The 72,089-nt window shown below is 39.5% G+C and overlaps 1 protein-coding gene, 1 long non-coding RNA gene and 1 pseudogene across 25 annotated transcripts in view; 2 read left to right on the top strand and 1 right to left on the bottom strand.

The window, feature by feature from the left end:
• ZCCHC13 (zinc finger CCHC-type containing 13) overlaps positions 1-17,462 on the bottom strand; it is a 171,285-nt gene extending 153,823 nt beyond the window's left edge. For 17 of the 22 annotated variants that reach the window (XR_011650762.1, XR_011650761.1, XR_011650766.1 and 14 more), the window contains exon 1: positions 17,332-17,462. The gene's annotated coding sequence lies outside the window, so the exon portion shown is untranslated. Of the gene's footprint in view, positions 1-12,910; positions 13,081-17,331 lie in introns of all 22 variants that reach the window. The other 5 variants (XR_011650765.1, XR_011650775.1, XR_011650780.1 and 2 more) reach the window with 4 other exon arrangements.
• LOC128779998 (ubiquitin-conjugating enzyme E2 C-like) lies at positions 758-4,992 on the top strand (annotated as a pseudogene).
• Positions 17,463-36,971: 19,509 nt separating the features above from the next.
• Positions 36,972-68,662, top strand: LOC112300099 (uncharacterized). 3 transcript variants are annotated; one of them, XR_002974354.3, is made up of 7 exons: positions 36,972-48,109; positions 49,594-49,683; positions 54,748-54,881; positions 57,077-57,285; positions 60,716-60,844; positions 62,031-63,777; positions 68,335-68,662. It is a non-coding gene; the product is annotated as an uncharacterized lncRNA (long non-coding RNA). The 3 variants fall into 3 exon arrangements; XR_002974353.4 differs by having other exon boundaries at positions 39,768-48,109; positions 62,031-68,662; XR_006654759.2 differs by lacking the exon at positions 36,972-48,109 and adding an exon at positions 48,951-48,969 and having other exon boundaries at positions 62,031-68,662.
• Positions 68,663-72,089: the final 3,427 nt, after the last annotated feature.

The following is a 72,089-nucleotide window of genomic DNA, read 5'->3' as shown; positions in this document are numbered from 1 at the left end:
AATGAATTCTTTTTTTTTTGGTTATGTGAAATAAACAAATAAACCTAATGTATAACAAAGGATAACATAAATTGAACTGGGTAGATAAGAACTGGCTTAAGCAACTTTAGAAAGTATTTTTCACTACATATGGCAAGACAAAAGATAAACAGGACTGTACACTAGAACTGCACTCTAGTTAGGAAATCTGCTTCTCAGAGGGTATGCTTTAGTAAGTCTGACCTTTGTTTCAAACAAAAACAAAAATTCTAACAATCTAACACTAAGCAAAGTAGCCCTGGCCAGGTAGCTTAGTTGCTTAGAGTGTCATCCCGATACGCCGAGGTTGCAGGTTCGATCCCCAGTCAGGGCACATAGAAGAATCAACCAATGAATGCACAAATAAGTGGAGTAACAATTCTACATTTCTCTCTTTCTCTCCCTTCTTCTCTCTATAAAATCAATACATGGAAAAGTTTTTAAAAATAATAAAATAAAATTGAACAAAGTATATATGTTGAGGATGAGAGCCAAGTTTCTCACTTTCAAAAAAAAAAAAAAAAAAAGAAATTACAGTTAAGAATAATGGGAAGACTAGAGGAGAATGAACCCTGTGCTTTTAAATGGAATCGGACATGTCAATATTAATTCATGATTTTACATGAAACATACACACAACCACACAAACACATATCTATAGGAAGACACACACAGAAATAGGGATATCCATGTATGTCAGTATAAACATACACTTACTTCTTAACTCTGTTGACTGAGAGGGCCTAGAAACGATGATACCCCAGTAACAATGAACACACAAAATATTGTTTTGTAAAAGCCATTCTCCAATGACAGAAAACACGATTCCTTAGAGAAATGATTGATTCCACAGTAGTAGCAGAGAAAAAACAAGATGTGCCCAGAACATATTGTGATGCTAGAATGTATAGCAATGCTCAGAAAAATGAGAGTGCATATCAAACGAACACAGGAATTGGCCTGAAGGAAAGCCCAATAGCCAAACCTGAAAGCCATAGCAACAAAACAATGACAGCATTAGTTTATAACCAAAAGAATGAAATGAATATCGACGAGCCCACACTGACATAAATATTTGGTTAAATAAAATGGGGAGAAGGAACAACTCTTCCTTGCAGAATTCCAATTAATAAACACATTAAGGAATAACTGAAATTCTAACCATGACACAAACATTAAAATAATTTTTGTAGCAGATAAGAATCACAGATGGGTAAAATTAGTGAATTAAGGTATGATAAGAAACATGACGTTTGTATAATCTCAACATATACCCCACAAGATACATATAATATATAATTGCAAGGGAAAAGCAGTAACTTTGCAGAGGAAAACACTGGTATACTTCAACCAACTAACAACTCAAGGTTAACACCTCATGTATTAAGACATACTGACATCATGTACATATGGTGCACAGAAAAGGGTACATTATTACTTCCGTAGCATTATTGCCAAGATTGCATAACATGAATTAAGTCATAAAAAAGGCCAAGGTCACAGTTCTTGAAATTATGGGATAAAGACTTTAAAACAACTGTTATAAAAATTCTTAGACACACAGTCATATTGTTGCAACAAATATTGAAACAGAAAATACTGTCAACAAATATGATACAAAGGACAAGTGGAGATTTTAAAGTTCAAAATACAATTACTAAAATATAAAAATAAAAATAAATGGACAGGCAGTTATAGTGGTGTTCTCCGAGTTCCTGTGTCCCTCCCAGCGCTGCCCGGATGGCCTCCCAGAACCGTGACCCAGCCGCCGCCAGCATCACCACCGCTCAGAAAGGAGCCTAGCCCAGCGGGGTGGGGGGAGGGGGGCATTAGCAAGAGCTGATGATGCTCATGATGCCTGGCAACAAAGGAATTTCTGCCTTCCCTGAATCAGACAACCTTTTCAAGTGGGTAGGAACCATCCATGGAGCAGCTGGCATAGTAAACGAAGACCTGAGGTATTAGCTCTCTCTGGAGAGTTCCCCAGGGGCTACCCATACAACGTGCCAATAGTGAAATTCCTCGTGCCCTGTTACCACCCCAATGCAGACACCCAGGGTAACTTCTGCCTAGATATCCTGAAGGGCAAGTGGTCTGCCCTGTATGGCATCAGGACCATCCTACTCTCCATCCAGAGTCTGCTAGGAGAACCCAACATCGACTGCCGCTTGAACACACATGCTGCCGAGCTCTGCAAAAGCCCAACCCCCTCTAAGAAGTACTTGCAAGAAACCTATGCAAAGCAGGTCTGCAGCCAAGAACCCTGATCCAGGAGGTCCAGCCTCTCTCCTTGTGCCGTCTTTTTTTTGTTTCCTTAGATGGTCTATCCTTGCCTTGATTTCTGTATATGACTGTGTATCTTCTGCTGTGGTGTGATTTTTGTTTTGTTTCTGTTTTTTAAATTAAGTCTCTGGTTGAACCCCTGTGATGAATGTATTAAATAAATGAATATATATATATTGGTGAAAAAATAAAAATAAAAATAAATGGACAGGAAACAGTGCAATGGAGATGGCAAAACAAAACAAAACAAAACAAAAACTTAAAAGAAATAAATAGAACCTATCCAACACTAAGAAAGAAAATACTGAACATAAATGTACAAAGGCTCAGAGAACTATGAGAAAATAACGGAAGGATAAAATGAAAGGGTGTGGGACTGAAAATATCTGAAAAAATTAATGCCCGAAAACTTCCTAGGTTTGGCAATAGACATAAACCTACAGATTCAAGAAATGGGAAACAAAAAAAAATCTTCAAAAAGGATAAACACACCCTAGCTGGTATGGCTCAGAGGACTGAACGCCGGCCGGCCTGAAGGCCAGAGTTGCCAGTTTGGTTCCCGGTCAGGGCACATGCCTGGGTTGTGGGCCAGGTCCCCAGTGGGGGGAACATGAGAGGCAACCACACAGTGATGTTTCTTCCTTCTCTTTCTCCCTCCCTTCACTTTTCTCTAAAAAAAATAAATAAAATCTTTAAAAATAATCATAATAAAAATTTTTTAAAACAGTAAACACAAAGAAACCCACAGCCAGATACATCATAATAAAATTACCAAAAACGAAAGACATAAAAATATCATACAAGCAGTAAGAGAAAAATAAAACATTACCATATAAAGGAACAATAATTATAATAACTGGTTCCCCCCCAAAAAAATGAAAGCCAGAAGAAAGTGGCACACGTGTTTACATGGCTGAAAGAAACTGTCAACCCAATATAATCTATCCAGAAAAATTAGCTGCAGGAATGGAAGCAAAAAGATATTCTCACAAGATGGAAAACTAAGTGTATGTAGCCCATAAGATCTTCTCTAAAAGAGGAAAAGAGCAAAACAAGTTTTTCATGTACATGGGATATATCAGAAGGAAACCCAAATCACCAGGGATGAAAAATAAAAATAACAAAATTTAATTGGATATTACAATACATGATTTATATCTCTTGAGTTCTGTAAAATTGTTTGAGGACTGAAAACAAAAGACAAACATTTTCTGAGAGTTTTCAATGTATGTAAATACAATATATGACAATTACAGGATAAAAGAGAGACAATTAAGGAACCTTTAAAAATGTTAATGTTTGTACATTCAGAATTATAGAGTAAAACACAGACAATGAAAACTTAAATATGTATTGTGTTACCTCCTAAAGCAAACACTAAAAAGGGTTATATGTAATGATAGAGTCAGAGATATAAGATGGTGGTGTCCTCCCAGGACCAAACTGGAATTACAACTAAATTACAGACAAATCATCCCGAATAACCAACGGAAGACTATCTGTAGAGAAGCCTTATAACCAAGGACTTACAGAAGAAACCACACCACCATATTGAGAGTGAAAGGAACTGTGGAGGCACAAGTGGGCTAGCTGGGCTCCCATGGGTGGCAGCTGAAGTTCCAGAGGGATATTTCAGCAGCCAGAGGTTTTGCCCTGGGAAGTTGGGGGTCTAAACCGCAAGCCAGGTCCCCAGCCTAGAGCACCAGAATTGAAAAAGGCACCCACATAGTATCTGGCTGTGAAAAGCAGCAGGGTTTCTTTCCAACAAGGAGAGACAGCTAGAGACACAAACACCCTTTTAGAAGGCCAATGCACAAAATTCTGTTTGTGACCACTTACCCTGGGCTCCAGCAGAGGGAGGGCAGAGCAGAATAGAGCCACATGAGGAGAATCTGGGGTTTGTGGCTCTGGGGAGAGACCTAAAGGGTCAGCCCCGTGGATGCCTGTGCTGAGTCATTCCCCGTGCTAAAGAAGCCATCTTTGTCTAGCAAAGCACTCCTCTCTCCACGCTGTATCAGCCTGGGGGGAAGCAACTGCCCTACCCGCAGGAATCCCTCTTGCCCCACCCTGTGGAGCTTAAGCCCTGCTGAGGAGTACAGCCAGAGGCAGATCTCTGAATGCTTTGAGACTTTACCCAGACACACCCCTGGGGCCCAGTGCTGGTAGAAGCCTGCTTTGGTGCCCAGCTTGATCCTGACCACCACAGCATCCAGGCCCAGCAGAGAGTGCCACAAGCTGTGAACTGCTGATAGTTCCAAACAAGCTGCTCAATGCAACTCAAAGGCAGCATCTGACACAGGCCTGAACCAGAGCCTTTTCAGATCTACCTAATACATAGAAACAAGGACAAAGAGGCAGCCAAAATTGGGAGATGAAGAAACAGGTTCCCAAGTGAAAAAACAAGAGAATTCTCCAGAAGAGCTAAATGAAATGGAGGTAAGCAATTTATCAGATAGAGTTCAAAGTAATGATTATAAGGATGCTCAACAGCATAAAAAAAACATAGAAACCATAAAAAAGGACCACTTAGGAATAAAGAATGCAATATTTGAAACAAAAAATATCTTGGAAGGAATAAACAGGAAGTTACATCACGCAGAGGATCATACTAGTGATTTGGAAGACAAGGTAGGAAAAAACACCCAAAAAGAGCAGCAAAAACAAAAAAGAATTTTAAAAAATGAGGATAGTTTAAGGGACCCTTGGGAAATTATGAACTGAAACAACACCTGCATCATAGGGATACCAGAAGGAGAAGAGAGGGCAAAGGATCAAGAACTATTTGAAAACATGAGCAAAATTTTTCAACCTGGTGCAGGAAAAAGACACACAAGTCCAGGAAACACAGAGTCCCAAACAAGATGGACCCAAAGAGGCCCACACGAGATTAAAATGGTAAAATTTAAAGACAAAGAGAATCTTAAAAGCCTCCAGAGAAAAGCAGTTTGTTACCAGAAGGGGGCTCTAATAAGACTGTCATCTCACTTTTAAATAGAAACATTTCAGGCCAGAAGGCAGTGACATGAAATATTCAAGGTTATGAAAAACAAGGACCTACAACAAAGGCTACTTTGCCCAGCAAGGCTATCATTTAAAATTAAAGGAGAGCCCTGGCTGGTGTGGATCAGTGGATTGAGTGCTAGCCTGTGAACCAAAGGGTTGCTCATTAGATTCGCAGTCAGGCCACAGGCCTGGGTTGCAGGCCAGGTCCCTGTAGGGGGCACACGAGAAGCAACCACACACTAATGTTTCTCTCTCTCTCTTTGTTCCTGCCTTCTCCTCTCTCTAAAAATAAATAAATAATTTTTTTAAATTATCTTATTGTTGTTCAATTGCAGTTGTCTCCATTTTCCCCCCATCAATATCATAAAACCTTTTTTTTTTAATTGGAGAAATAGAGGTTCCCAGACAATAAAAGCTTAAGGACTTTGTTACCACCAAACCAGTATTGTAACAAATGTTAAAGGGCTTGCTTTAAGGAGGGAAAAAAAGAAGGAACAATTTAAAAAATAAAATGGCAATAAATACTTACCTATCAATAATCACTTTAAATGTCAATGGCTTAAATGCTCCAATCAAAAAACATAGAGTTGCCCTGGCTAGTAGGTCAGTGGACTGAGCATCGGCCTATGAATAGAAAGGTCACTAGTTCCAATACCAGTCAGGGCACATGCCTGGGTTGTGGGCCAGGTCCCTAGCTGGGGGTGTGTATGAGGCAACAAGTCGATGTTTCTGTTCCTCTCTTTCTCCCTCCCTCCCCTCTCTCTAAGAATAAAGAAATAAAATCTTTTAAAAAAAGACATAGGGTAGCTGAATGGATAAGAAAACAAGACCCATATATGCTGTCTTCAAGAGACTCACCTCAGAATGAAAGATCTACACAGACTAAAAGAAAAGAGATGGAAAAAACAGATATTTCATGCAAATGTAAAGGGGGGAAAAAAGATATGGCAACAGTACTTATATCTGACAAAATAAGACTTTAAACCCAAGGCTATACTAAGACAAAGAAGGATACTACATAATGATAAAGAGATCAATACAACAAGAGGATATGACCACAGTAAACATCAATGAGTGGGGAACCGTTCCAAGCGTGGGAAATGTGGCTCAGCCCCCACTTGGAAAAGCCAGTGGGGAGCGAGGTTGGCGGGCAGGACCCACATCCATGGACAGGTTCTCCAGTGGGAAATCAGGCCTGCATTGTACCTAGCCTGCTATGAGACTTGCTCTTGCTAAAACTCCCTCACCCTGAATTGAGGCAGCAAATGTTTACTGAGTATCTACATCTTCCTAAAATCTGTACTAAACCACCCAAGTATGGAGTGTGAGTAGTTTCCCCCTTGAGCTGTAACATCCTTCTCTTTGAAGTAATTAGCAGTGTCCTGTCCTTTGTCCTTCTTAAAAGGTAATCACCTGTGGTGAACCTGTGCATGGTAAATGAGGATCACACTCGATGTAATGTGCCCAGAAAAGCAATAAAAGCTTGTCCAGGCCGGGATGAGGGGCCCTCTCTCTAACTTGGAGAGCAGCCAAGCAGCCCCTTTTTCTCCACAGGATTTCTGTAGTCCATGTGTATTTGTATATTGCAACCACAACACAGGATGCTGAGGGCCGGGATCTGCCTCATCTGGCGCCCAGGAACAGGGACCCAGGGCTACGAGCTGCAGTTCTGGTCAACACACCAACTTGGTTGGAGTGTGTGCATCAGCCCAGGTAAGGGCCGACAACACCAAGTGCTTTTTAGTTATGTTGTAGGGTATGTTGGATTTCAGAGGAAAAGGGTTTCCTTCCCAGGTCACCCTCTCTCGCGACTGCTTTGCAACTGTACCTTCTTTAGTAAACAGGAGCCTTGCTCTCTCTCCCAAGCATCTGCCACAATCTCGCGGGCACGGGTCGAGCAGTTAAAAGCCACAAGGGCGCTTGCCACTAGAAGACACCCGTGAGAGGATAAGCTCGACATGGACCAGGACAGAACACTAGGTTTCCCTGCCAGCCGCAAGCAAAAGTTCACGCAAGGAGAGGCACACTGTGAAAACACTCACAAGCCCATCCCCCATGGCACAACCCCCAACTAGGTCTAGGCTTGGGAGAAAGAGCAAAGACTTTCCCTTTAATCAGCTTTAAAAACAGCAACTAGTTACAGGCATATTTTAAAAGCATGTCAGCAAATTCTTTCTTTCAAGCCGCCTCTTGCGGCCCTTTCAACTTTGCCTTTTTGCTCCATCTGCCTGTATAAGGAAAAGCAGATAGGGAATGAGTGTTTTGGTTTCGACCAGACTCCAAAGATTGCTTTCCAGAAGAACTTAGTGTTATTCAAACAGGTTTTGTATGAGAACTTTTGACATTCGCCAAGCTCCGAAGACAGAAGGCACTTCCTCCCCTCAGCCTGAGAAATCGGGTGTTCCCACGTGAGTCGGAACCTTGCGAGGGTGTCTGGGATCAATTCCCAAGACGTGCAGGGGCCTTACAGGGACCTCCAACATCACCCAATCTAACTTCTGGCTCATCCGGGGAAGCCTGATATAAAGGCTGGTCACCTAGCGCTTCGAGCCCCATCCTCACGGTTCTAAACACTTGGGGAGGACCCAAGACCCATAAGCGGGGTCAGGGTACTGGGAAAGTCCGGTGCCCCTCTCCCTGACGGTCTTTCACCAACAGCACGTTTCAACCCACTACACTCTCCTCACTACAAGAAGTAGTATTTAAAAGAGCAGGTGGAGTAAAAAGCAAAACTAAAACTGGTTTTATAATCGCCACGTTTGTGGTGGGAAGAATTTCAGAAAAGGTTCTTTTAATTGTTAAGGAATTTCTTTAAAAGTTTCTAAAACTCCTCAACCATGGGGAACGGGCTCTCTAAGGAACAAGAGCAATGTTTTAAGCTAATTCAGCAGCATTTTAAGGCTACTGAATGTCTCCCTAGTAAGGGATCTTTAGACTTAGTTATTTAGGAACAAGTTGGGCAGAAGTTGAAATAACACCAGGTGGTGTGAGATAAGATTCTAAGGCTAGTGTCTCACTCCCTCCTTTAGAGGATTTAATTTGAAAATACCAGTTTGCTTGAATTTTGTTTTTGAATGGCTCAATCTCAAAATATTTTCCTAAACCTCTGGTAAACAGAATGAGATCTCTAATGTTGTTACATCATAAGGATTCTACTCAAAGAATTTAAATTGTTTAAAATAAATAAATAAATAAATAAGTGTATTTGCCAGTGGAGAAAAAACTGGTTCTGAAGGTTAGGAATGTGTTCCTCAATTTGTCAATCCAAAGCATGTTACAAGTGGAATGGGGGGTGTGACATATTAAAGAAATATTAAGAATCCTCCTTGTTTATGCCGGAGCCGTGACCTTTTACTGTAAAAATGAAATATAGGTGTACTGTCTCCCGGGGAGAACTAGCCTTTCTCTGCGGAAGACTGCACACCATTTTTTAACTCAGTACCTGTAAACACTGATCATTTCCTTGGGGAAGAACTGGCTATTCTCCCGGAGGGAATGGTTAGTTAATTAAGTCACAAAAGGCCCTTGGCACGTAACCACTCTTTTCTAAAACATATTTAAGCAAAGCACCGCCATCCTCATCTTTCCCACTTTCCTTGCAAACTCTGAACCCAGGCCCAATACTTAACAATTGTCAACCATTAGAGAGGTTTCAGTGCAAAGTCTTGCCGCAGGTCATGTTCAATAGCCCTACCATCCGCCAGCATTTTGTTCATCAGGCTGTTTAGCCAGTACGGACTCAGTTTCCTCAAAGTATAATTTATCATTACATGGATGACATCCTAATTGCTGCAGCCTCTCAAGAAGAGCTAAAGCAAGTTTACCTCTATCTTTGAGGACAGTGTCTCCTCAGTGGGACCAGTCGTAGCCCCGGAAAAGGTACAGCATTATCAGCCTTGGTGTATTTGGGATATGTCTTATTGCACCGTACAGTTAGGCCTCAAATAGTTCAGATCCAGATACCAGACCCTTTAACACTTAACAGTTTACAACAGCTCTTAGGCACCATCACCTGGATATGTCCCAGTTTAGGGATCACCACTGGGAAATTAACCAACTTGTTCAACATCCTTAAAGGGGATCCAGACCTAAATTCTCCTAGATCCCTAAGTAATCAGGCTAGACAGGAATTTGATTTAGTTAACCAGTACCTTTCTTCCAGGCAGCTCACTAGGGTAAACAGACAACTACCTGTCAGACTTTTTTGCTTCCCCACACTGGGGACGCCTACTGGCCTAGAAATGATTGAATGGTTATTTTTATCCCATCAACCCCAGCACACTATTATCACCTATATTACTGCGCTATCTCAGCTTATTATCAAAGGCCGTGATAGAGTAATTCAGCTTTTTGGCCATGACCCAGCTGTTACACATGTTCCACTTCTACAACTTTCTAGTCAATCTTTAGAATTTCAGTGTGCAGTCACTGATTTTGTGGGGGATCTTAATATTCATTTACCTTCTAATAAACTTCTTCAAAACCTCCCCACTCTTAACATCCACATGGGAGAAAAAATTCAGCGCCACTCCTATTCCCAAAGCTAAAACCATCTTTATTGATGGTTCAGGAAAAACAGGAAAGCTGCTATCACCTGGAAAGAAGGGAACGAGTGGAAACATTTTCTTTCTGGAGGGCACTCTTCCACCCAACAGGCAGAAATTTCAGGGGCTATTCTTGCCCTCCAGCATTTGCCCAAAGAGCCTCTTAACTTAGTTTGTGACTCTGGTTATACTGTATACACACTCCTTCATATAAATCAGGCTCTATTAAAAGGGTCCATTGGGCTTCAGTTACTAAGTCTATTTCTAACCCTGCAAAGTCTTTTAGATAAAAGGAAGCACCCCTTATTTGCTACCCATATCCGATCTCATTCAGGCTTGCCTGGAACTATGGCAGAGGGTAATTCTCGGGCTGATGCCCTTGTCAGCCTAGCAGATACTTTTCAATCTGCGGTGATGTCTCATCAATTTTTTTACCAAAATAGTCAGACCCTACATAAAGAATTTAATATTCCACGGTCCCAAACAAAACAGATTATCAGAGAATGTCCAGATTGTCAAGCGCTTGCAAAAGCACCCCCTACTCTTGGGATTAACCCTAGAGGGTTGCAACCTCGAATAATTTGGCAAACAGATGTTCAAACATTTGGTAATATAATCATCCTTAAGTTTTAAGACTTGTCATGCTTATTTTGGAATGTTATGTGGATTATGTATGTTATAAAAAGTTCAAGTAAGTCACAGATAGTCTTTAAGGAAGGAATTAAGAAAGTGAAGGAAAGGAAAGTATAGGATTGTGAAGGAGGAGAGTAAGAAGGAACAAAGGAAAAAGATAGATACCATATTCATGTGTAGCATAGGAAGTGGAAGTAGAAAGGAAATAAGAGTAATAATAAGCATCTGAGACTTTGAAACACTCCAAATTTTATACTTAGGAACTACTAGGTCCAGAGAACAATAGGGTAATTAACTCGCTGCTCAAACTCATTGCAGCTTGCAGAAACAGCAGGGGGCCTGTCTTTCCAAGCAGACACTTACTCAGGTGCTCTACATGCCACTCCCCTCACCAGGGAGTCAGCAAAGCATATTAGAGCTGGTTGGCTAGAGGCATTCAGCCACTTAGGCCGTCCACAAGAAATCAAGACTGATATTGGCCCAGTATACATTGCACAAGCCACCCAGGCTTTCTTAAAGAAATGTGGAATTCGGCATAAACAAGTATCCCCTATAACCCTACGGGCCAAGCAATTGTTGAAAGAGCTCACCACACCTTTAAGACATTATTAAACAAACAAAAAAGGGGGAGTCAGGAAATATGCCCCAGGATTTTAACCATGCTGGCAATAAATACATACAATTTTTTAAATTGTGATGATAATTTAAAGTCACCCATAGACAAACACCTTGGGCAAAACAGGCCTGCAGTCCCACACCCCTTGGTCTCATACAAAGACCCATTAGGGGAAGGAAATGGGAAGGCCCAGTTGCACTATTAACTTGGGGAAGAGGGTATGCTTGTTTTTTCTCTCCAGAAGGACCTTTGGAGCTGCATTGAAGAGGGTGAAGCCATATGAGAAAAGGCTTCCCTGGCAGCGACCCACCTCCACCCCACTGGACTCTTCTGATCCAGGATTCTGCAAGCTGTACCTCACCCACCCTGAAGTGCAATTCCATCCAGTACTGCTGGAGTGATAGTCAACATCACCTAGAGGGACTTTTTCTACCAATTTGAAAGGACAAATGGATAAATTGCAGCTAACATTGCATCAGCAGCTGCAGGACATTCAATGCTTGATTAAGCAAGAGGTTTTCCAAACCCTCCATGCCAATCTCGGCTGGCTAAACCCAAAAAACTTGTTTGATGAACTTAATCCAGAATGTGGGTCTTTGGAACCTCCGGTTGTTTACTGATTATAATAATGCTCTGTGTACTTCGCTGCATTTACAAATTATTTTCCCAAGGTCGTGTGAGAGACCAGCAAGTAGCAAGCTTTGTGGGATTTATAGCGGTCCTAACTAAAAACAAGGGGGGAGATGTGGGGAACCGTTCCAAGTGTGGGAAGTGTAGCTGAGCCCCCACTCGGAAAAGCCAGTGGGGAGCGAGGTTGGCGGGCAGGACCCACGTCCATGGACAGGTTCTCCAGTGGGAAATCAGGCCTGCATTGTACCTAGCCTGCTATGAGACTTGCTCTTGCTAAAAAACTCCCTCACCCTGAATTGAGGCAGCAAATGTTTACTGAGTATCTTTAACTTCCCAAAGTCTGTGCTAAACCACCTAAGTATGGAGTGTGAGCAGTTTCTCCCTTGAGCTGTAACATCCTTCTCTTTGAAGTAATTAGCAGCGTCCTGTCCTTTGTCCTCCTTAAAAGGTAATCACCTGTGGTGAACCTGTGCATGGTAAATGAGGATCACACTCGATGTAATGTGCCCAGAAAAGCAATAAAAGCCTGTCCAGGCAGGGGTCAGGGGCCCTCTCTCTAACTTGGAGAGCAGCCAAGCAGCCCCTTTTTCTCCACAGGATTTCTGTAGTCCGTGTGTATTTGCATATTGCAACCACAACAGATCCTGCGGGCCGGGATCTGCCTCATGAATGCACCCAATATGGGAGCACCTAAATATATGAAGCAAATAGTGATGGACATAAGGGGAGAGACTGACAGAAATACAGTCATAATAGGGTATTTTAACACCCCATTGACTTCAGTGGATATATCTTCCACACAGAAAATCAAGCAGATGGCAGCCTTAAATGACACACTAGATTAAATGGATTTAATTGATATCTTCAGAACATTTCCCTCCAAAGCAGCAGAATATACATTCTTTTCAAGTGTACATGGAACGTTTTCTAGGATAGACCACATGTTAGGACATAAAACAAGTCTCAATAAACTTAAGAAAATTGGAATCATATATCAAGCATCTTCTCCAACCACAATGGTATGAAACTAAATCAATTCCAAGAAAAAAAAAAACTGAAAAAAAGACCCAAATACATGGAGGCTAAATAACACTTTACTAAACAATAAATGGGTTCACAATGAGATCAAGGAAAAAAATGAAGATACCTAGAGACTAATGAACATCAAAACACAACAACTCACCCTGGCTGGTGTGGCTCAGTGGATTGAGCACCAGCCTGAGAACCAAAGGGTCGCTGGTTCGATTTCCAGTCTAGGGCACATGCCTGTGTTGCAGGCCAGGTCCCCAGTGTAGGGAGCATGAGAGGTGGCCACACATTGATGGTTCTCTCCCTCTTCTTCCCTTCCCCTCTCTAAAAATAAATAAATAAAATCTTTAAAAAAACAAAAAACAAAACACAATAACTCAATCTATGGGACACAGCAAAAGCAATCCTAAGAGGGAAATTCATAATACAGGCCTACCTAAGGAATCTAACATTACACCTAAAGGACCTAGAAAAAGATCAACAAACAAAGCCCAAAGTGAGTAGAAGGAAGAAAATAATAAAGATCATAAACCAAATAGGGTCTAAAAAAACATTACAAAAGATGAATTAAACTATTCCACAGTGGCTGCAGTCTGCATTTCAACCAGCAGTGCAGGAGAGTTCCCTTTTCTCCACAACCTCACCAGCACTTGCTGTTTGTTGAATTATTGATGATGGCCATTCTGACCAGTGTAAGGTGATATCTCATTGTGGGTTTCTTTTTTCATTGTGGTTCTAATTTGCATTTCTCTGATGATTAGTGAAGTTAAGCATCTTTTCATATGTCTATGGGCCATCTGTATATCCTCTTTGGATAAGTGTCTACTTAGGTCCTTTGCTCATATTTTGGTGTTTTGGGTTTTTTTTTTTAAAGATTTTAGTTGTTCATTTCTAAAGAGAGGGGATGGGAAGGTGAAAATGGGAGAGAGAACCATCAATGTATGGTTGCCTCTTGAGTGCCCCCAACCAGGGACCTGGCCTGCAACCCAGAAAAGCATATCCATTTTTTAATTTTTTGAGGTATCTCCATAGTGCTTTCCACAGTGATTACACAAGTCTGCAATCTCACCAACAGTGCTAAAATTGTTCCCTTTCTCCACATCCTCACCAGCACTTGCTGTTTGTTGATTTATTGATGATGGCCATTCTTTGCCCATTTTTAATTGGATTGTTTGTCTTCTGGTGTTCAGTTGTGTAAGTTCTTTATTAGTCACCATGCTGTACTTATATTCCCATGACTTATTTATTTTTTAACTGTTTGCACCTCTTGATCTCCACTTCACCTAATTCACCCACCCAAAATTATTCTTAATCACCTCAAGATGAAAATACCCCAATGTCCACTGATGGAAGAACAAATAAATAAAATCTGATATATCCATACTATGGAACATTATTCAGCCATAAGTAGAATGAAGTACTGATAAACACTACAACATAGATGATGAACCTTGAACCTTTGTATGCTAAGTGAAAGAAGCCAATCACAAAATACCACATACTATATGATTCCATTCATATGAAATGTTCAAAACTGGGAAATCTATAGAAACAAAAAGTAGATTAGTGGTTGCTTAGAGCTGGGCACATAGGGTTCAAGGGGGTATGGGGTTATGGCTAAAGAATAGGGATCTTAAGGTGATGAAATGTTCTAAAATTGACTATGGTGATGACTGCACATACACTAAAAAAAAATCACTGAGTTGTACACTTAAAATGGGTAAATCGTATAGTATGTGAATTATATTTCAATAAGTGTCAAAAGATAAACAAAAGAAGAAATTAAGACATTCCCAGATAAACAAAAGCTGAGGGAGTTTATTGCTAACAAGCCTACAAGAATTGTCAAGAGGCCCTGGCCCAGTACTTCAGTTGGTTAAGAATAGCATCCTGATAATGCCAAGGTTGTGGTTTCAATCCATGATTGGGGCACATACAAGAATCAACCAATGAATGCATAAATAAGTGCAACAACAAATCGATGGCCCCCTCCCAATATCTCTCCCACTTCCTCTCTCTCTAAAATCGATAAATAACAATTTTAAAAATAGAATTCTCAAAGGGAGTTCTTCAGGCTAAAATGGTAGAAAAATGGTGCTAGGACAACTGGCTAAGCATAGGTAAAAGAATAAAGTTACACCTCACATAGTATACAAAAATTAACTCAACGTAGATCAATGACATAAATATAAGAACTAAGATCACAGAACACTGAAGGGGAATACATGGGGATAAATCTTCATGACCTTGGATTTGGTGAGGTATTCTTAGATTTGTCATCAAAAGCACAAGCAAAAACAACAACAGAAATAGATAAACTGGCCTTCAAGTTGTAAAAAATTTGTATACCATGGGACATTATCAAAAAGTGTAAATAAAACTTGCAGAATGGGGAGGGGTGCAAATCACACATATAATAAGTCTACTATCCAAAATATATAAAAATTCATTCTTACAACTCAAAAACAGCAAAAGACAAACACCCAAATTTTAAAAATGAGCAAAGGTCATTTTTAAATAGACATTTTGAATGGACATTTCTGGAAAGAAAATACACAAATGGCCAATAACTACATGAAAAGATGTCCCAAATCATTAGTCATTAAGAAAATGCAAATCTAAACAATGACATACCACTTGAAACATACTAGGATAGTTGCAATTTGTTTAAAACACCAAAAATAGGAAATAACAAGAGTTGGCAAGGAAGTATGGTAATTCTAAGTTTAATTTATAGAGAAATCACCAAACTATTTTCCACATTATATCTCCCAGTGGCAATGTATGAGGGTTCCAATTTCTCTATTTCCCTGCCATGACCAATTTCCTGTTTTGGGCTTTCTTTTCTTTTCTTTTTTTATTAGATTCTACCCTCATTTTATAAGAAACTTCAATTGACCTGTTACTATAGTCTGGAAAACTGGCAGTTAAAAATAATCTTTCATAATTGACTTTTCTTTTTTAAATTTCTGTTCAAAACTTATATAGAAATAACACATACTAGCCCTGACTGGTGTGGCTCAGTGGGTTGGGCATTGTCCCACAAAGCAAAAGGTCCCTGGTTCATTCCAGGTCAGGGCACATGCCTAGGTTTTGGGTTGGATCCCCAGATGGGGAGCATAAGGCAGCTGATCAATGTTTCTCTCTCACAATCGATGTTTCTGTCTGTCTCTCTCCCCCTTCCCCTCTCTCTAAAAATAAATAAGTTAAAATCTTTAAAAATTAAATAATAAATTCTAAAAATAACACATGCTAGAAAAAGTGCGTATGTCACAGAAGTTTGAGAAATGCAGAGGAAAAATAATCTCTCTTTAAAATAATGATTACCTCGGGATGAAGGAAGAGAGAGAGCTACAATCAGGGTACACAGATAAGTTCAACTATAACAGTAATTTGTTATTTTTTATGTTTGGTTGGTGAGAACAGAGGTTCATTGTATTATTCTTTGTATGTGTATATATGTCTTTAGAATTTCATAACACATACAGGAAGGCCCCCCCTCAAAAGACAAAGTAAGTTAATCTTACATTTTTTCATCACCCGCCCACCACCACCAGCAGCCCACCACCACCAGCAAAAACACGGGATCACACTACATGGGGCATTCTGCAACTTAACTTTTCTCACATAGCATTCTCTACATCAAAAGAATGTAAAAAGGTAAATCTTTTTCCACAGTTGTAAAATATGTCATAACGTCCTACATTTTATCCAAACACTCTCCTAGTAATGAATAAATGGCATCTGTACTTTTTATTTCCTTAGACATTGCCAGGTAATTTTTTCAAAAGGCTGTGGCAAGTCATATTCTCTCCCCCAATATATGAGTGAGATATGGGCATTTTTTAACCAACATAAGCATTTAACAACAGATTAGATGTGATTTTTTTACTGTCTTCTCCACACAGTAAACATGCTACGTGGTACAAAAATAAATTTATTCTCACCAAGAAATCTGAACTCGGGAAATCTAGCTGTTCTCTTACTCAGTGTGTAATCAGCAATCCACAAGAAATATAGCAATTCCCCCCAAAGATCACCTGTGTACACACATACACACACACCTTTGAGATGTTCTGGTACAAATGTTAAGTATTATATGCCTAAATGCCTAAAAGACCTCATTTCGGGTATCTATGAAGAGCATAGAAAAAAAAATTTTTAATCTAGCACATAATGTCACAAACCGATTAGTTTACCAAAACTATGACGTTTGCACACGAAAAGCAGCATGAAAATATAAGGACGGGTAGACCTGACAGCTTAGGCTGTTCCTGAAAGCGCTTTGGGGAGACAATCTTTTATTTCGGAGTGACATGGTGTTAATTAAAACAAGGAAAAACAAGAGGAAAACCACCCAAAATCCCTCCGAGAGCTAGTTTATGCAACTACCTAGCCTCAAACGTGCTGGCAAGGTGATTAAAGAGAGAAATTACTCTCTGATATTTTGAACAGAGGCGAGCGAGATAAAAGAAATACAAGCCGGCTTTTCCCCCCCACTCGGGTAGGCGCGATCCGCAAGTGTGTAGCTTTGCTAACGACCACTTTTCTACCGATTTGAGGTTGAGCACTCACCCCAACACAAAAAACCGGATCAGTTTCGGGACTTTCCTTAGTAAATTCACCCTTTGGCCGATTTCCCACACCTGGTACTCAGGCCGTACTTAGGGCCCCAGCAAACGCCGCCATTTTAGGTCTTAGAAAAGGGATAGGGAACTCAGGAGATTACACTATGGTGGGTGTCACAGCCAAACGGGCCCTGCGCCTAACAGCCGTGCACTACCCAAATGGCTCCGCAGGCAACAAAACCCAGCAGCCCTGTGGCCCCACCCTCGGCTTTCCTAACTTCTTGGGCTTCCTCTCACAGCTTTACCTCTACTGAAATTCCCTCGTTTTTCCTTCTTATCTTCCCCTTAATCTTTTTCTTCTTCCAACCCCAATATTTTTTAACTTTGCCCTGATTTCTTTCTTCTTTCCACATTTCTAGATCTCTTTTTTAATTGTATTTTTTTCGTTACCATTTATTACCCTTATACCCTCTGCCACCTCCACCCGCCACCAATAACCACAATGTTGTCCATGTCAATGAGTTTTTTCTTTCTCATTCAATCCTACCCCAAACCTCCCCCCAGAGTTGTCAGTCTGCCCTCTATTTATGAGTCTGTCTCTATTTCACTAGTTAGTTCAGTGTGTGCATTAGATTCTATATATGAGTGAAATCATATGGTATTTTTCTTTCTCTGACTGGCTTATTTCACTGAGCATAATGTTCTCCAGATCCATACATGCTGTTGCAAAAGGTAAAATTTTCTTCTTTTTTAATGCAAGTAGCATTCCACTGTGTAAAGGTACAATGGCTATTTTATCCACTCATCTACTGACAGACACTTGGGCTGCCTGCACATCTTGGCTGTTATAAATAATGCCTCAATGAACATAGGGGTGCATATATTCTTTTGAATTAGTGTTTTGGGTTTCTTCTGATAAATTCCCAGAAGTGGAATCCATAAAAACCCTAGAAGAAAACATAGGAAGTAAAATCTCAGACATTTCTCATAGCAATATTTTTTCTGATTGATCTCCTTGGGCAAGGGAAACAAAAGAAAAAATAAACACATGGAACTACATCAAACTAAAAAGTTTTTTCACAGCCAAGAAAACCATCAAGAAAATGAAAAGACAACCCACTGAATGGGAGACCATATTCACCAATACATCTGATAAGGGGTTAATATTCAAAATGTACAGCCCTGGCTGGTGTGGCTCAGTGGATTGAGTGCCAGCCTGCGAACTAAATGGTTGCTGGTTCAATTCCCAGTCAGGGCACATGTCTGGTTTGTGGGTCAGGTGCCCAGTTAGGGGCACTTAAGAAGCAACCATACACTGATGTCTCTCTCCCTCTCTTTCTCCCTCCCTTCCCCTCTCTCTAAAAATAAATAAAGTCTTTTTAAAAAATGCTAGCTCTAGAGACCTCGGTGTGGAAAAGCTCGCTCCATTAATTCACGGCCAAAGTAAAAACTTTATATCCTTGCCTCTACCCACTCACATTTCCCCTAGTCTGCTTTCATTGATTCCAACCAAGAAAAATGTCTCCAGAAAATATGAGAGAGAGGTTTGTGACCAGGCTACAATATTCGCTCCTCAAGGTTGATCCTCTTGGCTTTGTAGACTACTGGTCAAGCCAGAACCTATTTTATTTTCTATGACAGCCCAGTTTTCCCATTTTATAAGTGATTGTTCCAAAAGTGAGAAAACTGTCTCCTGCAAGGATATAAAATCCAAATAGGCAAAATAAGAGTTGGGATTTAGCCATCATCCAGCCATATTTAGCAGGCACTTACAAAGGGCTCTCAGTTGGAGAATTTACAAAGATTACTTCAAAGGCCAATGACCTCTGGGACAAAAGTTTGTGTTACCTTTGCATTCATAATTTTAAAAAATCAATGAGTAATGGACCTATAAGTGACGGTCAAAATAATAGATACATGCAGAGTTAGACTACAATACATTCATTCAAAACATGAGTTAGGGAAAAGAAGAATTTCATGTGGCAAATAGCAAAGCAGATCTAACATAGAATTTATTCATTCAGTAAGAACTTACAGGTGGCTCTGGCCAGTGTGGCTCATTTGATTGAAGCTTCATCCTGTAACCAAAGGGTTGTGGGTTTAATTCCCCATTAGAGCACATACCTAGGTTATGGGTTCGACCCCTGTTCCAGGAGCATAGGATCCCATGTCCATGCAAGTACAGGAGGCAACCGGTCAGTCAATGCTTCTCTCTTGCTTTAATGTATCTTTCTCTCCCTTGCTCTCTCTCTAAAAAGCAATGAAAAAAACAAAATCCTCAGCAAGGATTTAAAAAAAAAAAAACCTTACAGGTGAAGAATAGAGCTACACAAGAGCATGGTACAGAATACAAATATTAACAAAACCCAGTATTGTTCCTCAAAGAGATAACATGCAAGTTAGGTAGTGGAAAAATAAGAAGAGTTATAAGAGTTATTGGGCATTGTACTAGATACAATATGGGAATAAAAGTGAGGTTTGGGTGTTGAAAGAGAATATGAGGATGAATCTACCACTATTCTTAGCCTCAGGGAATTTATAACTAGTGGGGAAAACAAAAACGTGAAGGTTGGGTAAAATATTATGTTAGGGGACTCAAGGACATAAAAAAATGTTTAATAATTATTTGTCAACACTTAAAAAGATTTATTATGTCATACATTGCAAGGCACTGTACTATGTAATATAGGGAATAAGAAAACCAACAACAAAATATATGAATGTACCACAAATCAAAGAGATCAATATATTAGAATGAAAAATATAAGGACATCTGGCCAAGATGGAGGTATAGGTAGATATAGTGTGCCTGCTGACACAAGCAAAAGAAGGAAAACAACAAATTTAAAAACAAAAAACAACCAGAACTGACAGAGAATTAAACTGTATGGAAGTCCGACAACTAAGGAGTTAAAGAAGAAACATTCATCCAGACCCATAGGAGGGGCAGAGACAGGCAGCCGGGTGTAGAGGACTCGAGGCAGGGCAGCGGCTTGAGGACAGGGCAGTTCCACATTCCAGTACAGATAAACTGGGAGGAACAACTGGGGAGCAGGACAGACAACACAATCCAGGGTTCCAGTGCAGGGAAATAAAGCCTCAAAGCCTCTGACTGAAAACACCTGTGGGGGTTGAGGTGGCAAGAGAAACTCCCAGCCTCACAGGAGAGTTCGCTGGACAGACCCACAGGATCCTAGAACATTCACAAACCCACGTACCCGGGAATCAGCACCAGAAGGACCCAATTTGATTGTGGGTAGCATTAGAAGTGACTGAAGACCAGCAGAGAGCAGAGCAAGGGGCACTGTTACCTCTCAGACCCCTCCCCCACGTACAGGGTCAAAATGCAGCGACGTGGGTTGCCCTGCCCTGGCGAACACCTAAGGCTCTGCCCCTTACTACAAAACAGATATGCTGAGACAAAAGAAAGTGGCCCAAATGAAAGAACAGATCAAACCTACAGAAAAAATACAACTAAGCAACGAAGAGATAGCCAACCCATCAGATGCACAGCTCAAAACACTGGTAATCAGGATGCTCACAGAATTGGTTGAATGTGGTTGCAAATTAGAGGAAAAAACGAAGGCTATGAAAAGTGAAATAAAGGAAAATGTGCAAGGAACCAACAGTGATGGGAAGGAAACCGGGACTCAAATCAACAATTTGGAGCTGAAGGAAGAAATAAGCATTCAACCAAAACAGAATGAAGAAGTAAGAATTCAAAAAAATGAGGAGAGGCTTAGGAACCTCCAGGACAACTTTAAACGTTCCAACATCCGAGTCGTAGGGGTGCCAGAAGGAGAATAGGAGGAGCAAGAAATTAAAAACTTATTTGAAAAAACAATGAAGGAGAATTTCCCCAATCTGGCAAAGGAAATAGTCTTTCAGGAAGTCGAGGAAGCTCTGAGAGTCCCAGAGAAGTTGGCCCCAAGGAAGTACACACCAAGGCATATCATAATTACATTATGCACAATTAAAGATAAGGAGAGAATCTTAAAAGTAGCAAGAGAAAAGGAGGCAGTTACCTACAAAGGAGTTCCCATAAGACTTTCAGCTGATTTCTCAAAAGAAACCTTACAGGCAAGAAGGGGCTGGAAAGAAGTATTCAAAGTCATGAAAGGCAAGGACCTACATCCAAGATTATTCTATCCAGCAAATCCCTCATTTAGAATGGAAGAGCAGGTAACGTGCTTCCCAGATAAGGTCAAGTTAAAGGAGTTCATCATCACCCAGCCCTTATTATATGAAATGTTAAAGGGATTTATCTGAGAAAAAGAAGATCAAAAATATGAACAGTAAAAATGACGGCAAACTCACAGTTATTAACAACCACACCTAAAACTTGCATTCCATAAAATTTATTATTTCTTTTTTTTTTTACAGAGATATGTATTGCTTTTAATAGTTCATCAGTAGGGAGGGGAAGGGAGTCGAATGAGGGGAAAATGTACAGGGTATAAGAAGCATAATTGGGCCTGATTGGTGTAGTTCAGTGGGTTGATCGCAGGCCTGCGAACCAAAGGGTAGCCAAAAATAAATTTTATGGAATGCAAATATCTCAATAAAAATGTTTCAGGATAAGTCAACTTTATACATATTATAAGCAGTATGATTTTATATGTCTCATGATCCATTTTTAATTTTTTAAAAATACATTTTATTGATTATGTTATTCCAGTTGTCCCATTTTCCTCCCTTTATTCCCCTCCACGTTGCTCACCCCCTCCCACCCGCATTCCTCCCCTATAGTTCATGTCCATGGGTCATACATATAAGTTCTTTGGCTTCTACCTTTCCTATACTAGACAAGGCTTAACCTCCCCCTGTCTATTTTCTACCTACCATATATGCTACTTATTCTCTGTACCTTTTCTCCCTCTCTCCCCCTCCCACTCCCCTGTTGATAACCCTCCCTGTGATCTCCATTTCTGTGATTCTGTTCCTGTTCTAGCTGTTTGCTTAGTTTGCTCTTGTTTTAGGTGTGGTTGTTAATAACTGTGAGTTTGCCGTCATTTTTACTGTTCATATTTTTGATCTTCTTTTTCTTAGGTAACTCCCTTTAACATTTCATATAATAAGGTCTTGGTGATGATGAACTCCTTTAACTTGACCTTATCTGGGAAGCACGTTACCTGCTCTTCCATTCTAAATGAGGGATTTGCTGGATAGAATAATCTTGGATGTAGGTCCTTGCCTTTCATGACTTTGAATACTTCTTTCCAGCCCCTTCTTGCCTGTAAGGTTTCTTTTGAGAAATCAGCTGAAAGTCTTATGGGAACTCCTTTGTAGGTAACTGCCTCCTTTTCTCTTGCTACTTTTAAGATTCTCTCCTTATCTTTAATTGTGCATAATGTAATTATGATATGCCTTGGTGTGTACTTCCTTGGGGCCAACTTCTCTGGGACTCTCAGAGCTTCCTCGACTTCCTGAAAGACTATTTCCTTTGCCAGATTGGGGAAATTCTCCTTCATTGTTTTTTCAAATAAGTTTTTAATTTCTTGCTCCTCCTATTCTCCTTCTGGCACCCCTACGACTCGGATGTTGGAACGTTTAAAGTTGTCCTGGAGGTTCCTAAGCCTCTCCTCATTTTTTTGAATTCTTACTTCTTCATTCTGTTTTGGTTGAATGCTTATTTCTTCCTTCAGCTCCAAATTGTTGATTTGAGTCCCGGTTTCCTTCCCATCACTGTTGGTTCCTTGCACATTTTCCTTTATTTCACTTTTCATAGCCTTCGTTTTTTCCTCTAATTTGCAACCACATTCAACCAATTCTGTGAGCATCCTGATTACCAGTGTTTTGAGCTGTGCATCTGATGGGTTGGCTATCTCTTCGTTGCTTAGTTGTATTTTTTCTGTAGGTTTGATCTGTTCTTTCATTTGGGCCACTTTCTTTTGTCTCAGCATATCTGTTTTGTAGTAAGGGGCAGAGCCTTAGGTGTTCGCCAGGGCAGGGCAACCCACGTCGCTGCATTTTGACCCTGTACGTGGGGGAGGGGTCTGAGAGGTAACAGTGCCCCTTGCTCTGCTCTCTGCTGGTCTTCAGTCACTTCTAATGCTACCCACAATCAAATTGGGTCCTTCTGGTGCTGATTCCCGGGTACGTGGGTTTGTGAATGTTCTAGGATCCTGTGGGTCTGTCCAGCGAACTCTCCTGTGAGGCTGGGAGTTTCTCTTGCCACCTCAACCCCCACAGGTGTTTTCAGTCAGAGGCTTTGAGGCTTTATTTCCCTGCACTGGAACCCTGGATTGTGTTGTCTGTCCTGCTCCCCAGTTGTTCCTCCCAGTTTATTTGCATGCAAGTGTGCGAGCACCCTATCCGCTATCCACTGCCTAGCCCACCCAGTCCTCTAGCCACAGCCTTGCCACGTGTCCTCTGTTCCCCAACTGCCCATGTACACCGTTCCTATCAGTCAGAATGAACATTTTTTGTTTAACTCTTTGGTTGTTGAATTTCCATACAGTTCAATTTTTTGGCAGTTCTGGTTGTTTTTTGTTTTTAAATTTGTTGTTGTCCTTCTGTTGGTTGTGTGAGGAGGCAAAGTGTATCTACCTATGCCTCCATCTTGGCCAGAAATTGTAAAAAGTGTTTCAGAATTGGTGTATTAACTTTCTATTGCCACTATAACAAATTATTGCAAAGTTAGTGACTGAAGATAATGCAAATTCATTTTTCTTAACAATTCAAAAGGTCAGGAATCTTAAATCAGTTTCATTTAGTTAAAATCAAGGTATCAGAAGGCTTGTGTTCCATTTGGAGGTTCTAGGAAAGAATCTGTTTTCTTGCTTTTTCTTATTTTTAGAGGCTGCGTGAATCCCTTGGCTTATGAGCCCCTTTTCCCATCTTGAAATCTAGCAGTGTAGCGCTATATTTCTAATCTCTCACCTCTCCTTCCTGCTTCACATCTTCTCTCTTTAACTCTGATCCTCTGCTTCCACTTCTAAGGAATGATGGGATTATATCGGGCCTACCCAAATAATCTAGTATAATGTCCCCATTTCAAGACCTTAATCACATCTTCTTCTAAGTGTCTTACCACAAGAGGTAACATGTTCACAAGTTTTGGGGATTAAGATAGGGGCCATTATTCAGCCTGCCAAAGATGCTCTTTTTCAGTGGGAGTAAATTCCCTTATATTCTTACTTTGTTGAATGTTATTGCCATGAAACATTTTGGATTTTGTTAAAGCGTGTTTTTTCCTACATCTATTAAGATGATCGTTTCATTTTTGTGCTTTCTTCTATTAATAGTATGATTGATTTTCATATGGCTAACCAACCCAGCATCCTTGCAATGAATCCCACTTGTCATGAAATGTAATCCTTATATATTTCCAGATTCAATTGGGCGGGATTTTGTTGAAGTTTGTGTGTCTATACTTAATAAGAGATATTGGTCTGTAGTTTTCATTTCTTATGTCTTTGTCTAGTTTTGGTATCAACATAATTCTGGTCTCAGAGAATGAGTTGGAAATTGTTCCGTTCTCTTCTATTTTTCTTGGAAAAGTTTTCAAAGACTGTTAATTTTTCTTTAAACTTGGTAGAATTAACCAAGAAAGCCACCTGAACCCAGGCTTCTCTTTATGGGCTTTTCTTTGATTACTAATTCTATCTCTTCACTTTTAAAGGTTTATTTCCTCTTTAGTAAGTTGCTAACAATTTGTGTTGTTCTAATTCTGCATGCTATTTAAAACTATTTGAGCCCTGACCAGTGTAGCTCAGCTGGTTGAGCTTCGTCCCACAGAGTGAAAGGTAGCGGTAATGAAAATGTTCTAAAAATAGATTATGGTAATGGTTGTACAACTCTGTAAATAGCTGAAAACCACTGTGTTGTGTACTTTAAATAAGTGAGGTTTATGACATGTATATTAAAGCTCAATAAAGTTGTAAAAAATAAATAAGCAATTATATTAAAATATTATTTATCTTGAATACTGAGGCTTTTATACTCTCTTAAATTTTGTACCAAAACAAGATCCATACTTTACCCTAAATCGGTTCTGGGACTCAGTGACTTCCAAAAGCTTATTACATGAAAGCAGGCATTGCCCACAGGCTGAAATTCCAACCATTAGAGATTGTTAGTTAGATTTTCACTCCTATTAAAATGTTAATTGCCCAAGAGGAAGAGGGGCATAGAATATCCCAGTAAGTATTGTTTACCATTGACATCTTGTAAATGAAGTTAATGGTTCTTTTCTCCAGAGCTTTCTTTAGGGGAAAGTAGGAAACACTAAGGCTCTGAAGCGGAGAAGCTAGTAGGGATGGGGAAAATCAAGATAAAAAAGATTGAGTGTCATAGAAGTAAACTCTGCCTTTTTAATATGAATTTCTTATGATCAATCTATCTAATATTTATTGAATACCTACTCTGTGTTAGACTTTGTATTTAGTGTAGGGTAATAGCAGTGAAAAGGGCAGACATGTTCCATGCCTTCAATGATTTCACAATCTGGTGAGATGGAACAGTAAAGACCTGATTTTGTATAGATGTCATGAAATATTACACAGAGGTGGCAAAGTATTGGGTTTGCACAGTGCTTTAGTTTAGAAAGCACCTTCTCATCCATGATCTCATTAAGTCTTTACAACAACCCTTTGAGCTTTGTAGAGCAGAGATTGCTCTTCTCATTTTACACAGGAGAAAACTTAGGTTGAACTAAATGCTAGTCAGGACTAGAATAAGTTTCATCTTTTCACTATATACTGGACCTGTCACACACAAGGACCTGTCTATTTTCCTTGGCTCATAGTGCTAGAGCTATAAGAGGTGTGAATGAATGAGCTACATTTTCTATCCTCCCTCACATTCTTCAAAATGTGCTCTCTTGAATATTTCTAAAAATGCAACAAATACTTTTAAAAAATTAGGGAGGCATGAGTGTATATATTAGCCAAACAATATATACACATTGTACGGGCATATACTAGAGTTCTTCATGAGTTCTTTGCCAGCCTCTTGCTTTAGCCAAGTAGAATAATAAATGGCATTATTGATCACTTCTAATAAAAAGAAGCACCTCAGTCTATTCAAATATGAACTGAAGCTCTCTGTTACTGGGTAATTTCAGGGAAATCCAAAACATGTTTTTGATATACTTGCATTTTTCTCATAAAAATGTTTAGAAAGGGCTATGTGCCGCCCCAATGCCTCTTGTGGCTTCTTTAATAAGCTTTCTAAGTTGTCTTTTGCTGTTCTTAAAACTAGGCCCTTCTGTGTCAAGGATTGGTATTTGTTTTTCATATGGCAGGGTGCTGCACTTTAGCTCAAATACACTATAAAATTGAATTAAGTTTGAAAGCTTTGTCTGCAGAATGAAAAGCAAAATTCTAAATTTAGTCATAATAACCTCAGTCAGATTTCAGGCTTCTCAATCATATAACCTTCACATTTTGAATTTAGATTCTAGGCACACCTTTGAGACTGAGTTTTAAACTCAAAGCCAGGTTCATTCTCCTTACCTTGCCTCTTCTACTCAAAACAAACAAATGAACAGACAATAATTACTCTTCCTTGGTGACCACACAAAAAGATATTGGGCTTTTTTGGTAGTGTATAAGATTTTATCTAGATTTTTAAAAAGCATCCCAACCTGGTTTTAGAGTGGAGAATCTCTGGGTGGAATGGTTTAAAGATGGCCCTAATAGTCCAAGGCTGTAAATGCCTGGATGCTGAAATAACTAAAGATTTAGAGATTAACTGATTTAGATTAACTAGTAGGGCTAAGGAAACTGACAGGCTTCCTTAAAAAAGACTATAAGAAAGTTTCTGAGCATTTATAACAGTAGTAACTAACACTTAACATAGTGTACCAGGTATTAGTCTAAGAGCTTTACATATATCTGCTCTTTTATTTGTGCAGCAACCCTAGCATATCAGTACAATTATGTCATTTTATAGATGGAAAACAAGGAACCGAGAGGTCAACAGCTTGCCCAAAGTCACACAACTGGCAAGTGACAGAGCTAGTATTTAAACATGGGCAACTAGGATCTAGATCCATATACAGTATATAAGCCCTTAATAAAAGACTGGTTCCTTTCTCCCCCTTCACCCTCCCAAATACCAGTGTTCAGGTACATGAAACTCTACAGATATATATCCTTTTGGCTCAAGGCTTTATATTCCATTAAAATGAACACAGAGTGTAGTCTGTTTTCAGAAGAATGGGTTTTGTTCCAAAAATTTGCTTTTAAGTTCTTGAGAACTCAGAATGCATTTTCCCATAGAAACAAATTATACATGGTAATTAAGTTTTCAAGCCAAATTGTGGAAATCTATTTAACTTTTGTAAAACTGAAGCGTAGAAATAATAGGACTGATCTGAGCTTTGGGTCTTAGAAAGAAGGCCCTGTTGTTCATAAGATGTAGCATAAAGGGAAGAAAGGAAGAGAGTTACCCTCCATTTCTTGACAGAGAAAAAATATATCAGCAAAATATTAAAATAAATAAGTGTGTTTTGTAGTCTGTTGCTTTATAGAAACCCTCTCCCCAGACTCTGGAGTGCCAAAACTCTCAAGCTTATCTTTGGAGATCACGTTTGTACTAGTTTCTATTGCTACATAACAAAATAACACAAACCTAGTGGCTTAAAATAACAGCCATTTGTTAGCTCACAGTTTCCTTGGTTCAGAAGTGTCCTGTATGTTAGCTGGATACTGTGCTAAGGTCTTACAAGGTTAAAATGAAGGCATTGCCCAGGGCTTCAGTTCTCATCTGGGCCTCAAGGTCTTCCAGGCTGATTCAGGTTGCTTACAAAATTCAATGCCTTGCATGCATAGGACTGAGGTCCCTGCTTTATCGCAAGCTTCAACCAGGGACCATTTTCAGTTCCAAGAGGCTGCTCACACTCCTTTCCATTTATCCTCCTCCACTTTTAAACCAGCAACACAAAGTTTCTTGTCCATCCATCCCACTTGTACTTCAAACCTCTGACTTCCTGTTCTACCATTAGATGGAGAAAACTTTCTATTTTTAAAGGGCTCTCTGATTAGATCAGTCCCACCCAGATAATCTCCCTATTGTATGGTTTATTTTCAGGCAGTATGACAAATGTATGAGAATAATTCAGGCCACTTAGTAAAAGATTATTTCGGGATGGTGGACCACCATGTGGTCACACAAGACGTCTTTGGGAGCTTAATTCTATCCCTTTCAGTGTCTCCTAAGTTGTTCCTATTTATCACAGGTATTCCCCTTCCTCCCACAGATTTTCTGAGAATTAATTTTATTTTTTTCTCAGTGGCATTAGGGGCCTTGGAAGGAGGGAAATAAGGGAAAGGAAGGGCAGAGATGACAATAGATGCTTGGGTGGAAATATCATTTGTGAACCAAGCATTAAACATTTTAAGTTAAGGACTATAAACAATACAATTTCAGAGGTTTGTTAGCCTAAAAATAAAAGGACCTTTCAAAGTGAGAGGCAACCAATGGGTATTTATGAGAAAGGAAGGGAAACCACTGCATCAAGAGAACGCAGGCATATATGTAGATAATAAAACATGATGTTATTTCTAAGCAATATTTTTAATTTCAGTCCAGTAGTGATAATATCTGCTTTCTTGTTATCTTTGTAAACAGTTCTTTCACAAGGCACAAGGTTGCTTAGGCCCAGTCCAAAGGTTGTCTTGCGCTGTTTTAACATTCCAAACCTCTGATGCATAAAACGTGCAGGGCAGTTCTTGTGGAATGGCCACTCCAACTTTGTTTTATTTATTTTACCATGTAAAGTATTTCTAAAAATATTTTATCTTTATTTATTTTTAGAGAGAGCATAATGGATGGAGAAAGAGAGGGAGAGAAATATCAATTGGTTGCCTCCCCTGAGCCCCCAACGGGGGACCTGGTCTGCAACCCAGGCATGTGCCCTGGCCAGGAATCAAACCTGAGACATTTCAGCCTGCGGGAGGATGCCCAACCCCCTGGGCCATCTAAAGTATTTGCTTAACAACAACAGTAGAAAACTCTCCTCACAGAACTATTGTAAAACATTCTCAGTGGGTGATCACGGTGATAGTTGTAATATACAATACAAAGCAATTTCCTCAGAAACCTGAGAAGCACCAAATGGGACCATTTTTTTTTAAATGTCTGCCTTTCAAAAAATAAAATAAACATGGGGGGGGGCGGTACTTCCCCAAGTCTTCGGTGGCTGATAGTTGTGTAGGGGAAGGTCAGCCTGTCTTGTCAGTTCCCCAGCCCTGGGCCGGATCCAGCCTGAACCCCTAAGCTGCTGATCTCAATTTTGTTCCTCAGCTGCGGCGAGGCACTTCGGAGGACCAGAGAGCACTTACTCTCTCTCACCCCCGGGAGGACGGTGGTCTGCCGGTCCTGGAAGATTTTTGGAAGACAGTTTCAACGATAGAAGATGTGATCTTTGGCTGAAATACAGCTGCCTCGGCTGCCAGGGCCCTGATCTCCTCTTTGAGAGTGTGAGCAGAGCCCTTTCAGGGAAACCCTAGCCCCTGGAGGGGTCCCGACTTGAGATTCCGAATTCAACTCTAACTCCAGATGCCAGATGTAGTCGGAGGACGTGCTGGAGGAACTCCACTCTTCTCATCCTGTGGTTTGGGCGGAGGATGGGCACCGGCTCCTTTAGGCGCGAGCAGTAGCCATTCTTGGATCATGTCGTAGAGCAGCACGTTGACTTGCTGTTCCTGCAACAGGGAGGACCACCTGCACACCTCGAGATGGCCACGCTGTGCCCAAACAGGACAGGCAGCGCAGCACCTCGCCTTGCCGCCCGCAGTCTTGCCGGCCTTCAGTGCGCAGCTGGAACCCGCGGGGATCTCGGCGATAGCACTGGTGATGATGATTCTGGCGTCCAGGTAAGAGAGAGGAGGTAGGATCTGGGCTCGCAGAAGGAGATTTAAGTGCTAAAAAGACCGTTGTAGAATGCTTTCCAACTTCATTTTAAAGTGGCACCGCTAATATTATTCTTTACAGGCTGCAGGTAGGCTCTTTACCCTACAAATGACTTTTTCTAACAGTGCACTAATTGCCCAAGGAGAACAAATCAGGAGAACTCTCTTATCTTTAGCCAGGGCCTTGAGAGCAGAGCTTGAATTCCTCAAAGCCACTAGTCATTCCCTGAAGAGACTTTGATTTCATACAAAGAAAGGGAACCTTTCTTGCTCTCTCAAGTTCAACTCAAGTTTTCAGTTTTATTCATTTGTCTTTCACTTACCCTGTATTTTCAAGTCACTGGTAGGACCTATTTCTGTTTCACATAGTTAACATATGGCCACAAACAAAATGAGGACTTCAATGCATAAACCAAATGCCAATTCCTCATTTACATTCCTGGGTCTTTCACTTATACTCCTGAGCACTCTGGAATTATAAAAATGAAGGATACCAGTCTCACCTTAAAGTAGTTTACAGTCCAGTAGAGGAACTGGAACATTACAGTGATATTGAGGCTGTAAGTACCGAACAGCTGCCACTGCTTCCTGAATAAAGTCCAAGTTCTTTGGCCTAGAAGCCAAACCATCCTTGTGTTGCTTATGTCTGCTCTAGCCTCCTCTCTTACCACTCTTGCTACTTCACCTAAAACCACTTTACACATTATCTCATTATACCCATTCTGTGAATATATACTCTTGCCTGGCCTGTCCTTGCACCCCTACCTTCTTCTTCACCACTCTAAATTTTACCCATTCTTTAAGGCCCTGCTCCTGAATGAAATCTTTTCTGACCATAGCAATCTTTCCCCTTTTCTGCACTATAATGTTGACTATCAGTACTGTTCATTTTGCCCTTAGAATACAACTTCTTTGTGTGAAACCTGTTTTTTATTCACTTTAGTCTTTTTTCTCCCATCAAGACCAGAAGGGGTTTAAGAGTCTAAAAATTTAAATCTCTGTATTTCCCATAATAAGGCCTGGCTCAGTACTTAGTTAAGATTTAGTTAATCTACTGATTAGTTAATCTACTGATCAGGGTCAGGAAAGGGAGGGAGAGTGGTGTAAAATGACTTTGTAAAGGATACTTGGGCCTCTTAGAGAAGAATGTATTCACTGCTCATGAAATACTCACTCTAGCTAGCTATTTCATTCATTCATTGATTTGTTACTTTCAAAAGGAGAACCACAACAGAGTCAAATTTTCCTCTCAAAAGAGTAAAGCCAATTTCTATAGTAAATCTGGCCAAGTTGTTTTTAGGAGGCTACACTAACTTGAGACCATGTCTTCCCCCCCTTTTTTTTTTTTCTTCCTTCCCTTCTGGTCCCCACCTCACCAGCCCTAAGTGGTCACTAATATTTTTGTCGATTTTCCCATTCTGAGTTTTTTAATTTATTTAAAAAATAATGTATATATTGGAGACCATGTCTTCTCTTAAACTCCCACTTCCAACCCAGTGGAAAGAAAAAGCCTAAATCTTAATTAAAAAAAAAAAAGCTCATTCATGGAAATAGGCAATAATTTTAATAGAAATTCAATACTTCTTCTGCTATCATAGTAACTGGCAGAAATGGGTCCAACCAGATGCTTCGAATGAAGGAGAGCGAACAGGGTCCAAGAGCCTTCCCTGTGCATATAGAGAACCCTTGCCCTTCTTATACTGTGTTACTTTGTGGGGTTGCTGCTTTCCACAACTCTTACAGAAAGTCTGGCAGGTTTTAGGAATGTTCGCCATGTTTGTGAGAGCACTGTTGGCATGGAAATCTGTAGCTTTCTTTTATTTGTAGTATCTTTGTGTGGCTTTGGTATCACAGAATGAGTTAGGAGATGTTTTCTACTCTTATTTTTTGGAAGAGTTTGAAAAGGATTGATGTTAATTCTTTTTCAAATATTTGGTAGATTTCACTAGTGAAGTCATATGGTCCTGGAGCTTTGTTGTTGGGAGGCTTTATGTTATTGACTCAATCTCCTTATTTTGTAAAGGTTTGTTCTGGTTCTCTGTTTCTTCTTGGACCAGATTTGGTAGTTTGTTTCTTGTAATTTGTCCATTTCATCTAGGTTATCAAATTTTTTGGCCTTCAATTGACCATAATAGTACTGTGTCTATAAAGCTGTAGTAATGTCTGTAACTTAAAAAAAAAAAATTACACAACAATGTCTATAATTGTCCCTTCTGGCACCAGTAAGGCACAACAGAAGTGCAGGTTGCCATCCACAAAGCAGCAGCTCAGCTAGGAAATGGGGAGTGGTAGGTTGGTAAGCAAAAACACCACAATCTTCTCTTACTGTATTTCAGCAGTCTTTCTTCATTAAGCACTCCTCTGCTTGCTCTAGTTATTTTTTTTATTAGTTTCTAGAGTTCTGAAAGTGTTGATTCTGACAGTTTTTTCCAGCTTAATGTTTGCTTCAGTGGATGATGAATCCTTGGAACCCCTCTTCCTTAATTCTCAGTGATGTCACCTGCCCCCAACATTTCATTTTGATTAGGGAAATTTTAAATCCTGCAGCAAGATGAAAAAATAGTGCAGTAAGGACCCACCACATAAGTTCTACCATTAACATGCTAATATACTTGTTCTTAATCATATAACCACTTATCTATCGATCCATTAACTCATCTTATGCTTTGATGCATTTCAAAGTGAACTGCAGACTTCCATATAGACTCTGACACTTCCATTTGTATATCATGAATAGAATTCAATATTCCTTTATAAGATTTTAAACTTTGATTTAAGTATATATTATGTATAGTGAAATTCACAATTATTAAGTATATGCTCACTGAGCTTTGACATGTATAACTCCATGTTCTTTTTTATATATAAACATAAAAACCTCTCCCAACATTTTAATATACCCTTGAAGGACACCATAAATATGTGTGTGGTGGAGCAGGATTAGAGGAATTCTCCAAATACTCTAAGGAGGTTCATAAGATTTTGAGCTAAATAGAAGATTGTTACAGGGCATGTAGGCCAACTTTACTATTTGATGATAATCTCCATAGCATCCCCACAAAATCCACCACTGGCTTGCATATCTTCAGGCATTGGCCTCTCACAGGTTCTGAAGGTAGGCTGCTAAAACTGTGGACAGCTTAGAATATTCAGAAACCCTTATTTATATAGAGATACACACAACCAGGGTAATCCTCTCATTCTGCATTGCAGACTATCCTTATGTTTGTAAATAGCCCTTCCTCAAGTATTCTTTTTTTGCATAATGTCTTCGTTCCTTTAACTGCATTTCCCTGATAATGACCCCCATTAGCCTGCTAATGTGATTCTGAATGCTTTATCAAAGCCCTCTTTAAATGGCACTGTGTCAAAACCAAAGACAAACTTCCACTGAGGGGGAGGGGGTTGTTCAAATTAGAGTAAGTTGAGTACTTCTTGTTCTTTCTTCTGATTCTGAATTTGTGTTAAGACCTTAGATTCTTCCACACAGGCTGGCTAGTTTCTTTAATAATTTCGTGCTGCCATCTGGTGACTAAATCAGGTAATTCTTACCATTTCTTTTGAACTCCAGCAGAAAGGAAGCAGAGGTTAACAAAGTAACAAACCTGGAGGTAAAATAACTGGAAGCTTTTCAAAAGAGGACTTGATTTTTTTCCTCCCACATAACTCCGGCTGTACGCCACGCATTTCGGTTAAGTGAAACCTGAAGGCAATAAACGGCAAGAGAGAGCAAGGCTGTTCCAAGATATGATACAGAATCCTAAGGAAATATTTTTTGGGAGTCCCTTTCTGTATAAGTAACCTGATTAAAATACAATCATACCTGATACTTGCTGGCTTCAGAACTCATCAAATCCTGTACTTGTCACACTTCGATGAGAAAAAAATGTTTTAGCACTCAACGCTTCACTTGGAAGAGTCACCACGCTGCCCTGCAAGAGAAAATGCTTCATCCTTTGGTACTCGTGGGTTTTGGCACTCATCACAAGTTCCGGAACGAATTAACAAGGAGTACTGAGGTACTGCTGTATATTATGACGTTCACAGGCCCATGCGAAGTGAGGTAATTTAACAATGAACATTTAAAATAATGGACTGAGAAGAGATACTTATATATTTCTTTATTCAACAGTTCATGTGAAAATTACTTTATTTTACTTTACAAAAGCACCTGTGATCATTTAATGAACTTCCCTCCATGCGGCTTTTCAAGCTACCAAGACACAGGCCCTACCAACACCCTTCATCTTCTCCTCAACTCTTTGAAGAATTTGGCCTTCATCATAACAGGCTGCTTTGGGAACTTTCCCTTCCCCAGAACTTTGTAGTAGCCCGATCTCACCACATCAATGATTGGAGCGGCTCCAGTCTCGTTTTTGGCAGCATTTACCTGTGTGTCTGCTCACCGACCAAGGTCCACAGTTTACCAAGGCTGACAGAAAGGCAGACGATCTGCTTCTTCTTTAAGTGGTAATGCTTCATACCAACTTTCCTGAAGTAACCTGGATGATATATGTCAAAGTTGATTCTGAGATGAAGCGTGCCACCAGTGCTACCTTGGCCTCCTGGGTGCTTCCTGTGCTTGCCAATGCATCTGTGGATGTTACTCACGTGGCCCCGATGTTTCTGGGCCTTCCTCAGTTGGGGTGACTTACTGGTGGCAGAGATTGAAGAGCTGTAAATTCTTCATAATGTCCATATACCATCTCTTCCTCTGCAGTTCCTTTAGACTAAGTTATCGGCAGTAGACCATGGTAACCTAGAGCCCGAAAACGTCGTATGTCCGAAGCGAGTGGGGTCACCCCAAATCATCGTGTTATCATTTTGACAGTTTAATCTTACTCAATCTCATGAAAGATATTACTGTGATAATCAATGGAAGTGATTTGTTAGCCTGGCTGTTGAACCCTGGGACAACCTGTTTATAGCTCTTGTCTTTTCACGTTTTGTGATGTTTGTGACAAAAAATGTTTTAACTTCATTAAATAAAAAGATTTTGGTAGTTGATTTTCTTTGAGTGTTGATATCTTCCTTAGCTTATGGCCTAAAAAGTATAGAATAATTCCACAATTGTAGAAAATTCTATTCGACAGAGCTGTGTTTGGCAGACCTAGTTACCTTAACAGTTGGTAGCCTGTGTTAAAGACACAATAAGCTGAAATAGGTTAAATTCTATAGTAGGGTCAGATTCCTAGTGATACTATTATTTCGTAGCCTATAGAGGAGGAGTTTAAGACTGGTGCAGTGGCCTGATTGTATTGCTGCTGGTAGTAGTCGGTTTGCTTTTTAGGTCCTCCTGGTTAGTCCAGACTGAGATATCAGGTGTTAACGGAATACTACGTATACATAATCATTTTTTATTGATGACTTAGTGATACCAAAGTAGTTGTAGCTACTACCTTTTACAGGTATTGTTATTCTTCAAATACACCATGATCATTACAGTGACTTAATATTCCATACAAATCCTACAATTCTCACTAGAGAGATGTAACACAAAGTAGTCTTGTCAACCGAGTTATTTCACTAAAGTACAAAGAAAGTTATCTGAATCCAAGTATTTCTGCTCTGGGATCCTCATGCTGCTACTAGGATTTTAAAACAAAATCAAAGAAATCAACATCCCTCAATCTCAATTTACCAATCTATATAATGGAATAATTCTTTCCCTTTATTTGTTTCACTAGGAACTTGTGAAAGGTTAAGTTAGGATAAAATCTTATAGCAAGGGTTGTTTATAGGCTTTTGCTCCATAGTTTATTTTTTGGGTGTTCAGGAAGTCTCCTGTAGAAAATTATCTTCCAGAATGACACTATTATTAAATTCTCTTTGTGTTAAGCATTGTCTTGTCAAGAGTACCACTTTTGTAACAAAGTATTCTTCTTTGGGCAAGACAAGTCAGATTACTCTTTTGTGTGAACCAAGAGCACTTAGAAGATGGAATATACCCTTTAAGAAAGAACGTTTGCATACTTTATTATTTATCTGGAGACCAGAGGGAGTGCTTGCTTCATAGTATTACTTCCAGTTCAGCTAGTGGGAGGGCAATGTATCCTTTGACTATCTAGGAGTTATTGTGTGATACTGGTCACAAATAGTACCCCTGGATTATTTAGGAACCAAATAGACATTCTGTGAAATTCCTTTCATTCCATTCTCTCTCTAGCTCTCCATCTGACTTATAAGCACTTGCAGTATCCTATTATCAGGAAATACATTGACTCAATCATGGTGTGTGACCTCAGGCACATTGTGTAACACTTATGGGTGTCTTTCATATTCTATAAACAGGAACAAACCGTCACTATCACATTAGAGAATGGAAGAGAAACTCCTTTGAAGAGGGTTCTAATCTCCTAGCCCCCTCTTTGTTTGGTTCAGAAGTTTGGTAGGGAGTTTGACATTCTTGCTGAAGAGGGTACTTGGGTGCTTCATTAACATATCAAAGCTCTAGCCTTCCCTATCTTTTTCAAAACCAAACTAAAGTAAAATGGTTCCTTTTGTTATGCTGTTTAGGGAGAGTTTCAGCGACTGTTATGTAATTTTATTTATTCAACGTCCCCATTTTATGGAAAACCCATTGAAGTGATGGCCCCTGGGGTATTCATGAAGACTGTTTCCAGCCTATTCTTTTGGATATGTTGCTGTTTTATTATAATCTCCCTTTTTGTCACTTGTGAGTAAATTTTAAGCTATCTACACCACAGAACTGTGGCTTTCAATCTCCTAGGCCACGCCTCTTTCACTCTCTCCGCCTTCACTCCCCACCTCCCTTTTTAAAGCGCTGCAGTTTGCTGCTGACGCCATTTCTTCTTCTTTTGAGGCGGAATGGACTCTTGCTTATTAGCAGATGTCTTCACCCATGGAGGTTCTCTCTGGAACATTTTCCCGTTCGTACTGTTCTTTATGGCGCATATCTTTGAAAAAAAAATTCACCGAGATTCTATAAAGTACTTAAAAAAAAATCCAGATACTCTTCCAGTATTTTCTTGACACTTCCCTATTTTTCACATAGTTGGAGTCTTTTTAGGTCACTTTCTATTTTAAAGGAATTTTTTTGGCAACTATTTGGTTGAACCTTCCCCCCCCCCCGTTTTTTTGTTTTTCTCTTTAGTTTTCTGTTCCTTCCACTTTTGTATATTTTGTCTATCAGGGCAGCGGATACCTGGTTGTATTTATTCATTTTTAAAAGTTTGCCCATCGGGGCAGTGGATACGTGTTTTTAATTTTTACCCCCCATAGCCCATCGGGGCCTCGGATACCTGCTGTGTACCTTTCTCCCCCAAATTTCTGGCCCATCGGGGCAACGGATACCTGCTATTCAAAAATATTTTTTTTGGCTCATCGGGGCCTCGGATACCTGCTTTTATTTTTTTTTCCTTGCCCATCGGGGCCTCGGATACCTGCTTTAATTTTTTTCTTGCCCATCGGGGTCGTGGATACCTGCTTAGATTTTTTTTTTTTACTCACTCAAAAACTGATTGCTTTCTGTGGTTTGCTATACTATCTGGAATATCTACAGATTTTTGCTGCTAATCGTTTGGTGTTGTGTGAGTGGATCTACGGCTTTGGCTGGGAGATGACTTTGCAGTTAGGCTAAGGGGCTAGTTAGGGTGCGGAGGAAATATGGCGACCTGCCACTTCAGGACTGCTATGTGGCTTGGCTTATGGTTAGTTGGTTGAGCTCAGTGTCAACTAGGGAGGCAATAGGGAGACCATGACAGGCAGAGGCAGTTATACGTACTGCGTGAGCTAAGTATTTTGAAGGAGCCGATTTGGGGCTTCGTGGGAGCTTCGCATGAATAAGAATAGGGTTGTCCCGTGTCAGATTACAAGGGGCTAATTGAAAGTGAGAGGAAAGAGACCTACGGGCAGGGTTTAAAATGGCGACTTGACTTTTCAGTGTTGCTTAGCATGGCTGTCAGCTTTGTTAGTGTCCAAAATGGCGTGTGCAATTTTGCCGCAGTGTTCCGGTGGCGGGAAGGCCACATCATGGTTATGTCTTTGTTCTAGTGCGCAGCATGGTGGTAGAAATGTTCTGTTACATGTTATAAAATGGCGGCGCAAATACTTGCTGCAGTGTAAAACATGGCGGGACTGGATTTTTGCCACATGCATTTTCTGACAGGTTTTGCCGCGGGGATAATATGGCAGTCCTTGTCATGCAGATATAATGGCAGTTCATCACGTCGACGTTCCCGTGGGGGAATTTTTGCGCGGTACATTCTTGGCGGGCTTTGCTCCAGGTGGGCCTGCAGCATTGTTAAAGATGGCGAACATTTCCGCATTTGCTGCAAAAAGTAGAAGTGGGATAGTCAGTGTTGGACTCTGATTGGACCCACCCAATCAGATAGGGTGGTACAATTAGGTACAGCGAATGAGTGGAGGATGGAATTATACCAATTTAGCATGGCTCCTCGAGGGCCATCTTTATTCGGCCAATCAGGAGGTAGAAGCAGAGGTGCCACTTTCTTAAGTCCACTCCCAGCGGGTGGCGCCCAAGGTCTTCCCAAGGACATTTGGTCTTTACAGCTCCCTCCCGTCTTACCAGCTCCCTCCCCTCCAGCACTGCCACTTGCCATGCTGGGTAAACAGTTGCAAGGGCTGAACGTCACCCCATTCTTCTGCATTGGTACTGTGCCCTAAGGCTAGTCTACTTCCCCTGGCCTCTGCCCATTACACTATAGGAGCAGTACTCCATGCCTGCCAAGTGTGAACATGGCGGAGAGTTGTGGCAAGGACCAAAATGGATCTCAGGTGATCGTTGACCAATAGGTGGCAGAAGAGGAGTCCCTGCTTTCTTCAAGAGGAACACCTACCCCATGGCTAATGCTGGGGTTGGAATTTGATTTATACTTAAATTTTGGAAGTCAGTCATAAATAGTTTGATTATGTGCTTTGCTAGGTTTACGTTTAAGCCTCAAGTGACTTATGGCTTAGTTTATTTGTAGAATTTATTTCAATTACATTTAATGTGTAATTGTTATTTAAAATTTTCAATTTCTTTATAAATGGCTTAAACTTTTCCCTTTTCTTCTTCTGATTTAAGATACCCAAAGTCAAATAATTAGACATTAAAATTTTTTCAATAGTTTTTTTTTTACTTTCAAGTTGACTTAAACTACTTCACTTTGGGTTTTTGAACAACGGTATTACAGCACACAGTTAATTAAAAGTTAACTTTATGACCGAATATAAAAAAACATTTCAAGGTCCATTCCAGTCCAGGCCTTGCTTTGTTCCCATCTTTAACGCTGCACAAAATGACTAACGACCAACCTATCAGGCAGGAAACCAGAATTGCTCTAGACTTGTTTCCTCTATTCAAACTTGTGTTGGAGCATTAAATGCCCACATTTTCAATTTTCCGTGGTCACCTGCCTCCAGAGTCCCCAGCCCTGTCCCTCAGAACTCCACCATCTAGCCCTAGTCTTTCCAAATCTGCCCCCGCCCCCGGCCCCGGCCCCGGCCCCGGCCCCGGCCCCAGCCCCGGCCCCAGCCCCAGCCCCAGCCCCGGCCCCGGCCCCGGCCCCGGCCCCGGCCCCGGCCCCGGCCCCGGCCCCAGCCCCCGACCTCCGACCCCCGGCCCCCGGACCCCGGACCCCGACCCCCGAGCCCCGGCCCCCGGCCCTAGCCCCGGCCCCGGTCCCCTACCTCTCCCTAAATCCACTCCAATTTTTGATTCAAAACTAGAAATAAAGTCATCTCTCATCCATCCATTGCTTATCCGTTAGAGTGTGATGCCTTACCTGCCTCTAGCACTGCAGATCTTCAGTGCTGACTGAGCCATCATTTTCAGTTAATATACAAAATTCCATTTGCGCATTGTCCCATGTTAGAACAAGGAGTCTATGCACCATTACATTAGGAAATGTTAATTAATCAAGAGTTTCGTATCAGACAATTGTCCTTAATTCTAGTTACTACTCACCTCGATCTCCTGCCCTTTAAGAAAGGAGAAACCATTCCTTTGTCATTGCTGCAGTAGTCACAGTACCAATTCTCTTGGCAGTGTTCATATACTGGGCTGACCACCTAAACTCTTTGCACTGAGTGAAATTCTAATTATCCGTAATCCTGCCTGTCGGATTACATTCCAATTCAAAACACTTTTGCATACTGTGGTGAATGCAGAAAACCCAAGTCTTTTTTCAACAGTTAACATTCTCAGTCCCAGTTGCCGTAGCCTTATCCAAAACGACCCTACTCACCATCTTTTGCTCAGCGTCTGAGGAGTCCTGCCGTTCTGAGATAATTCAAAAAGAAAACTGTAATTCTACATTGTCTCACCTGCAATCAGCGATCCTCCGATCCTCCGATCCTCCGATCCTCCGTACCTTTTGTGTTGCAACGAGGCAGTGCCCTCTGAGACCCTGTTCCGTGAACAAGTAATCAGTAGAATTGCAGCTGGCAGTGTCTCCGTTCATTACAGAAATCCTTTGCAACTAAGGGCTATTGCAGAGATGTTAATGCCTGAGGCCCTTTACTTTAGAATATTAATGGATACAATTGTTCATGGTCCTGCCTAACAGGTAAGACCCACCCATGCTCTTTTCATTACTTATGAGCTTTAAGAATATGTAAAACACTCATTGCTCATAGTCCCTCCCACCCATTAGTTTAGGATGTCCCTAATCTCTGCAGCATTGTATCTTTTAAAGAGTTGATATGCATAATTGCATATATTCATACTCCTGTGCAATAAAAAAAAAAAAACAGAATTTTACCCCATCACACCATCTAGGATATTGCTAAAGAGTGAGTTATTCAAGAAATTAGCTCTTGGACAGTAAAATTTCACTGTTATAGTTGACCAGAGTACTGTTCATTTGAAAGGTCCACTGTATTCCATTTGGTAGCTGTAATGCGGGCCCAAAACTCAAGGACCCTTCTCTTAATAATTACTAATTAATAGTATCTATAATTGCTTTTGTCCATGTCTGTGAACTAGTCACAGACACTCCCTTAGAATTCCAGCAGGGCACTTTTAGTACTCAAAAACAATGTACTAGGAGAGATTACGTGCACAATTCTAATTGATTAGTAGTGACCATTGTATCAGGAATGAAGCACCAACTTTACATCTGAAAAGTGGTACTTAAGGCTCTTACCACAAATTAATTTGCAAAATTGTGGTCCCCGATGTCTCTTGTTAATTTGGATCCATTGCATACTTAACTCTCTTACATTACCACAGAGGGTACTTGGAACTGTTAATGTGCTCAAATGCCACTGCTGTACTTAATGTTATTAAAGAACCCACCCATGATAAATTTGTACTAAAACAGAAGGTCCTTGGGGCAGTTAATGTGTATAAATGCCACTGCTGTTCTTTTGTTACTTAGGATCCACTGATCCTCACTTTGCATTAAAACCAGGTCCTTGGAACAATAAATGTGCTTAAATGCCACTGCTGTACTTTATTCTTTTTTTATCCCCATGCAAAGACATTTTTTCGTTGCTTTGAAAAAGAAATGGAAAGAGAGAAACATCCCATGCGAGAGAAAAACATCAATTGGCTGCCTCCTGCACAGGCTCCGACAAGGGATTGAATACACAACCCAGGTATATATGCCCTGACTGGAGATGGAACCAGCAATCTTTTAGTTTAAGGGACTAAGCTCCAACTCACTGAGCCACACCAGCCAGGACACCACTGCTGCTCTTATGATACTACGGAACCCACCCATCCTCACTTCGCATTAAAACTGGGTCCTTGGGACAGTTAATGTGCCTAAATGCCACTGCTGCACTTTATTCTTCTTTTTTTTTTTTTTTATCCCTACCGGAGGACATTTTTTCATTGCTTTGAAAGCAAGAGGAAGGGAGAATGAAAGAAACATCGATGTGAGAGAGAAACATTGATCAACTGTCTCCTGCACACTCTCCAACAATGGATCGAATACGTAACCCAGGTATATATGCTCTGACCCGAGATGGAGCCAGCAACATTTCTGTTTACTATGCGAACCTCCAACTCAGTGAGCCACATCGGCCAGCACACCACTGCTGCTCTTACGATACTGCAGAACCCACCCATCCTCACTTTGCATCGAAACTGGGTCCTTGGGACAGTTAATACGCCTAAAGCTACTGCCTCTTTTGTAACTATGGACCCATCCATCCTCACTTTGCATTAAAACAGGGCTCTTGGGGCACTTAATGTGTCTTTTGCTAGTTGCCTCTCTTTCATAACTATGGACCCATCCATCCTCACTTTGCATTAAAACAGGGCTCTTGGGGCACTTAATGTGTCTTTTGCCAGTTGCCTCTCTTATGTAACTGGACCCAGCCATCCTCACTTTGCATTAAAACAGGGTCCTTTGGGCAGTTAATGCGCCTAATGCCATTGCTGTTCTTATTACTATAGAACACACACATCCTCACTTTGTATTAAAATAGAGGGTCCGGATTCGGGCAGGTAATGTGCCTTCTGCCACTGCCGCTCTTATTTTACTATGGACCCCAGCTATCCTCACTTTGCATTAAAACAGGGACCTTGAGGCAATTAATGTGCTTTCTGCCACTGTCTCTTATTTTACTGTGGATCCCAGCCATTCTCACTTTGCATTAAAACAGGGTCCTTGCAGTTAATGTGCCTTCTGCCACTGCCGCTCTCATTTTACTAAGGACACCAGCCACCCTCACTGTGCGTTAAAACAGGGACCTTGGGGCAGTTAATGTGCCTTCTGCCACTCTTATTTTACTGTGGATTCTAGGCATCCTCACTTTGCATTAAAACAGGGGCCTTGAGGCAGTTAATGTGCCTTCTGCCACTGTGTCTCTTATTTTACTGTGGATCCCAGCCATCTTCACTTTGCATTAAAACAGGGGCCTTGAGGCAATTAATGTGCCTAGTGCACCGGTGCTCTTATTACACACATATCCTCACCTTATATTACAATACAGGGTCCTTTGGGCAGTTAATGTGCCTTTTACCACTGCCGCCCTTATTTTGCTAAGGACACCAGCCATCCTCACTTTGCATTAAAACAGGGACCTTGGGCAGTTAATGTGCCTTCTGCCACTGCCGCTCTCATTTTACTAAGGATTCCAACTATCCTCACTTTGCATTAAAACAGGGACCTTGGGGCAGTTAATGTGCCTTCTGCCACTGCCGCTCTCATTTTACTAAGGACCCCAACTATCCTCACTTTGCATTAAAACAGGGTCCTTGAGGTAGTTAATGTGCCTTCTGCCACTGCCTCTCTTATGTAACTATGGAGCCCACCCATCCTCACTTTGCATTAAAACAAGGTCTTTGTGGCAGTTAATGTGCATAACACCGCTGCGGATCTTATTACTATAGAACACATATTCTCACTTTGTATTAAAATAGAGGGTCCTCTGGGCAGTTAATGTGCCTTCTGCCACTGCCTCTCTTATTTTACTGTGGATTCCAGCCATTCTCACTTTTCGTTGAAACAGGGTCCTTGAGGCAATCAGTGCTTAAATGCCACTGTTTTCTGATGTTATTACAGAACGCACCCATCTTGACTTTGCATTAAAACAGGATATTTGGGGCAGTTAATGTACTTAGTGCCACTTTGTCCTTTAGTTACTATAGAACCCACATATCTTTGCTTTGTATTAAAACAGAGGTCATACACTAATAAGTACTACAAAATAAGAATATATCAATGATTTATATTCTGAAAATAAATTTCAAAAAGGGTCCTTGGGACAGTAAATGCTTATATGCCACTGTTGGCCCTTTTCTTAGTCTGGGACCTCATTTGCTCCTCTGTGCTATATCACAGAAGGTACTTGGGACTGTTAATGTACTTATATATAGCTACTGTCCCTTTTGTTACTCTAAAATCCTATCTCCCATCTCTGCATAGCCTGGGAGCAGAATTGTTACTGAAATATGCTTAATTGCAGCTGTGGTGCCTTCTATTGGTATCTTTTTCCATCCCTTTCCACTCTTTGCATACAGCAGGGGGTGCTTAGGTGTGTTAACAGGCTTCGTTGCAGCTACTGTCCTTTCTGTTAATCTAGGATCCCATACCCTCCAAGTCTGTTTACATTGACTGGGAGTATATTTGCTTTTGTGAAGTTACTTAATTGCAGCAGTGGTCCCTATTCTTTGTCTAGGTTCCCATCTACCTCCTACTCCTTTACAATACCTGGATGGGCATTTGGGACTGTTAATGTGTTTAATCGGAGCTGTGGTCCCGTAATTCCAAAATCACATTGTGTCCTTTTCCCATTACGTTACCAAGGAGGGTTTTGGGGACTGTTAAAAGTGATCAGTTGGAGCTACTGTCCATTCTGTTAGTCTAGGATCCCATCCCCTCCAACTCACTTTGCATTACTACAGTACGTAGTTGGGACTGTTAATGTGCTTAAAGGCAGCTACAGTCTGAAGTCAATGCTCTTAAAACTTCTTTTGGTTAAATGCAGGTGTAGTCTCTTGTTACTTTAGGAACATACTACCTTTAACTTCCATCATTTGGGACTTACAATTTTAATTGTAGCTGTGGTCCCTTTTGTTAATCTAAGATTCCTTTTCCTCCTACCATGTTTCCTTTACAATACAGGGTACTTGGGAGTGTGAAGGTGTATCACTCCCTGTTATATCTGTTATCCTTACAGAAGAGGATCTGAACACCAAGACCCTTACTTTTGCACTGTTAACGTGCAATATTGCTTTTGTCCTTCCTCCTCTGCAGGGGATATGGACCTAACTCATTTTCCTTATGTTCAGCAGTGGATGCCCTTTACTAAGGACCTTTGTACTAGTATAGTTAAAGTGAATCATGATAACTGACCACAACTATGTCTTACATTTAAGACCTCTGTACCCTCTTCATTTTATAAGAAAGTGTGTTAATTACCTGTTACTTTTTTTCTGGGATTATTTATGTGCAGAATTTCAATGGTTGGAAAGTTCATGTGCACAAATGTAATTTTGTAAGCATGTCTTATACCAGAATGACTGGACCCTCTTTGCTGTAGCACAACAAGATGCTACTCAGCTAATAACCCCTTGTTTTGGACTTCAGTGTTCATAATTGCAATTGTCCATCACTTCTGTTGGAGTACAATTATGTCCCCTTATTCCCCCCTTTGCATTAGGGGCATGTTAACTGTGAATGAGCTCTTCTCTTGAGATTATTAATGTGCATAATTAATTGTATTTGTCTGTGGACTTGTGCAGTAAGAAAGGATGCTCTGTGCCCCTATCACTGCCTTTGAATTACTGCTAAGGAGTGGTATCATGATGTCAGCTCTTCAACAGTTATCCAAAGTACTGATCATTAGGTAGGACCCCATACCTTTGTGTACATCAGGGATACTGACTCACCAAGGCCTGTCTTGGGGACTCTTAATTTGAATATTTGCAATTACCTATATGCCCCCTTCTGTTAGAGTAGGATACCATTCCCTTACACTCTCTTTGCATTATTGCAGGGGCTGCTGACCCCACAAAACTTCTAGGAATGTTAATAGGCACATAGCAATTAGCAATGGGTTTTTCCTCCCTTGCCTTGTTAGGAAAGCACTCCCAGCCCCAATTTCTCATGGCATCATAAAGTATAAACATTACAATATGCTCTGAACTTGTCCTTCAAATAGCAATCCAGACTCCCACTCCTTTTGCATTGCTCCAGAGCATAAAATTCCAAGTAGTTCTGGTGTTACCCTCATCCTCCCTCTCCCAACCTCTTGCCTGTCCTTGGACCCTAATGGACTATTAATAATCAGTTTCAGGTGTCCATGTATCCAACCATTACATAATATTGTGGGCCCTGCCCTGCCCTGCCCTGCCCTGCCCTGCCCCTTTTGTATTGTTGACTGGTCAGAGCCCTTTCCCTTGGACTTAGATGTATGTTAACAATCCCAGATATCATTGGTTTACCCAGTTTATATTTCTCTGGTGCTTCAGTTGCACTTTCCTTGGTCCCGCCCATCTGACATGGACTTCTCCACTTCCTTTTTTGCATTGCTTCTAAGTAATGCTGACTACCCCAAGGCCCTTCTGTGCTGTTAATTAACACAGTAATAATTGTTCCATTTTTTCAGCCCTTAAGCCCAAGCTCTCCCTACCACTTTGATGTTTTGTTTGTGCAGTGTTAATTATTACTAAAAGCAGGCCTGAACTAGGTACTATGTGGGCCTTCACACCTTTTCTTGCATTTGTTAATGATCCAAATTCCAATTATTGTCCCATTCTTGGGACAGGAACTATCCCTGCCCACCTCTGCTACTGCATTACTGGGCAAAATATTCAAGGCAAGTCAGGCCCAGGGAGCCTGATGGCCACCCTTTATATTCTTGATTTAAAAAAAAATTTTTTAAGATTTTATTTTTTTATTTGTAGAGAGGGGAAGAGAGGGGAGAAACAGGGAGAGAAACATCAATGTGTGACTGCCTCCTGTGCACCCCCTAATGGGGACCTGGCCCACAACCCAGGCATGTGCCCTGACTGGGAATCCAACCGCCCACCCCTTGGTTTACAGGCCGGCACTCAATCCACTGAGCCACACCAGCCAGGGCAATATATTCTTTATTTTCTAAATATATATGTAAGTATTAGTTGAGAGTTGTCTCGCCAGGAAGGAACATTAGTGCTTTCTGCATTCTTTGTTCCAAAGCAGGTTGTGTGGCTAAGAATCTCTACTCTCCTATTGTACATTGTTGTTCTGCAGAGTCAATTGCCAGGATACAATCAAAAAGTTCCTGTTAATTTTTTACTAAGAAAGACATATGGATTGCAAAGTAGTATTGATAACCTGGTCATTAAATTTTTGAAGTTAAAAACATTTATATCATGTACCTGATGACCAGTGTCTCTCATTTTACTAAGGGTGGTGGGTCTGTGGATAGACCACTGTGACACTTAAGACCAGTATTTTTGGGCTCTATCACCATTTTTAATACATGCCTTGTTTGGGCTACACAACCATTCACTTTTAGAAAAACTACCTAAATTTTCAAATCCTTAAACTTCTTCATCTGAAACACCAACCAGCCCCTACTTATTTCAAGAGGATCAGTGTAAAAGAATGAAATGAGACAACATATATTGAAGTGCTTTTGAAAACCATAGATAACCTTATTTGGTTAACATATTACATAAAATATACCCTGTTTTATTGTGCTCATCTAAAGTATTCTTAACCACCACACTGAAGAGAGGACTTAAAAATGTTGGCACCTGTTTCCCTGTTGTTGTTTTTTAAAATTTTTATTGTTATTCAATTACAGTTGTATGCCTTTTCTCCCCATCCCTCCACCCCACCCCAGCCAAACCCACCTCCCTCCCCCACCTCCACCCTCCCCCTTGATTTTGTCCGTGAGTCCTTTATAGTAGTTCCTGTAATTCCCCTGTCCTCACTGTCTCCTCCCCACTCCCCCCTGGCTATTGTTAGATTGTTCTTAACTTCAATGTCTCTGGTTATATTTTGTTTGCTTTTTTCTTCTGTTGATTATGTTCCAGTTAAAGGTGAGATCATATGGTATTTGTCCCTCACGGTCTGGCTTATTTCACTTAGCATAATGCTCTCCAGTTCCATCCATGCTGTTGCAAAGGGTATATAAGCTCCTTCTTTCTCTCTGCTGCGTAGAATTCCATTGTGTAAATATACCATAGTTTTTTTGCTGTTTCCCTGTTTTATATCACAAGAAAAATAAGCCAAGATGTAATCAGTCTTGCGGATGTAAATTTCAACAGTGAGCTGCCTGGTAAAAATGAATAGCCTAGCCTCTAGTGTTCAGGTTGTGGTGGTGAGAGAAGTATTTAATAAGGAACTGCTGAAGCAAACAACTAGTTATCGCAACAGCAGTTCTTTGTAATCACTGAAAAAGGGTACTATTCCTCTGAATAGGATGTCAAAAGGTCAGCCCACGTCAGGGTGCAGTTTGTACTACTAGCTCCTTGGACAGCTGTAAGAAGAGTCTCTGGCTCTTTAGAATACTGTAAGTACTACTTTGTAGTTACAAAGTAATCTTTTTCCCTATTCTGTTCTGTTTCTCTTAGATGCTACCCATTAGAAAAGTCAGAAGTTTCCCATTAAGTTTCCTTTCCCGGTTCTCATGTCATCTGCTGTAAATATGTATTTCACCATATGAGTTAACCAACAGAATTATAGCATTACTGTTGTGTACCTGGCCCTATGCTAGGTTACACTTCAGTGATGTAGTGCTATGTTTAATTTCATCCCCTACAAGGTTGTATTGTTGAGCTAATACAAGCACACCTGAAATAATTTTAGGAAATGATAATCATGTGCTGTCATGTATGAATTATAAGTTAAAATTTAATAAAGGGAGCCCACCAAGGTTTGAAATTTACAGGATAAACTTAAGGAGTTGGGTTTACTTTTTCTCTTTGGTACAGGATATGATTAATATTGCAGCCATCTGGGTAGTCCAGTTGGTTTATTTAATGCCATTTGTTTTTTACCTCTTTTGGAGGCATGGAAATCGATTAAAGAGATAAGGCCTAGTCATTGTGTTTGGCTATATGCCATGGCTGGCAAATTGTTGATTGTTAAATCTCATTATAAGCTTGAGCTTTTTAGGGTTTGTGGATTTGGGATATAAATCTGATACATTGCCTCTTTGTACATTTTTATTCTATCTCTGCCCAAGAACAAATGAGAGTCTGAGATATTTGTGGAACCTGTTTGACAAAAGGGCAGTGGAGAAATATAAGTTTTATAAGAAAACCATGACCTTGCCTTCTGTATTAAGTTAATATACCCTTTTCCCCTTCGCCTTTTTCAACAGGTACCTTGGCAAGCAAAAAAGCTTAGCCTCCCTGATAAAAAGCAAAGGTACAACTAAAAAATATGAATATCAAATTTGAAACATTTTTGTGTATATCAGTGCATCATCCCTACAAGGAACGAGAAGCACAATAATTAGCTGGGCTTCTCTTACTGCCTCTTTTACTTCATATCCATACTTCCTCACAGCTTGTGTCACCCCCACCCATCCTCACCAAATGCCTAATGACATTTGTCTGACTGACTGGGTAATATACAAATGGTCCTGAGCCTTCTTAGAAACATGGTCTGTGCCGTTGTTTCTCAAACTGAAGTAATTTGTCAAAATGAAACACTTTTTACACATGAACGAAATTCTTTGAGATCCTAAAGAACATGTGTTTCGAGGACCATCGACTTAAGAAAGTTATTTGAAATATAAACATGTTTCCCAATTTCAGTATATCTTTGTGAAAGATATATATATATATATATATAAGATATATGTAATGTTTTATATAATTTACATAGAACTTGGGGACCATGAAAATATATCCACAAACCTCCAAGGTTCTCATCACCCCAATTTGAGAAACACTGGTCTATACTCATGAGATCTTTCATTGCTATTAATCAAATTGTCATTCATTGTTAACATACAACTCTAACTATTTATTGGAACTTGTTTTAAAGGGATGAATTCGGAGCCAGTTCTGAACCCCTACTCGGGAAGCATGAGTCAATTTTAGGTGGATTGAAGCCTGCACTAGAAAGCATCCAAAGGTGAATTTTGGAGTTGTATTTCAATTCCTTGCTCAAAATAAAATCTCTAGCAGGTGTAAAAACAGATGCTCTGGAAATGTTGGCATCTTCAAAATCGAGATAACTTTTGTTAACTCAGCAAAGAGTTATTGGTCCAGGTACTGGAATAAATAGCAATACCAGACGTGATTCAAGTGAAAGAATTTGCTATCTCATGGAGGATGCAGAAATGAGCAAATCATGGGATTGGGCAATTTGATGAGTACCATAAAAACTTTGGGAGGTTCTGTGGTATATACAGAAAGAATGGTGGATGGAAACACTCTTACTGAGCCAAGTGATGGCCAAGGGGAAAATGTAAGGTGTTCCTAGGGAGTATCTTGGTCAGTAGGTTCAGGGAATGTGTGAGCTGAAGGCTTACAGGCACTACTCCATTATTACTTCTTGCAAGTGCATTTTAATGAAGCACATGCTTTCCTATGTGAGGTGGATTGCTATTTTTCATGGGTTTGGGGGCAGAAGAAGTGAGATGGTGGTAAAATTATTTTTAAAAAGCTGTGAACTGGGAATAAGAACAGTTAAGCTTTGGTCCTGTCTCTAACCTTGGATCAAATCACCATCTATGCCAATCTTAGTGTCTAAGGACTACCGATGAATTAAGACAGGGATTTGAGTTTGAATCCCTCAACCCCTGAAAATGATATTTTTGTTATTTGCAAAATTTTCAAAGGGTCAAAAAAGAAAGCACTTAAAATTCTCTGGCCATTTCTCTAAATGGTTATTCTGATTTTTTTCTCCTGACTTTCCTCCTTATAGAACCTTAATGTATAGGATTGGAGGAAGTTTCCTGACCCCAATTTTATGCATCTTTTCCCATATTCCCCTTTAGCTTTTCCACCTATCGTTCTGTGAGTTATTTCTCTAACCATCTCCTTGATTAAACATAATTTCTTTTCAGGGTATCTGGGCCCTGGTTTTCAAATGTACATCTGGATGGTAGTTTGTGAGTTGAAGTAAAATAATTAAATGTTGATCTGTGGTGGCTGCTAAGATTCTTACTTCTGAAGGCATTCTGGAAAATATTTTACTGGCTTTAAGATGAGTAAACTGTTATTTGAACTAAGCTGTTTTCCCAAACCTTGTATTCTTGGATGGCAAAGAGTACTGCCATGTATGGTTACACAGAGGTGATGCCTTCCTCTGCCTCAAGTATTACAAACTGAATTGGAAGAAAACTTTAGTTTCCCACTAGCATATTCTTGACTACAGACGAGTAGCACTTAACAGTGGTTTGCTTCCAAATCCAACTCAAGTTGGATCTCAAGTATTTGAGACTTAGCTAACCTGCTGAATTAGCAAATTAAACTTCAATGGCCATGTACTGTAGATATCATTGTATTAGTGCCATTGAGAGAGAGAGAGAGAGAGAAACACATCAGTTGGTTGCTTCCTGTACTCGCTTCCAACACACAACCTTTTGGTGCATGGGATGATGCTCCAACCAACTGAGCCACCCAGCCATGACCAATTAGCTATATTTTTATTGGTAATTTATGTTTTACTTGATCACTCTTCCTAGACCGCACTCCAAATTAGAGCACTGAGACATAGAATGTTAGTTAGGTTCCTTGTGCATCTTATACAATTGAGTTCAATAAAGAACTCTTCACTGTTTTGATGCCTACTTTGGAAATGACCTTTTGATTTCTTCAAAAAGTTAGCATGTGAAATTGAAGCAAAATTTAAATTTGACCAGTGCTAGATTTCTTTTTCTTGAAGATTTTATTTATTTATTTTTAGAGAGGGGAAGGGAGAGAGAAATAGAGGGAAAGAAATGTCAATGTGTGGTTGCCTCTCGTGCTCCCCCTACTGGGGACCTGGCTTACAACCTAGGCATGTACCCTTACTGGTAATCGAACCAGCATCCCTTTGGTTCACAGGCTGGCGCTGAATCTACTGAGCCACACCAGCCAAGGGTAGTGCTAGATTTCTTAGATGACGTGTAGGCTTAAAGTATTTTGTTTGACCAACTAGAATGCTATTCTGTTGGTTTGTCCAGAAATATTTGAGGCTATGAAGCAGACTGAAGTAATACCCTCTTATTGCATAAACTAAGACATGCTTTTAATAAAATAAGGATATGGCTGGCAGATCACTGTATATTATGAGTTTCATAAAATGGGTAGCTTACTTTAATCCACAGCTTTGAAAATTTTTGGCATTGAAACTTTGAAAACTGTATTTTATGCTATATTTGTTATTATGACTGCCATTGTGCAGTGTTGGTGTGCAATTTCTCTGTGATCTGTATATCATTAAAATTTTCCAGCCTTACATATCACCTTTGATTGAAAACTAGCTATTAATGCACTACCTTTTTAAAAATAATGGATTGACTAAGTCTTTTCAAGAAATCTGTTGAAGAATAATAATAGGAAAACTTAATTGCTAATGTCTTTTAAAATAATGTTTTGATATTATGGGTAATTGAATGGGCCTTATGTATTTCAACTTTAAAACAAGTCTATTGGCCAGATTTGCAAACAATGATTGTACAAAATGAAATTCCATTTTGCTTGCTTTTTAAAAACTGCATTTTATGAGCCTTCAGCATCTGGTTGGTAGAGTTAAGAAAAACCCCAAAATTTATTTTAGAACAGCTATAGAGTTTTATAGAATAATTCTAAAGCTATTACAGAGAGGTCCTGTATACCTCATACCCAATTTACTCTATCAACATCTTCCAGTACTATGGTTTGTTTGTCATAATTAGTAAGCAATATTGAAACATTATTAGGGAAATCCCATACTTCATTCACATTTCCTCTATTTTCCCCGAATGCCTTTTTGATGTTCCAGGATTTCATCAGAATACCACATTGTATTTATTAGTCATATCCTTCTTGGGCTCCTACAGGTTTGAGGACTAATGGTCAAGTATTCTATAGTGTCCTTCTGTTGAGACTTGTCTGATGTTCTTCTAATGACTAGACTGGGTTTGTGAATTTTGGGGAGGAAGACCACAGAAATAAACTGCCACTACTATTTCTTAGGAGTTTATACCATCAACATAAAACATGACATACCACTGTTGATGTTGATTGTGATTACTTAGATTCTACAATTAATAATTTTTGTTATATTTGATTAAACTTTTAAGAAAATTCATATGCATACTTTAAGTTCATGGAAGTAATTTCTAAGTTAAAGGGTATGAAAAAAATAAGAACTTTTTTTGCTTATGTCTATAATAAAACTATAAAACACAGCAAGTTACAGAATAGTAGTGAATGAATTGCTATTAAAATGTAAAAATAGTACTACTCTTATGGTGTTGCTCCTTTGCAGCATAGCATGTTTCCACTGTTACATGCTGTGATAATGCACTTAACCAAATCGCTTTTATCAAGCTGCTGCAAAATCTTATTATTATAGCACATAACAATAGTATTTGTCTTTTATTAAGCACAAAACACATTGTTTTCCTCTGTTATTTTCTTTATGCTCCAGGCAACAAAATTAGTTCCATTTGCCAGCAATCTGGTAGTGCAGTCCTCCATTATGAGGCAGTCATCTATCTGATTCATGATATACTTATTGTGAAATAAACATAGTGAAAGTTTTGTAGGAATCTGTATCTCTGAGAACACTTGCCCAGACTCCAGAGTGAAAATACCTTTGAATTGAGAGAAGACCTGGGTTTACCTATCACTCTACCACCCATTAGTTGTATAACATTGAGGGTGTCTCATCTACTGCCCTTCCAGTTTCTTTATGTGGAGAATGGAAAAGCACTGGAATACATGATCAATAATATTCTTTCTAATGGTGATAATTCTGTGATTTGTCTAGTGTTGGAGTATTTGAACCAGGTGGCTGCCTATGTCACTTATTTTTTATGTCTAAAGTACCTCGACATTTTATTGGGCTAACAGATAATGGATCAAGAATCTAAAAATTCTTGTCAATGAATATTGAACCCTAATGAAATGCATGATTCTGTACTAAATCCAAAATGCAACTACTTTCTCCAGCCTTAGATTCCCTTTAAGAGAAAGGGAATGCTTCTTGTATATGTCATCACTATAATAGCATAGAAAACTATAAGCTTTTGATGCTAAAACAGCCATACTCAATAAATATGGTTTAGAGTAGCTCAGAAGATTTTGGGAGATGAGAAAAGTTGTTTCCTTTTAGGTTCCTTAAGTAGACAGTGTATAAATGAATTTGAGCTTGGATCCATTTAAAAGTTCTTTGGGAAATTTTGCTTTCACATAGTGTCCATTTATCATCACTCCTGGGGTTTCAGGAGGGAGCACAGTAAGTATGTATAAAGTTTAACTGGAAGCCTGTATTTGGGGATGAAGTATCTAATCTTGGGTTAAATAAGGATGGGGAAAGATTTGCTGAGAGAATTTTAACATGTTCTGCTTATATTGAGAAAATCATAGAATACCAGTTTAGCTTTATTGGACATTATCTAGAGAATCTAGAGTTGAGTAAGTGATCTTTCACACACTACTATGAGATTGTTTTTGATGTTGACATAACCGTTGACATAAAGGCCCTTATAAATAATATGGTAATTCCTGATCAGAAGTCTGTAATCCATATGTGGTTCTTTCCATACCATACCATACCATACCATACCATACCATGCAAAGTGCTTTCAAGATTGCAAACCTGGCTTAGATTTGCTTCAGTGAGCTCCTATACTATAGAAAAGGCAGCTCACCAAATATTAAAAATGGTCAAGGCAATTGTAACTCCAGGAAGTAGTAGCAATTGCTCTGCTACCTTGACCTTTAGGCCACAAATTTAGTGAGCCCTTAACATGGGTATTGGTTTGATCCATATTTTTATTTAGTTCTTTTCTTATACACTTGCCTAACCTTCTGTGATACTGCCAATGCTTGCCATCATAGGACTTTAGGGAGACTGTACAGGCTAGAAATGAGAGACAGGACACACTTATATCTTATGATTCAGGTTAATGCTTCCTAGTTTTTGTTTTTGTTGTTGTTGTTGAGGTTTTCTCAATAGTTTTGATATCCTATCCTACTGAACCTTGTGTTTCTCCTCAAGGACATTATGAGCATGTAAGACCTGAGGAATCCAAGCAGTTCGAAGAAGCTCTATATTCAGCAGATCTTTCTTCTGAGAATCTGGATAAGCTCCATCTAATCTAAAGGTGCCTTGTAGGCCACCTGGAGAAAAAGGTAGTTTGGGGAGTTTGTTTTTTTTTTTTTTTTTTTTTTTTCTTCCAGTTTTTGCTTTTCTTTTTTTTTTTTTTTTTAATTTATTTATTGTTATTTAATTACAGTTGTATGCCTTTTCCCCCATCCCTTCACCCCACCCCAGGTGAACCCACTTCCCTCCCCCCTCTCCACCCTCCCCCTTGGATTTGTTCATGTGTTCTTTATAGTAGTTCCTGTAATCCCCTCTACCCACTGTCCCCGCCCCCACCCCCCACCCCCGCCCTTGCTATTGTTACATTGTTCTTAACTTCAATGTCTCTGGTTATATTTTGTTTGCTTTTTCCTTCTATTGCTTATGTTCCAGTTAAAGGTGAGATCATATGGTATTTGTCCCTCACTTCCTGGCTTATTTCACTTAGCATAATGCTCTCCAGTTTCATCCATGCTGTTGCAAAGGGTATAAGCTCCTTCTTTCTCTCTGCTGCGTAGAATTCCATTGTGTAAATATACCATAGTTTTTGGATCCACTCGTTTGCTGATGGGCACTTCGGTTGCTTCCAGTATTTGGCTATTGACACCAGTCAGAATGGCCAACATAAACAAATCCACAAACAAATGTTGGAGAGGATGTGGAGAAAAGGGAACCCTCGTGCACTGTTGGTGGGAATGCAGACTGGTGAGGCCACTGTGGAAAACAATATGGAATTTCCTCAGAAAACTAAAAATGGAACTGCCCTTTGACCCAGTAATTCCGCTGCTGGGATTATACCCTAAGAACACTGAAACACCAATCCAAAAGAATCTGTGCACCCCAATGTTCATAGCAGCACAATTTACAATAGCCAAATACTGGGGAGTTTGTTTTGTTGTGGGAATTCTGTCTTTGGCATTAAGTACTTTAACGTCCTGTAGGTCTCTTTAAAAACAGAACAAGAGCCACTTTTCATCGATTCTTATAGGGTTCTTTTCCCCATATATATGTGCATTTTAACTTTCCAGAATGAATTTGGCTTATTATTTCATTTATCTTTCAGAGCTAGGTTCCAGTGAGGTCTATAAGGGCAAGCATACTTGATCCCCATTTCATAAATGAAGAATTAGAGATAAAAAACCAATAAATTACTTACTTTCAAATCTTGTAGGTACTTAGGAGAGAGAACAAACCTATGCCTTCTGATTAACAGTCCTTGACAATTATTTCTACTTCCCTTTGGCATACTGGTAGTCAGTGCTGAGGATTTGTTGATTAGTAGTACCAACTTGATTTGTGTCATAGTCCTGTTTTGGCAGGCTTAATTCTATTGTCACTGTTGTTCCTTTATTATCTTATGAAGTTGAAGGTTTGTTAGTTTGAAAAGTCATTAAATTGCTAAAAGGTAAAATAACAGATACCCAAAGGCCTGTGTTAAGCTGTTTACTGGATTCCTAACCTTCTATATTTTGTTTTTCCTTTTGCATAGATTTGCTTAGCTGCCATATTAACTCATTGTAACTATTCTCAATTTGAATATGGTAGTGTCCCATCTATGAAAATTCTTCAAGAAATATACCATGCGGATTGAGTAGAAAACCATTGTTTACCATGGCAGTGCTCCAGCATATCACTACTTAACATATGAATTAAAATCAGGGAATGCTACAAAACTAGCTGAAAGAGACACTTTGTGGTAGATTGCTCTGTCATTAAAACAGTGCTTTATAAAAGAAACCTGAGGCAATGTGAAGAAGAGTTCTTATAGAACTCAGTAGGATCAGACCATACTGGAGCTTTTCTAAGTAGCTTGATAGCTCTTTTGGTTAAGAAATCTTTAGCTTTCCCTTCTATTATTTTTAACCCCTTAATTTCTTGACCCATTGCTATATTTTATGGTGAGAACACCAGAACATAAATAATTCACACTATAGAAGATTGCTCATTAGTAGAGACTGGAGAATAAAGCACAGTAGGGGAATTTTAGTAATTATTCAGCTCTAATTTTCTCTTTGAGGTGAAGAGAAATTCAAGGAATGGAGCTGGAATGAGTAGAAAAATTTGTAGGTTTTTTTAAGGCTGGTATCTAGAATATTGAACTCTCCACAGTTCTCAATCTTTATCCCTCAATCCATATGAAAAAAAGGGTACACATCATTTAACTTAGCCACCAGTTGCTGTTTGAGACAGACTTTTGTAGTATACTGCATTGAAGTAATTTATTTTTCTTTTATCTCTTCTCCAGATCTTCCTCAGAAGAATAGGCTTGTTGCTTTACAGTGTTAGTGACCCATTCCCTTTGACGATCCCTAGGTGGAGATGGGGCATGAGGATCCTCCAAGGGAAAAGCTCACTACCACTGGGCAACAATCCTAGGCCAGGAGTTTCTACCAAGATTCATTCTTGTGCTCAGATAGGAAGGTGAAGTCTCAAGATATCCTTGGCACGTTAGAGGTGAGTAAGCTGTCTCCAAAAACAGAATAAAGATACTGTCTTAAATTTTTCAGTATACATTGCTTTTAGCTTTCCACTGAGATTGTTTTTATCATTATCAACTGTGTCTGCTTTGGTAAAAACAGCTTCCTAACTAACCTGGGAAGCGACTGTGTATGCAATGGGTGAAAATAATGTGAAGACAGTAGCAGGCTGCAAGACTTAAGGTGTTTAGACTAGGACTATAGTATGTTATATAGGCTTACATCTAAATTGCTCTTTTAGGAGAACATGGACAACAGCTGCTATATCTGCAATATTGATCATAGGCACTTAATCATTCTGGACCCTGTAGTCCTCAAAGTTCCCCTGAGGCCTTTTTGTGGAAGTTTGGAAATCATTCACATACTTCAGGACGCTTTGGGATGTCTATTGTATAAAACACAAAAGAAACTGTTTGAGAAGATAAATAAAGAGTTGTGTCTTTTTATTTTGTGTTTGACTGATGGAAGCTTCAGAACTACAAATAAGAACCTGACCAGAAATTGCACAAAGTTATCTATTGTTGGGCAGATCTAACGAACCAGAACCCTGAATACTCTAGGTCAGTGAAGTGAGAGGCTGATGAGGGGGCTGCAGGTTGAGAGATGGAAGTAACTATTCAGTGTACTAAATCCTGATTGTAGGTCTTCTGGTCAAGATGGCTGTGTAGGTAAACATGACTCACCTCCTCACACAACCACATCAAAATTACAACTAAGCTATGGAATAACCATCATTCAGAACCATCTGAAATCAAGCTGAATGGAAGTTCTACAATTATAGAATTAAAGGAGAAACCAACTATGGAATTAAAGAAGAAGTCACATTGAGATTGGTAGGAGGGGCGGAGACGCTGAACAGCTGGTCCCACATCCATATGTAGCAGATAAAAATCAGGAGGGATATCTCAGGAGCAAGGGATCAAAGCCCCACGCTAACCTCCTCAATCCAGGGTTCCAGTGCCAGGAAGATAAGTCTCCATAACTTTTGGCTGATACACAGACTTATTTAGACATATTTCCACTGAGTTCCAGTGCTGGGGCAGCAGATTGAAAGGCATCAGAGACATATGAGGAGGAACAGAATTTTCTGGCATCAGGGCAACAGCTGGGAGGCAGCGTTTTCCCAGACAGAAGTGCTATTAGAGGCCACTGTTCCTTTTCTGAGCCCTCCCTGCACAGAGCTGGGAGGTGGGTGCCACGTCTGAGTCTCCATCAACCTGGCTCATACTGTTTACCCCACCAAGATGATTCCCTGAGGCCCTGTCCCATCCAGCGTTCAGGCCCACCCAAGCTGTTGCCAGTGGCTTTTTCCATACAAATGGCTTGTCTCTGCCCATGTTTCAGATTTTCCTAAATTCTTCCAGACAAGGAGCATCTGGCTTCAGTGAACACCGTACCACTCACTGAGTAACCCCAGGTTCGGCACTACCAGCCACTGGCCTTGATTCATCGCTTGGCAACTCCTGGGCACCTCTAAGCCTAGTACAAGTAACAGCCATCTGCAGATCACTTTGTAGCTTATGCCGTGTGACCCCAGATGAAACACAGTTGGTGGCTGACCTTGGACGTGACAACAGCAATTGAGGCTCAACTGCAATAGGAGGGTGTACACAGCCCACCTGGTGGGTGCATCCTGAGTGCCCAGCTTGGGTAATAAAGGAGGGAGGCTGTGGCAGTGGACTCTACAGGACACCTACTACATTAACCACTCTACCAAGCCTGGGAGACATAGCAGCTCTGTCTAATACATAGAAATAAACACAGGGAGGCTGCCAAAATGAGGAGACAAAGAAACATGGCCCAAATGAAAGAACAGATCAAAACTCCAAAAAAAGAACTAATCAAAATGGAGATAAGCAATCTATCAGATGCAAAGTTCAAAACGCTGGTTATAAGGATGATGCTCCATGAACTTCGGGGAAGAGTAGATAAACTGAAAGAGAACTTCAACAGCATGAAAAAGGACATGGAAACCAAAAAAATGAATCAGACAAATGAAGGATACACTAATTGAAATGAAGAACAATTTATAGGGAATCGACAGAAGAGTAGATGAAGCTGAGAATCAAATCAGTGATTTGGTATATAAGGAAGCAAAAAAAAACCCCAATCAGAACAGCAAGAAGAAAAAAGAATACAAAAAAAAAAAAAAATGAAGAAGAAAGTGTAAGGAGCCTCTGGAACAACTTCAAGCAGACCAACATTCATATCATAGGGGTGCCAGAAGGCGAAGAGAGAAAGGAATTGGAAACTTAATTGAAACAGTAATGACAGAAAATTTCCCTAACATATTGAAGGAAATAAACATACAAGCCCAGGAAGCTCAGAGAGTCCTGAACAAAAGGAACCCAAAGAAGCTCACTCCAAGGCACAGCATAATTAAAATGCCAAAGGTTAAAGACAAAGAGAGAATCTTAAAAGCAGCAAGAGAAAAGCAGTGCATTACTTATAAAGGAGCCCCCATAAGTCTGTCAGCTGATTTCTCTAAAGAAACTTTTCAGGCTAGAAAGGATTGGCAAGAAATACTCAAAGTGATGAAAAAGCAAGGACCTGCAATCAAGATTACTCTACCCAGAAAAGTTATCATTTAGAATTGAAGGCAGATAAAGAGTTTCCAAGACAAGAAAAAGTTAAAGGAGTTCAGCACCACCAAACCAGTATTACATGAAATGTTAAAGGGTTTTAAGAAGATCAAAAATATGAACAATATAATAGCAATAAATATATATCAACAATTGAATTTAAAAAACAAACAAATAAGCAGAACAGAAACAAAATTACAGATACAGAGAACATTTTGATGTTTGCCAAATGGGAGAGTGGTCAGGAAGCTGGGTGAAAAAGGTGAAGGGATTAACAAGTACAAATAAGTAGTTACAGAATGGTCATGGGGATGTAAAGTACCATGTAGGAAGTGGGATAACCAAAGAACATGTATGAATGACCCATGGACATGAACAATGGTGTGGGGATTGCCTGAGGGAGTGGGTGGGCTGTATGGAGGGGGGCAAAGAAGGAAAAATTGGGACAACTGTAATAGCATAATCAATAAATGATAATTTAAATGTTTTTTTTTTTAATTAAAAAAAAAATGTCCTGATTGTAAAGGCTTTGTACAGGTTAGTATTCAACTAAAGAAATAAGGCTGTGGTTAATGGTGGTATTTCTAGTGTCTGACCAAATGTTTTTATGCAAGACATTTTCCTATTTATGCCATATTTTCTCATTCTATTGAATGAGGAAATTATATTAATTTTATCTCTATAGACCTAAAAGCTTGGACTTTATACATTTCTAAGTTCTGTAAAGACAGTTTCTATAACTCATTAATTTGAATCTTCCCATAACTTTAACAAGTACTCAATATTTTTATGGCATTTATATAGTTTCCCTCTCATTTTTTGTAGCTCCTGATTGTTTCCTTCATATCTACCAAATTATCTTTCTCAAAAGCAATGCAGAGGGCAAGAAATTTGAACACACCAAAGGAAGATCAACATGCCTGACACTCTAGCATTTGGGAACAGCAGAATGAAGTAAGTTGTTGGTGTTGTAATCTCGTGAGGATTACTTTAGAACTAATAACTGTTTTTTGGAGGATTTTTTGAGATAGGGTATGGCAGTCTAATGTAGAGGAGGGTCCTGAATGTTAGATGTGAGGATGACCAATAACCCATGCAGGCATACCTTGGAGATAATGCAATTTGGTTTCACACCACTGCAATAAAGTGAGTATCACAATAAAGTGAACTGTAAGCTTTTTGTTGGTAGAGGATGTTGCTTTTAGTTTGTATAGAAAAAAAATGCAACCTCTGTGAAGCACAATAAAGCCAAGTGCAATAAAACGAGGTATCCCTTTACTACCAACTGGGTTTACTGAAGCAACTCAAAGATATTAGTCACTACCAATTGCGTCAAGGTTAGTCTCACCTTATCTATTATTTATCTTAACTGCATGAATTCTTTGCCACTCTTAGAGGACTAACATATAGAGACTTAAAACAGAAAGGTTTTTGTTTTTTTGCTGAAAGGGTGGCTCTTTTTTTATCTCCCCGTGAGAAAACCTATCTTGTAGTTAACATTTAGTGTTACAGGAAAAGCCAGTGTTATAATTGTTAAGGGTGCAAGAATCAAGCCAGTTTCTTAAATATGTGGGGAATGGTGAAGATATAAAATGAGGGCATTGACTAGGAACTCTCTAAGAGCCCTTTATAATAATAATCACTCATTTGTGGCATCTTGTTTGGCTCTTGGAAATTCTTACAAACAGTGGTAGTAGAATGTTAAAGAAGCACACATATTCTGTGTTTAAATCCTTTGCCACTCATGAAGTGTATGGCCTTTGACAATTTAGAGTTTCTGATTACACTTGTCTGTTTATGAAGGCTAAGTTAAATATTGTATGTAAAGTGCTTAGTATGGTGCATGGCACAGGGTAAGTAAAAGGTTACCCAAGAAGTTTCTTAAGTTTATTCGACCAATATGAGTGACAACTACTACCATTTAGTAGCAGTCAGAGTTGGCATGTTTTGGTTCTATGTAAGAAATTTCTAAGGTAAAAAAAAGTCTTTCAGTAGAAGAGCATCTGTGTTGGTGGGTGGTTGTTATTATAATTATTATTATTGATAATGATATAAGTAGTATTGCTACCAATAATAGGTTATTGTAGTTATTAATGTACTTTTTGGTTTTCTTTTGTTCTCTTTGTGATGTTTCTCATAGTTCTTGTGCCCCTCAGTGTATGTTTTCTCTTCTACTTCTTACCCATTTCTTCTAAATGTCTGCCTTGGCTTATCTCTTTCACTCCTAAGTGTATATTTCCTTGCTTGTCTATTTCTTCCTTGAATGTCCTTGGTCTTTACTCTCTGAAGTATGTCTTATCCACTTCCATGTTCGTCTTGCTTGTTTCTTCTCTGTGTATCTTTGTCTGATTTTCTTTTTTGTCATAACTTGTTTGTGTCGTGTCTTAGGTGTCTCTTATTTTTTCATTTTGTTACTGATTGTCTTCACTTTCCTAGATCTGGTTCTTTCACTGTTCTTACCATTGTGTCTCTGAGTCACGTGCTGTGTGCTTTTTCCTCATTCCTTGTCCTACCTACCTCTCTCATTTTTTTCCTCTTTGTGAATTGTGATTGTTCGTCACCATCTCCCCTTTTGTTGGTTTGGCATTTTACCTTTTTCTGATTCTGGCCTCCCTTCTGCTGTATCTACTCTTTATCTTGGATTTCTCTCTTCTACATATCCTTTCCGCTTCTCTTGGCCCATTTTCTCTCTTTTGTCCTGCTCTGTGTGCCTCAGTGTCTCTTTGTTCTTTGTGATTTTCCATTTCAATGCCTTTCCTCTCTTTGCTCTCCTGTTTTATTGCTTTTCTTCTTCTACCTACTTTTAGGTTTTTCAGCATCTTCATAAGTCTGTGTCTCCCTCTTTCATATCCTGCAATCGTCTTTCCTTGCACATTTTTTGTGAACATTTGTGTGTATATCTATGTGTGCATGTTTGTGTATGTTTGTGACAAAGGGGTGTCCTAACCCCTTCCCAGTAGGTGCAGAGTGTCTGCTATCAAAATAAGCATTGCAGAGCTGTTCCTGATGCCAGGCTCTCCTGTGAAATAATCCAAAATTAATAGAAGGCCCAAGGATCCAAAGACCTAAGGGCAGAAAATGGAAGGCCCATAATGGATAGAAGTCCCAAAGTAGATGACAAGTGAGCTTGAGACTTGAGACCTGTGAACTAAAATGGCAAACTGGTGTCCCAAAATAGATGGAAACTTCAGGCTCGAGGCCATCAGAAGCCCCAAGAGTCATGACATACATACAGAAGATGGCCCTTGTTGGACAGAAAGCCTGACTGAGTTGGATATGTCATGTCTTCAGTCAGACAGAAGGCTGAAGATGCAGGATGAGTGGCTGAAGGCCTAGGAGCAGGGATACGTGGAAGACCTGAGATCTGAGACTCAAGGCCCAAGACCGGAGGAAATCCCAATATGAGAACCCTAAACCTCAGCTCTTTTCTACTCCTATCGTCCATACTCTTGCACATTTCGATTATCTCTTTCTAGTTTTTATATCTCCATTTAAACTCATTTTGAGATGCTCTTTTTGATGTTATTATCTTGAAGAGCTATCTTTAGATTGGAAATATTATGCTGGGGCCATTGTAAGCCAGTTTTTATCACAGTTTTGAGTCATTTATTAAGTTTTATGTGTTTTTTAAACTTCCATCTCTCTTCACATTCACTCCATTTGAGAGAGACATTGATGAAATTGTATTTCAGTCTTACTTTTTCCTCAGAAGTTCTAGGCTGATGAGAAGAGGAAAGCATCAGACTATTGAGGAAAATATGCCAGGCTATGTAGAGAAAATGCAAAGAGATGCTTCTGGGCAATGAGAACAATTAGAGAAGAAATACACAGATGTGCCGGCCTATTCAGAAGCACTAGCCTGCAACACCTGACTTCTTTGAGCTTGGGTGAGCAGGATTCCTGGGGTTTGGGATTCCTAGTGATGGTTACAAAAAAAGAATAAGTGGGCCTGGAACAGAGTGTGGCCCCAAGGAGACAGCCTGAACTCCCTGCTCATAGTAGTGGCCTAATAATTTGGTAGTCTGCACTGACCCTGCCTTTGGGTTTAATACCAACCTCAAGGCTTAAAGGTGAGAGAATTTAGGAGTATTTAGTAGGTTTAATCCTTTCCTTCATTTTCCCCCCTCTTACCATGAGGGAAGATCATTTAAATGATTGAGAATATATATGAAAGCAAGGTGTTCTCATTAATACTGTATTGGCAGCCATGCATTGCCAATATTTGAAAGAGCACTGTCAGTTGTGAAGCATTATGTACTTCAGGGGTTATCATACCCTTTCTGTAAAGGGTCAGATGTTAAATATTTTAGTCTTTGCAGGCCGTATGGTCTCTACACTTTCTTTTACAATCCTTTATAAAGGAAAAACTATTCTTAGCTTCTGAACCAAGTTGATTTGGCCTGTGGGCCATAGTTACCCCTGATGTAAATGGCAGGGACTATGCTGAATAATGTTAATTTCCTTGTGTGAGCCTGTCCTTGTGCTTGGCACTGAGGAATTAATGATTATTTATGATCACATCCAGGTGACCTGAATAAAAATGTGTGAATATGCTTTTAAACTATGACATTGCTTAAAGACTTAACAAATTTCAGAGTTGTCGAATGAATATTGATTACATAGTATATTCATTCTACTGTATAGGCACTGGATGCAAAAATTAGAAGAAGTATGAATAAAGTGCTTTGTCAAAAGTATGTAATACTATGCAGATATTAGGAATTAAGTGATTGATAAATGAAAAATTGATATATTCGTATCCATGATGTTTCTGCTCCTTTGGTGATTTTGAGTAAAAATACTGTATCCCAGGTAGCAGAAAACAAAACACATGGAAACTGCTTTTAAGTTATAAAATACACAGCAAACACAAGAGACTAATCTATTGTGATGACATAATGTGCCAGATAACATGGTAGGCACTGTGGATAACAAAGGGAAAAAAAAGCACATTCTCAATATAAAATTAAAAGTTTTAGATAAAAGCAGTACATTTAAAGTGCTTTGTAAACTAAAGCACTAAATACCAATGGGCTAAATGTTTATGAATGAATAAATATTAATAGCCTTTTATGGGCCAGCTATTGTTTGGGGTTCTGAGAAATCTAAAATAATGCTCTCAAGTAATAAGGGGAGCTTTATGTTCTGCATTATTAGATGTAAGGAATTAGATACTGCTTATTTTAATCAGTCAAGATTTAACTGGTGATGTCAAGTTATTTCCAGTATATTTTCCCATGTAACAGGAAAATGTAATGAATGAGATTGAGCCTTCTAAACTATAAAATGTTAACATAAACACAAGAAATTAAATGTTTTCTGTGTGAATAAAACTGTGAGATAAACATTGTCTACAAAATTCTCATTGTGTGCTTGACCCACTATGAGAGCTAGTATAAATAATTACACAAACTGAGTGTTTCAATAGTTGTTAAATGAATGAACCTCAGTTGCCTACTATGTGAGCTCACTGTTATAGGCACTAAAGAGATACACACATTGTCATTTCATTGTGCCTACAGTTGAGGAAAAGGCAATACATGTTAGCATTTCGTGAACTCTAAAGCACCATATAAATGTAACTATTGATTTTCTTATTTGTTACTGAGTACTAGACTTATAAAATTGTATCACAGTTACCATACTGTGAAAAAAGTTGAAAAAAATTTGAGGAAGTATTGTTAAGTATTGAATACTCTGAATATAATATGTAAAAGATTACATTTATGATGAATGCAAGACTGGATAATAATTATCTATTATGTGCCAGTCTTTTTGCTAGGCATTGAGGATCTGAAGATGAACCATTTTTATTGCAATTTATAAGTCTTAAACAGCCGTGCATATATAAGTAATATCTGCTGAATGAATAAGGATGATTTACTCTCTTCATCCCCAGAGATAGCAACTAGTAATGCAAAAATTCATTACCCTTATTACTGAACCTGTTACAGAGACCTGTGTGTAAATTTAGAAAACCTAGTGTTCTATACAGATATAAGGAATTAACTTGGCTTAATGAATAATGACTGATTACTTTCTATGAGGCTCAAAACTACATATGCCTTAGTATATAAAAATCATTTTATCCTTATGGAATGTTCATAAGAGGAAATGAGGTAATATGTGCAAGATCCACACTAAAAGGCACTTAACCACTGCTAGGCTTATTTAATGATGAAAACATGGGAAAAATAGAATTGTGCAACACAGTATGCAATAAAGGTTGGGCTAGGTGGAAAAATACAATCCAGACCAGAAGGATACTTAGTCCTTGTTGGCCTGAGTGAAGAGATGGGAATTCTTTCTGAAAAAAGCAAGGTGTTTTGGTTCTCCATCAGTTTCTTTAAATGTTGAATGCTGAAGATGGAGGTGAATTAGATCCACCCTGTCCTTGCTTAGAGACATTGAAGGATTAAAAATAAATGACTCAGGTTTGCTTTTAGGTTCATTTGACAAACAGAGCATATTTTATGTGGACTAGATAATTCTACGTCCTGAACACAAAAAGTGAAATGGGCCTGGTCTAAAGGTCTTTAGATCACAGATCATAGCTGAAATATGAAAACATCTGATTTTTCAGTAAATATCTGAGGGCCTGTTTTCTGGGAAGTACTATGCTTATTTAATGAGTTGTGTAAGTATAGTTCGGAAGAGCCATTGACTTGCCTTGGGGATTAAAAAATAGAAAAAAAAGGCATGGTTCTTTTAATATAAAATGAAGACATGTTCTCTAGTCCTAGATAGTCACAACTTCACTTGCTCATTGGCCTAAGTTGAAGCCAGAAGACTGATAAAAAGGCTCATGGTTTGTCCTTTAATTCATTAATTTAAGATTGTGCTTTTATTATAAACAGTTTAAAATGAGAATTAAGAAGAAACAAGTGTTTTTTTTAAGTATTTGCTCATTGGTTTGGCTTAAAGTGAGGAAACCTTTTGAGCAATAAAATTTTTGTAGTTTTTCCATATGTTTTAAACACTTATTCACTCTGATTAAAGTACTGTCCCTAAGTGCTGAGGAGAATGAATAGATTCAAAAGACCAAAATGTACTTTAATCTCACTTGCTTATGGTTGAAACACAAGAATAAATTTTATGACTACAGGTCTTTTCATTAGTTAAAAGTTCATTGAACAGCTGTGATAGGAAGATACTGAGAAGGAATGATTAAATAGATCACCTTCTCTTTGTTGGCATCTTTTATAGAGTGAGAATGAGAGCTTTTTATTATTCATTAATACAAACATTGGAGAAAGTGATTCTAAATGAAATAGATCTGGTACAAAAGGCACTTTGTCTTGGAGATGCAATAAAAAAACAAGGAATGGAATGAAAACTCATTAAACAAGTGTCTATTTCAAGGCAATGTTCTATTTGCTAGACAAATCAAAAAAGATCTTAAATGAAAATCATTTGTTTTTTTAACTGGCTTGGAGACTAGATATAGAGGTTCCATTCACTTTTCATTTGTTCATTCATTCTACAAGTGTATTTGAGTACCTATTGTATATAAGGTCCTTTGCTCTGTACTCAGTTGACCCCAGAAACACGAAAACATGAATGCTTTCCGAGAGAAATTTTAAAACTTTACTTTTGGATTGTTTTCTTAGGAGTATGGCTTAGCCCTTGAATAACATTGTGTGGTTTAATTCCTACTCCATGTTTCTTCTCTCACTCTGGCCACTACAATAAGCAGGGTTTTCCACGGAGCTTCCTCCTTAAGTTGCAGGAACTCTCCTTACAGACACTTCATTTTTCCTCTCTTGTCTTATGAAAATGGCTTTGGCCACTGCTAGGCAGAAGGAGGGGTGACAACTAATTCCCAAACCCCAGTCTCAATGGTACCAGCCTTGGGGAACCGCTCATACTCAAGTCACTACCTTTACCTATTTTGTCTATTTTCAATTCTTTGTGTTTTACATTCTGACGAGTATATGCTGCCTAAATAGATCTCTGAAGAACAATCCCCAGATAGTAAATAGCAAGATTGGAGATGGTGACATGATTTCTCTTGCAACAGATTTTCTACTTAAACCTTAGATACTGCCTTATAAGCATCAAAACTGGCTTATAATTAATTAAACTATTCTAAGCGATAAGAAAAAACCCCCTGCTCATGAAAGAACTTGTTATGATAGAATAATGTTGGAATGAAAATGCCTTAACAATTTTTACATTACTTAAAATTTAAGAATAATAAGAATTGGAAATAATTGGCAAACACAAACCTAAATCTACGCCCAACTGGGCTTTGACCTTTTCTATTTTTAAGTCACTCACAGAGGGTGGGATAGGAGGAAGAGTGAAAGAAAAGGTCAAACCTGTTTCTAAGGGCACCCTACCTTTGTTTTAGATTGGTTAAGAAACACTCCTTTTTAGGTCGGGATGGGCTGCATCATTGGAAAATGCAAAGGAGAAAGTAACTACAAGCCTTTTTTTCACAGTCGCTGGCATCCTAAGACTACCTACCACCACTGATAAAACAAGAATAAGAGAACATGATACCATCATCTGATCTTTGTGACATAATGAAGTAGTGAACAAATCTGTTTTTGTAAGAATTGGCTTCATCTCTGTCCTTCTACCTCAAAGGGAATAATATGCCAAAATGGAAGAAACACTTGGACTGGTGAACTGATGTGAATTGTAAAATCTCTGAGCTTTGACTGTTGAAAATTCACAAATCATGCTCAGCATGGGTGATCACAACTAAGACAAATTAGGGAGTATGTTTTCTAATGTCAAATAAAATGTACTGTTTTGAAAACTCGGTATTTTGATGTGATAAGTTCTACCTCATTTTCTATTATACACTAGTTATTTCTGGGGTTTTTTTACTACCTTAATCACCAGCATGGGTAAATGATTTGCTGTCTCATTTCTTTCTAACTTCATTTGCTTTGGTGAGGAATACCAAGAAGCACAAAGCCAATAAAATTGAGAAGCAAAAAACATTTCAAGGAAAAAGCAAGATGTGAATAGGGCATGAAAAACTATTTGTAAGTTTTTGGTAAGTAGGATATATTCAGGAAGGAAATCACTAATTAAAGAAGTGAGTAACCCCAATCCCTCAGTTGGTGACAGAACCATTGGTGTCCTTAGAATTCTGGGTGATTAAATACCGAAATTTTAGATTGGTGACTTTATAGGCATATGAGTTAATGCAGTATTTATAGACAAGAGTTTCTGTTCCTTTCCTGGTGATTATACTAGCAAGTATTGCTTTTGGAAGAAAGACTTAAGCTGTAGTGGGCCTAGTGATTGTCCAGTACACGTGCTTTTAGTACTGGTGTCCAAAGAACTCTTGCCTTACATGTTACAATCAAATCTTGATATTACAGATGCTTAGAATGATGTGATAAAACTGCCTTATGACCTGGTGTGTTGCTTCTAAAAGGGAATGGGCCTAGGCTCCCATTGCTACTTACTTCCATTTTTTTTGCAAGGGTATGTGCAGGACAGGGATAAAGCCCATGAAGAAAGTGGGTGGAGAGGTTAGGAAAGAGTTCTTAAGTTATTTTTGGGTGTCCTCCATGCCTCTGACCCATGACAGCTTCTATTTCTTTGGGTGGACTTCCAGTCTTGTAATATTATGCTTATTTTTGGGTTTGTGGTACCTTTGGTCCTCAAAATTCTCATTCTGTTCTAATCCTGTAATGGAGAAGAAATGAAAAGTACCATGTTTTCTATTTAGTGAGGAAAGATCAGATATGACAATTTAAAAAAGGCAGCAGGAATATTTAGCAAATAAAGTATTTAATAGTACTTTTCGGCTTTTGTATTTCCTGTGGGGTAAGGATAGGGTGACCATCACTCCTAGTTATGATGTTTTCTCCATGCCAAGCTACCCCCACAGATTAATTTGTGCCTCCTGTTACATTACTATTCTATCCTTGTTCATGAGAAGTTTTTCCCTGGTTTCCATGGGAAAGGTAATGTTAGTGGTACTAGCAGAGTTAGGCAAGCTAATGCAATTGGAATTTGAAACTTGTGTAATATAAATAGTGTCTAAGATGGAGCCAGCCATTTTGTTAGCTGGGAATTATTTAGCAGGAAAGCTGCTAGGTATAGATGCAACTTCTAAAAATGGTAAAGGGTGTCAGGAAAAACAATTGAAAGACCTTAAGACAGTTCCTAGACTTTCTACCAAATCAGGGAGCACCAAGACAGTTACATGGTGGCCTGGTAACCATATGAGTATTTCTCATACCTTTAACCGTTCAGCTGTATTGCTTCCCTTAGCTTGATAAAAGTGATTTTTTGAGGGGTTCTTAGTGCCAGTAGTTCTGGGTTTGACATAGTGTTTCTCCCAGTCATCAGCATTCCTAATGATCTTCCATTTACACAATCTGGTTTCTTATCCATATGTACTCGGAATCAAAACCATAACTCTACTGGAGTGAGAGCCCTCATTTGAATGCATAAGTGGAGATCAAAGCAATGTGTAAAGTAAGTTGGAAAAGAGAAGTTGGATTTGAGGGTACTTGCAAATAGATTACTACTTAGAGCCTGTCACTTTGGTAAGCTCAGTGATGAAGCAGAATTTGCAGGTAGGATGAAAAACTAGAGGGAAAATGTGGAAGAGGAATGTTAGAGATAGGGCAGGTTGTGAGGACTTCACTTTATAATCTACAAGAACCATTTAGATATATCCTCCAGACATAACAAATCTCCCCCTTTCACAAGTTTTTTTTTTTAATTATTTATTTATTTTTATTCAGTTACAATTGTCTGCATTTTCTCCCCTTCCAAGTTTTTTTAAATATATTTATTGATTATGCTATTATAGTTGTCCCATTCCCCCCCCCCACTCCACTCCATCCTGCCCACCCCCCTCCCTCCCACATTCCCACCCCATAGTTCATGTCCATGGGTCATACTTATAAGTTCTTTGGCTTCTACATTTCCTACACTATTTTTACCCTCCCCCTGTCTATTTTCCACCTATCATCTATGCTACTTATTCCAACCCTCATGTTCTAGTTGTTTGCCTAGTTTGCTCTTGTTTTTGTTTTATGTGTGGTCGTTAATAACTGTGAGTTTGCTGTCATTTTTACTGTTCCTATTTTTGATCTTTTTCTTAGGTAACTCCCTTTAACATTTCATATAATAAGGGCTTGGTGATGATGAGCTTCTTTAACTTGACCTTATCTGAGAAGCACTTTATCTTCCCTTCCATTCTAAATGATAGCTTTGCTGGATACAGTAATCTTGGATGTAGGTCCTTGCGTTTAATCTTGGGTAATGGAATTATGATGTGCCTTGGTGTGTTCCTCCTTGGGTCCAGCTTCTTTGGGACTCTCTGAGCTTCCTGGACTTCCCGGAAGTCTATTTCCTTTGCCAGATGAGGGAAGATCTCCTTCATTATTTGTTCAAATAAGTTTTCAATTTTTTGTTCTTCCTCTTCTCCTTCTGGCACCCCTATAATTCGGATGTTGGAACGTTTCAAGATGTCCTGGAGGTTCCTAAGCCTCTCCTCATTTTTCCAAGTTCTTGTTTCTTCATTCTTTTCTGGTTGGATGTTTGTTTCTTCCTTCTGGACCATACCATTGATTTGAGTCCCAGTTTCCTTCTCATCACTATTGGTTCCCTGTACATTTTCCTTTGTTTCTCTTAGCATAGGCTTCATTTTTTCATCTGTTTTTCGAACAGATTCAACCAAGTCTGTGAGCATATTGATAACCAGTGCTTTGAACTGTGCATCCGATAGGTTGGCTATCTCTTCGTCGCTTAGTTGTATTTTTTCTGGAGCTTTGAAGTGTTCTGTCATTTGGGCCATTTTTTTTTTTGTTTGTCTGTCTTGGCGCGTCTGTTACTTTAAGGGGCGGAGCCTTAGGTGTTCACGGGGCGGGGTAATGCTGGTGGCTGCGCTGTGACGCTGTACATGGGGGAGGGGCCGAGTGGGAGCAATGGCGTCTGCCTCACTCCGGATTTCAATCTTTCACTCCGGTACCCACAATCAAACTGGGCCACTCTGGTGCTGGTCCCCGAGTAAGTGGGCCTGTGCACACTCTAGGCCCCTGTGGGTCCCTCCAACAACCTCTCCTGTGAGGCTGGGAGTCTCTCCTGCTGCCGCCCCAACCCCTTGGGGCGCTTTCAATCAGAGGTTTGAGGCTTTATTTCCCCGAGCTGGAGCCCTGGGTTGCACGGTCTGCTTCGCTGCCCGCCGTTCGTCCGGTTTATCTGTGGGTGAATGTGG

This window comes from Desmodus rotundus, chromosome X, assembly GCF_022682495.2.
Source record: "Desmodus rotundus isolate HL8 chromosome X, HLdesRot8A.1, whole genome shotgun sequence".
Lineage (NCBI taxonomy): Eukaryota > Metazoa > Chordata > Mammalia > Chiroptera > Phyllostomidae > Desmodus > Desmodus rotundus.
The sequence above is the reverse complement of the archived record's forward strand: the minus strand, read 5'-3'. Positions and strand labels throughout refer to the sequence as shown.